Source organism: Populus nigra, chromosome 5 (assembly GCF_951802175.1).
Source record: "Populus nigra chromosome 5, ddPopNigr1.1, whole genome shotgun sequence".
Lineage (NCBI taxonomy): Eukaryota > Viridiplantae > Streptophyta > Magnoliopsida > Malpighiales > Salicaceae > Populus > Populus nigra.
This window is the reverse complement of record NC_084856.1, coordinates 2060841-2124319: the sequence shown is the minus strand read 5'-3', so window position 1 is coordinate 2124319 and position 63479 is coordinate 2060841. Positions and strand designations below refer to the sequence as shown.

Sequence of the window (63479 nt, the reverse complement as noted above, 5' to 3'; positions counted from 1 at the left end):
TTATGGGACCATGCCGGTAATTATAAGGATTTCATTGCGTAATGTCTAATGATCGTTGTGAACTTATGAATTGTATAATTTTCAAAAGGGTTTTATCATCATCGAGAAATTGAATTTTATGGTCTTAAATAATATATTTTAAGACCTTTTTTGTTTAGGGAATCAAATATCATTACCATAACTATTATACATTGTCAACTTCTTTGAGCATAATTTATTGTATTGATTGTGTAAGTATTTTATATGTTTTTTTTAATATTTATTTCCCTAAATTTTTAGGTTTTGTTATCAGAAAACTTCACTTTCATGTTATGGATAGTAAGATAATTTATGCAGCATGTATGAGAGTAGCGGTAATTATGATAGCTACAGGGGTATCTGTGATGTTCTCACAAGTCGTGACTTATTACGATCAACTCAAAATGTGTCTATTAGAGAGTAAATAATTGTGTTCTTACAAATTGTAGGTCAAAACCAAAGATTTCGTGTTATTAGTGGTGTATACTATAGGTCTTTTGAAACTATCCATCGTTACTTTAGAATTGTTTTAAAAGTAGTTCTTAAGTTATACAAACACCTTATTAAAAATTCAGAGGATACAGTTCCAGCATAGATAATGAATAATCGAATATTCTATTCTTATTTTAAGGTATGAGAACAATACCATTATTTTTATACATTAATTAATTAAATCTAAAAGAAAAGGTTATAAATTATTTTTTCATGTTTATATAGGATTGTGTGGGAACAATTGATGGTACCCATGTTCCTGCAAATGTTCATGTTGAGATTCAAGGAAAGTTTCGAGGTCGAAAAGAAGAAACAACACAAAATATTTTAGCAGCTATAACTTTTAATTTGAAGTTTATATATGTTTTAGCTGGCTGGGAAGGAAGTGCACATGATTCACGGGTTTTAGGTGATGCATTATCAAGACCTAGTGGTCTAAAAATTCTAGAAGATATATAATAAAGTATGTATTATATGCAATAAACATATAAAATATCTTATTAGATAAAGATAGTAATAGGTTTTTTATTTAATTTGTAGGGAAATATTATCTTGGTGATGCTGGTTACGGTATTTGAAAATAAATCATTTCTTCTTTTTGTGGAGTTCGATATCACTTGAATGAGTTTACAGAACGTTCACCAGAAAATAAAAATGAGCTATTTAATCTTCGACACTCTTCAATGAGAACCGTTATTGAGCAAGGGTTTGGTATTTTAAAAAGTTGTTTTAAATCAATTGATGGAAAATCTTTTTGGTCTTATGAAACACAAGTAGATGTTGTGCTTGCATGTTGTATTATTCATAATCACATAATAGGAATTGATCCTTATGACTTTCTTATGGAAGAAATATGTTCAGAAAGTGAACCAATTAGATGAACAATCAACTTAAGTCAACGGGAGGAAAGGAAAGAGAATAGGGAGTGGATAACAAAAAGAGAAATGATTGCATCAACTATATGGAATGATTATAACACTCAAAGAAATTAGTAATTGAGTGTTAATTATATGTGTTTGTTTTTATTATGTTTTGCTTGAGTTTGTATTATATTTGTTATGTGTTTGGAGTAGATGTTGACTTTATTATAATTTCTTATGTATTTTATGTATTCTCTTTTAAATATTAATTGTAATTTTTATATGAAATTTATTAAATCTAAATATTATATGATTTTATTTTGTATAAATTTGTAATTTCTTTTTTATAGAAATGAGTTCCACACAGAATGAAAAATGCAAGGACAAACACTTCATATGGTCTAAGCCTATGTCTCATATGTTACTTGAGATGTTAGCTGATGAGGCACTTAAAGGAAGCAAACCTTCTTCCACCTTTAAAGCAGAATCTTTTGTTAAGGTGGCTACAGAAATTAGTCAAAATTTCAACGTGCAATGCGAGCCTAAGCATGTGGACAACCATCTCAAGGCTGTGAAAAAAGAATGAGGAATGATAACCAAACTTAAAAATAAAAGTGGTTTTGGCTGGGATGATTGTTTGAAGATGATTACAGTTTCAAAAGATGTATATGATGAAGAAGTAAATGTATGATAAATATTATACTTTTTGTAATTTTTATATTTACTTTTGTTTCTAAAATGTTATACAATGAACTAAAAAATTACATATTCTAAACTTTATGAACAGGTACATCCCAATCATGACAAGTATCTCAACAAAAAACTTGATATATATGAGGCAATGATAATTGTTGTTGGAAAAGACATGACAACCGGAAATTATATCAAATCATATGATGATGTCAACTTGGAAGAGAACACTGAATAACAATCAATTTCAATTGAAAATGAAGAAACTTCTAAGAAAAAAGAGACATCTTTTTCTAGTACACAAAAGAGGCAACATAGAAAGAGAAATCGTATGTATGAAGATGATGGTGTTGAAAAGTTAATATTTATGCATGACTATGTTTGAAGTTAAATATTTATATTTATTTCTTGATGCTTATTTGATATATATTAAAGGGATAATTGCCTATACCCGTAAAGAAAATCTTTATCCAAAAAACCCATCAAAATATTTTTGTATCTATTTATCTTTTAAAAAAATCTTCATACCAAAAAAAACTCAAATATCTAACTCTTACCATAAACTAATTTGGCTTTCTTTATATGAAAAAAAAAACTTATTTTAAGCTTTTAAAATTGAAAAAAATATATTAATAGGTTTTACTTAAGAAATATTTCACAATGTTATTTCTCTATAAAACTCAATTAAAAAACATGTAAAAACTACTCATAAAAAATACATTTTAAACTCAATTTTTTAATGAATCTCATAATATAAAATATAATTTAATTTGTTATCAATATCTTAATGCATCACAAACACAAAAAAAGTTGTAAATCAGCCTAAGATTTGCACTGAGCAGAACCATATTTTAACCCAAAAAGCTTGGTAAAAAGTGCAAGCCCACTCCGAGCTTGCCTAAATGACCTATAGAAGACGATACTCGATCCAGTCCGACTGCTCGAAACTTGAGAGTGGCTGGCAGGGGTTGGAGATGGGCTGTGACTGTCGCCTCAATCCGAATCATTTTATTACATGGTCTGTATGAGCATCGCCTCCCTTTCGTGGGGGAGCGATATCGACAGGTCACAGGCAAATTGCTGCAAGCTAAAGTAACTATAACAGTGCGGAAACGAAAAAGTCTTTACATTTCCATCACCCTTGAATCCTGCCTGTGTCGCCTTTTGTATATTTATGACTTTGTGGGCAGTGGTTTAAAGATTCATGGACAAAATTTGTTGGAGCTTATCACAATTACAGAGCCCACTTTAGCACCAAGCTCGTTATTAATAATGTAGTCGAGAGCCTATCTTCCTTTAATTATTTAATTATGATCTTCCAGCATTCTTATCTATAAAATTTAATTTTTATTCTTATAATAAATTTTAAAAAAATTAAAACATTAATAAGTTAATTTCTCACTTATTTTTAAAGATATAGTCAAATAATAAAAAATACTTCTCAACTTATTTTTTATATTTTTTATGATATTATTAAATATTGATAAAAAAATTCACTATATAAAAATCTGCTTTTAAAAAAAATTACTTTAAAAAAAAAATATTTTCCGATGTACGAACGGACAATAAACAAATATTGGCAAAGGATAGGAACAAGAAAAGGATGAGAACGTAGACCCCGCACACATCAGCAGTAACAATAGGTTAAAAGACATTCACTCAAGCTAAGTGCTGTGATTCAGGCGATTGAAAGCTTTTGAGAAAATGGGATCTTTGATGGCTGGTTGGGACTCACCTGTCCCTGATCCTAGATCAAGTAAATAATCTTGGCAATCATGGTTGTCTATTTTTTCGTATGACACACATGCAGCTTTCATTTTGTTTTTCTTCGTCTGGTGTTAATTTGGTTTGTGGTGATCTGTGGTTTCTGATGAGTGAAAAATTCAGTGAAGTACAGGAGGAATCGGTCGCTTACTAGAGGAGAGATCGATGCTTACTGGAGATTAAAGAAGAGAACAGAAGAGGATCATCTCAAAGCTATTTCCGGTCTATCCAGTAGCAGTCAGGTCTATTATTTTCCATGGGCAGGCTTTTTTTTCTTGCCCTTTTGCATGGATACTCTGTATCTTTACTTAAAGAGGTACCATGATCATGCCATGTATGTGACAGGATGGCGTGGACGAGGATCATGGAATAGAGTTTCAGAGATCAAGCTCCTTACCTGCAGCCACTACCAAGGAGGGGTTCATGGACATGGAGACAGATCAAGCAAGTTTGGAGCAACTTATCAAGAAAAATGGCTGGTAATTAATTAAGCTAAAGCCTCAGCAACAAACCCGTTACAGCAACAAGTTCAAATTCAGGCGTGTTTTAATCTAGTTTCTGCTTTTTAATTAAGCTAAGCTGGTTATTGCAGGTGGGCAAGTAGCAACTGGGCATTCCTAAATGAGCCGCCAGTTCTGGAACGTTCTTCTAACAATTACACACCGCAGTTTCACGTTGCTAGTCTTACCACCTCAAAATCCAATACTGGAATCAATGCGCAGTGATGGCCTTTCTTCCTCTATATAGGACTGCTGTGTGTCCGCCGTCTAGCTTGCATATTCATGCCCCTTAATATCTAAGCTGCTACGGGATTCCGGATTTACTTCTTTTAGCTAGGGTACCACTGTGGTAAGATAGTGTTCATATGGAGTGGACTGTGATGAGTGGATTTCCTAGTGTGTGTCTGTATACATATATATTCCCTTCCCATCTGATCTGTACATGTTAAGAGTGTAAAATAGCTAGACATGCAAGATAATTGACTTGTAGTATCTGGTGTTCTTCGTATCTACTTTTGGATACTGTTTTCAAGATATTTTTTTGTGATTTTGTCGGTACTGATATTAAGAAATTAAAATATTGTTTTGATATATTTTTAATTGAAAAATATTTTAATAGAACGCATTGCATCACGATAACCAAACACACTAATCAATCTTATGCTTAGAGATGTTTAGTAGGCTTTAAGGGTCGGTTATATAATTATGAAAAGAAATAAAAAAAAAAAAAAAAAACACTGTAATCATGAAACAAACATTGTTCAATTCATATCAGTTCAAAAGAGGGTTGGGCCTCCTGGAGCCGAAGTTCACAAAAGAAATGGAGCCCCGGAGCCCCCTATTTTGGGCTTACCATGAAGGGTTTGAGTGGGCCTATTGTCTTTCCTTTAGCTTACACTGAATAAAACAATTACAAATAAAAAAAGAGGGATTAAATCAAAAGAAAAAAACAAATTGAAGAGTTGGCCGAGAAAAAAAGAGAAGGAAACAAAAATAAAGAAAAAAAAAAGTTATTTCAATCCAAACCACGTCAAATCACCATACATCCACTACTTATAAAGAAAAAAAATGCTATGCCACTTATAAAGAAAAAAAATGCTAAGATGAATCAAATGATACGGCGGAATCATGATTATAATTGCTGGAGCCAGCTATACTTGCCATCAGAAGACAAAGTAGTGGGTGATGCGTGAGAGCACGCGTCAACAACTTGTTTTTATGCAAAATTAAAAATACCTTTAGGACTAAACAGTATTAACGGGCAAACCATTATTAAATTACAATCAAACCCCTAAATCTAAGACTTAAAATTTTGAATTGTAAGGGTAATGTAGTGGTTCAATTGTTATATAAAAATTGAAAATATAAAAATGTCCTTGTGTATAAGGTATCATTTTTTTTTTATTAAATGGTTATATTAGTAATTTTATTGTATATTTAAACATTTAATTACTAAAATAACCCTGCATAATACTCAAAAAAATATTTATATAATCGTAAAAAAATCATCCTACCCAAAAGCTAAGACAAAAGATAAAATAACCAAGGGATGAAAAAGTCATGATACTCAGGTTAAAAGCCAAGACGTTTATACGTTAATGAAAGCTAATTATTTATTTGAAAATTTTAAAGACACGCAACCACGTCAGCATGGTTAATTAAACAAAAATAAAAATTGGATGTCAGCTGAGGATCTAAACGTAAAAAAATAAAGAAAATAAGAAAAAAATATTATCCATCGCTAAAATCTTTTGAAATTATTCCTTACGTCACTTGATCGGTAACCTCCATGGCAAGTTCACAAGTGGAATACAAAAATATATTTCTTTCTTTGGTTAAACTGTCTCTATTTGAATTGGGTTTCGTGTGCTCAATTTTAAATAATGAAATTAATTGTAAAACAATTGAGGACCACATTGGGATCCTAATTTTACTATATGGAATAGCAATAGTGATGTGAATAGATTTTTTTTATACCTTTTAAATAGATAATAAATAAAATATAAATATTATTATAATGAATAAAATATGAGTATTGTTAAATCTAATTTGAAACTCCTCTAAAACTTAACTCGAAATATATATTTATATTATATGAATATATTTATAAAATATTTAGATTTTTTTTACTATATATATATATATATCTTTATTGACATAAAACATATATATGTATAATATTTATAATTTTAACAATTAATACACATGCTCACTTTCAATGTATATTAACTATTTTATTTTTTACTGAATAATAAATAACAGTAAGATAATGAATACATGTATGGATATAAAAAACTTGATAGATAATTTATGAATATATAAATTTTGTATTTAATAGGTAATAAATATAATATGAATATTAAAAAATTCAATTATTAGATATTCATTGTCTTTCTTGCGAGTTGGATGAATTAACTTAAGTAAATTTAAAATGATATTTTTTTTAAATAAATAAAATGATATTATTTTTATTTTTTTATAAAAAAATAAACTAGATCTTAATTATATTGATCTTTAAAATAAATTGAACTTAATTGAGTTAATTATCATCTAGTTTAATTTAAAACTTGAATTAAGTGGGGTTGTAAATATACAAGTTATGAGCTAAATCGAATGTGCCAAAAGACAAGACAGATTGCACCCAATAATAAAATATTGAGATAATTAATTAAGATTCTACGAGATTAAAGGATATGATAGTGTGATGTGTGAGTATATTATACTGTTTGGGAATATGGTATAAATTATATTTTTAAAAGTTTTATTTTAATTTTTGTTAAAATTTAATATATTTTATATTGTTTTGATGTGCTGATATTAAAATTAATTTTTTAAAAATAAAAAATATTATTAACATATATTTTAATACAAAAAATTATTTAAGAAGAAATTATATCTACGCTACCAAACAATCGTATTGATATATAAGGTCTACTTGAGCTTGGTTCCTGTAACCTCGTCTATATATTAGCTTTTGTGTTTACTTTACTTCGTGGGGTTTGACTTTAGGTGCCCCAGAGACCAGAGTCTTTATTTTTACGGTGAAAATATATATATATTTTTTTTATCCTAAAAAATTAGCTAATGTTGTCCTTGAGTTCATGTAAACTATATCTAATTTGTCTTTTCATTTATTTTTTTATCCTAAAAAAATTATTATATCACACAAGTTGCACAGCAACTTTTTATCCTAAAAATGCCGCCTTTCTCCTCCTCCTCCTCCATCGGGCCATCGGCTGAGCTGGAAGAACATGATAAAATCAATCACGCAATCCCAATAAATCTGGACCATCCATTTGTTACACCCACAAATCCAAAGATCTATATCAAACCTCAAGTCCTCCTGTCGAAACAAGATAAGATCACCTGAGCTAAAAAATCCAAACGGATACTCATCTGTAACGAACACAAAAAAAATCTATGGAAAGATTCAGTACAAGTTGATTGAACCTTTGCTTATCCTGCTCTGCCCTGAACGTTCCTCCGAGTTATGCCTCCAAATTCTAGCACGGTGATCTCTCTCTCTCTCTCTCTCTAAATCCTCAATTTCGAAATTATCTCTAAAAATCTCGACCAAAATCAAAATTTTGTTTCAAGCCCATGTTAAACTTCGAAGTAAACGGAGTGTAGATAAGCCAAAATCCAGTGAAGAAAGGGAACCATCGTCCTTCACTATCTCAACATCAAGCGACAATGTTTTCCTCTGGTTTTTTTAACAGAATCAATGGCTTGTGTTTTTTTTTTGGACAATACAGGTGAATCAACCAACCAACCAGAAAAGGATTTACTAGTATGATAATGGATTCTCTTTCTGAAAACCAACCAGAAAAGGATTTAATTTTGATGCATTAAAAGTTAGATTGAAAATAACAAATTAAACCCAAAAGAATAATTCAGCATCAAAGAATAATTTTATTTTTAATAAAAATTATTAAACTCAATAAATTATATGTTGAGTAGATTAACCAGAGTTGATGAGGTTGCCTCGAGTTAATTACCTCGGCATGATCAATTCCATAAATAATTAAATTAATTAGATTTAAAAATAGTTAGCTAACTTGAAATGACCATTAACCCATAATATGGACACCGGTTTTTAGCCCTGTTGCTTACAACTATCCTTCAGTTTTGTCCATAAATTACTGGTTCACATCTCCAAAACAACATTGCTCTCTTCTCCTTGTTAAAACTTTCTTGGTTTCTTTCAGAAACAATTTCACAACAATGGCTGACAAAAGCAAGATCTTGATCATTGGAGGTACTGGTTACATAGGAAAATTCATCGTGGAGGCAAGCGCCAAGGCCGGTCACCCCACTTTCGCTTTGGTTAGAGAGAGCACAGTCTCTGATCCTGTCAAAAGAAAACTTGTCGAGAATTTCAAGAACTTAGGCGTCACTTTGATATATGTACGTAACTGCACATATAAACTTCTTCTGCCATGTTTTTCTGCTGTTGTTTTCTTGGTTCTTTGCAGAAAAGGAAATGTATTGACTGTGTTATACTCTGTGGGGCATTTGCAGGGAGATATCGACGGCCATGACAATTTGGTCAAGTCAATTAAGCAGGTGGATGTGGTGATATCAGCAGTTGGGAACATGCAAATAGCAGATCAAACCAAGATCATTGCTGCCATTAAAGAAGCTGGCAATGTTAAGGTTGGTCCATGATCATATTTTACTTTCTGTTTCTGATCAAGTTATCCCATTAAATTTAACCTTAGAACCGTGACATTGAAATATATGCGTGAAGGGTAAATCAAGTGAGCTTAACTCTGTTCTTCAGTAGCTACTTCTACAGATGAAAGAGCAAGCCTCAAAAAGATCCTTAATTATTGTGTCGCTGTCAATTTTGCCCCCGACAAATCATTGTAAAGGCCCAAAAAACTTTAATTTACAATCGGGGCCTTCCATTAGAATTTATCAAAATAAAAAGTTAATTTTAATACAAAAAAGGTCATTTATTACAAATTAAAAATCAAATAAAGATGAAAAGATTTAATTGAGAATTTCTAAATGGGGATAAAATTGATATAAAAATTTGTATGTGGGCAAAATGGAGACTACCATACAATTTGGGGGCCATTTTGGCAAAGATAAAACTTAATCACTGAATACTATAATCATGGAGACTATTTTATTTCTCTTGTTGTTTTTATCAATTTGTCTGGAAGATCATCCATGGGACATGGGATTTTTATTTTTAATAACAATAACAGTGAAATCCTTGTGTGTATTGTGTTCAGAGATTTTTCCCTTCAGAATTTACAATGGATGTGGATCATGTCAATGCTGTAGAGCCTGCAAAAACTGCATTCGCAATGAAGGCTCAGATTCGGCGTGCCATTGAGGCTGCGGGGATCCCCTACACTTATGTGTCTTCCAACGGCTTTGCTGCATATCATCTCGCTACGATGGCACAGCTTGGACTTACTGCTCCTCCTAGAGACAATATCACTATCTTAGGAGATGGCAATGCCAAGGGTAATAAACAATATTCTGTTGTTAACTCTCTCTGTGAAATATGAGGTGGGAAACGAATTAGCCTCATGGTTCGACATTTATTTTGCTCCAACAGCTGTTTTCAATAAGGAAGATGATATTGGAACCTACACCATCAAAGCAGTGGATGATTCTAGAACATTGAACAAGACTGTCCTAATCAAGCCCCCTAAGAACATTTACTCTTTCAATGAGCTTGTTGCCCTGTGGGAGAAAAAGATTGGCAAAACCCTCGAAAAAACCTATGTTCCTGAAGAGAAACTTCTGAAGGACATCCAAGGTCATTGAAATTCTCCTCTATAAATCAGAATGCCAACGAAGAAACCATGTTGGTGGTGATTTTTATCTGATTTTTAATCCATTTCTTGATTTTTGCAGAGTCTCCGATTCCGATTAATATTGTTCTGTCAATCAACCACTCAGCCTTCTTCAACGGTGACATGACCAACTTTGACATTGATCCATCATGGGGGGCTGAGGCCTCTGAGTTGTATCCAGATGTCAAATATACCACCGTGGAAGAGTACCTCGATCAGTTTGTCTGAGGCATTGACATCTCCTGCTCTCCAGTTATCAATGAAATAAACAGTCGAATAGTTAGAAATCTGGATGTATCTTGCAGATGAGTGTTTGTCGTAGTCAATGAGTTATCTTTCAGTGTAACCTTGTAAAATGTTGCTCTGCTCTGGTTAAATGCCATGGTTTGTATCTATTGATGGAAAAGATATATGATTAATATAAACAAAAATCTTCTCCACTTCTTTCTCTAGCTTAAACCAGCAATACGCTAGTTAGGTACTGAGAAAAGTTGTCAATGGATGGAAGAAGAAGGGCTGGTCCCCATGACATCCCAAATGGGTTTGCTTTCTATGATATTCATGAGAGACTTTACTCCATTGCTATCATTCCAATAGAAAAATGATAATCTCCATTGCAATCTTTTCCTAAGAGCTGACAGGATGAGCAAAATGAAGGCCATAATCAGCACAGGCACCGATTGATAAGGCTCCAGGCTAGTTATTTCTAATCGCTTGAATAATTAATGTGCCTTAGTTTCTTCTTCTATTCTATAATCACCATCCAGCCAAAATTTAAAGCAATTCTGATATCTACCTATCTATAACAAAGGAAGGATTCACAACATTGTGGGATTGATTTGTCATGTGCTGTTGGATGGGCAAAATTTGCTAGGTTGCTTGTGAAAAAAATAACATCAAAGGAAATTTCTTCACCCTCAGACATCATATCGCTCTACTGATCACCCAAAACGCTTTCTAGCACCTGGCATTGACAATTTCTTGAAAATTTGGACAAGTTCCTGCCTCTAGAGGTAGTTATAGTGTCAATTGAGTTAAAAGAAGTGGGGGAGAAAAAGAAAGGTTAGACCGTCAGACATTGCCGCATCCAGTTCCTCTACCTATTCAGACAGCTTCCATACAAGAAACTATGAATCATCAATAGAAATTCTATTGTTCTACATTATTACCAAATTTTGAAGAGACTGCCTTTTTTTCCGTTCTCTAAGAAAGCTGTCGCCTCTGGATTACCAAATGAAAATTTGTCTACGATGGGAATAATTCTGCCACTCTTTTTATTCTTTTATAAAACTTGATTTACAGCACATGGAAAATTTCTGATGCAATTGCTTCTATGGCACAGGTATGTATATATATATCTACAAGTTCCGCCTTCAACTTTTACACTCGATTCTTTCGATGACAATCGAATAAGATTAGAGCCTCAAAGGAGTTTGTTTAAATAACCAAAGAATCTGAAATCAAACCTACATAGCCATGAGAACAAGTCTGGTCACCGGCCTCATCCATTCTTAAGAACCCTTGTCAAAATAGCCTTCCGGATTCCAGAATCTGGCTCCGGGTCTGGAGCTGGTGTCGGCGCCTGCAAAATTGGTGCCAGGGCTATTTCTTGTACTCTTGGTTGTTTCTCCAAGCTTCCCATCATTCTCCTAAGCTTCAGTAATCCTTCACTCTTCTCAACTGCAACATTTCAAGCAGAAGCACGCAAACTACTATCAGTCCTACAATTAAAGAAATGAAGCTCAACAACTCACCAAACATGTACATGTCAAACAACTCTTACCATCATCCAAGTATGGCTTTGAAGATTCTGACAAGAGAACAAGTGTGGGGGTGACAATTGCGAGGAGAGCCCAGAAGAAGAAAATCACTAGAAAAATCCTCCCACTCATTTGTAGGGAATGAAAAGTGGCACAGTTCAATTCTATCTGAGAGTTTTATTCTAAACACAGAGTGAGAGTTTTCGTGCCTTCAATTAGCTGGCCATGTTTGAGAAACGTTGTCATTATAAAATTAATCGAAGCAGTAGTACAATTTTTTATATGTTTTTGTCTTTAAATGTTGAAGTCAAGTAGCATCAAAAAACATATTTGAGACGATTGTTATTATTCAGTTGTTGGAGAGTTGTTATACTAGTTGGTACATGATTAGACGTATCCACCTGGCATCATTGGCATGGCCCTGGTCAATACAATACGTGCTCAGGCCTGCTTCTGTTCCTCACCCCCACTCATTCATTCTAGCCGTGTAGCCATGGAGCAGCCAGGTGATATTTGAGAATGGTTATTGCTTGAAATATTCTATTATAAAAAATCACGAGTAACCTCTTTCCTTCGTGTTGGCTGTGGCTCTTCGCTGCTTCATGGGTGATCCGCTGAGGAAACTTTAATCCATAGATGTTCATTTAATTCGAAACAGCAAGGAATGTTACTTGGAAAGCTAGGAATAGCTAGTAAATGTCAAAAAAAATAAAGAGAATTAGGCGAGGTAAGAATATTCTTGTTATTTTTTATTGTCATGGGTTTTATTTATTATTTTTTTATCTTCGTCTGTTTTTTTTTAAATAAATACAAAAGGTTATTAATAATATGTCAATAATTGCGCGAAGTACCATAAAATTTACCCCGAATGTGACCTCCAATCTGTCCGCATTTAATTAAACGGATTAATTTGGGAAATCATAAGATTTTCCCTAGCAACACCAGGACATGATGGATCCGTGAATCAAGATGAGCCACAAGAGACAAATTGGTGGACCATCTTGGTTTCGCCTTCGGCTGACATGCATCCGAGTTCAAAAACGCCTTAACCTGGTTCGATCCCTGTTTATGCTTTGGGTTAAGTTCGTGTCTAGCTTTTTATTGGATCGATAAAATGTTAATTTGAAACCATTTTTAATTATTCCTAACAAGTTCTAATTACATTACACCACTGCTCTTTTATAAATCTTAAATTAATTGAAGCTGATCCTGAAACACTGAGAGTCGTTTAGTATTGCTTGTTTCAAAAATACATTTATCTTAAAAAAAATATCGAATTAACATGATTTTAATGTGCTAATATAAAAAAAAATTAAATTGTTTTGATATATTTCTAAATTAAAAAGAAAATTTAAAAATCATCCTGTGCAACAGTAATAAATAAACAGTAAATCAAAATACAATTCATTCACAAAAGTCACCTCACCAAACATCAACGATCACAAACAGTAGACTTTTAAATGATATTCCTGCAAACTTATAAAAATAATTATGAAAATTTAAAAACACGGTATCAAAAGAGATGGACAGCAGAGGTGAAAGGAACAGGCGAGGAAGGAGGTGCGAAGTTGTAATTTGAAAATTTTACAATTTTGGACTCATATATATAAACTGTAGTCACGAAAAAAAAATATGTATCCGAAGTATGCACTTCAACTCCAACCAGGCCTCGCTATTGGTCTAGAATCATACAAGTGGGATTGCTCTATCAATGTACATCTCAAACATCAATTTACTCAAACTGACAGTATAGACTTCTTCAAATACTAAACTGGTCTAAAATCATACAAGTGGGATTGCTCTATCAATGTACAGCTCAAACATCAATTTACAAAAACTGACAGTTTAGACTCCTTCAAATAGTAAACAAAATAGGGTGGTGTGGCTCATAATCTGCTGAATTTTATTCATTACAAAAATAGAATACCAGTAGAAGGATTCTGAAGTATGAAAGTACATCTCCAGTAAACGGAGAAAACGTGTGAATCCAAGGCATGCTACTGGCTGCTACAACTAAAATATAAGACAAAATGAAAATTTCAACACCTATGTTTTAGTTTTGCTTTTGTATTTTAAATTGACGGGCAAACCTTCTTAAAACTAAAAAGGCACGAAATTTGGAAGGCTGCAGGACATGTCATAGCTTAGTCCCTTATCAAGCCACTGCTGCTTGCACCAGACTTCTTCCTGCCATACCTCTGCAAAAAGACAGGGAAAGGAGTTGCTGCATTTTAACTAGAAAAGAAACGGAAACACCCAGAATTTCAAACCACCAATAGAATTACCATCACAGAAAGAGAACATAAAAGAGAGTGAAATAAGAGAGGGTAGGGGCAGGATGGTTACTAGAAAACTCTCCAAAGCTCATACCTGCTTTCCTCTGCTGAATGGAACATATTTGTACTTGATCATGTGCATGATTTGGCGCTTCATTGTGAGGACAAATAGAACAATCCAATAGCAGAGTAATATGGGCCAGAAAACAGGGACATCAAATACAGAGAAGAAGGTCATAAGGAAGGCCACACAAAAAGCCTTGGTGATGGCGTACCTGAAACCAGAACCAAAATAACAACTCATTTTTGGGCTCTAGAATTCTTAGAAAATAAATATATGATCAGAATACACGTTGTGAAGTGGATTCTGTTCATTCAGTAACACCTTACAATGGGGCATTGTCAGAGGTAATGATGTTAGGCAGACAAATGAATCTTCTTCGTAACTTGCAAGATTTAGGCCCACAAACCACTAAAGCTTACGAACAACATTATCCTTTTGTTGTTAAGTAACCTATGATGTATGTTGTTAAAGCTCTTTGTCATCTTTCTTCGTCAACTAGAACACTTAGCTTGTCCCATGCCAATGGGATTCTAAAAAAAACTATTTTAAAGCCTCTTAGCAATAGTTTCTAGTTCCACAGGCGGTGTGATTTTGAAAGCCGAAGAGCTTAACTTGTTAAAAGAACCTTTTTTCCTATAAAGTTCCCTTCTAATGCCAGATCTTAACAGTATAAATACTGACTGAAAATAAACTGATCCAAAGTATAATTTAAGCCAACGGCTGGCAAACAAAGATGTTACTACAGATCCATAGCCTCAAACATATTTTGGCAATGTGTGAAATGGCAAGCTTAAAAGTTGGCTCAGTCCTTGTTTTTGCCGTTAACAAACTGGTTTCAATCCGCTAAATGCAAAACGGATTGTCCACATCCACACCATGTGTTAATACCCTTTTGAAGTTCTTATCTTATACAGCATGCATACTACAAGTGTAGATATCATGAGGCATTAAGGAAACCTACGCCATGAAACATGAATGCATGCCTCTGAAATTATAGCTGACATGTACAAGGCCAGCAAAATGCAATGTGCTAAATCTCTATGGAAAACGCGGTATTCTTCTATCAAATTTCCTATCACACCGACAGATGAAAACAACACCTCAGGTTTAACTTTTAGATTTGCTCTTTTTAGTCTAAACAGTATTTCTGATAACTTATGCTTCAATAATTAAAATTGACAATAGCAATCCTCATAACCAAAACCCATGCGGGGCAAAAAATCGACACCTGCTTAATAGGACAACTAAAGCCCATGGACAAATAGAAAATTTAGTGACAAGTAATAAAAGCAAAAACACCAAAAACAGGCTGGAGTACAAAGAACATGGAAAATCAACTGCATAACCTACTCAAGCATTACACCTAAGCACAAGCTAACATACCAAAACAGGCAAAATCATCTACCAAGTTACAAAAGAAATTCTTGGTTACCAGAACTTAAACTCAGGAAGGCGCCGGATAAAGGGCTTGAACTCATCCGATCCTTTAGTTGGCAAAGAAGCGTCATCCGAAACTTCAAGTTCAGGATCAACCTTGGGTGACAGAAACCCAATCAACAAATTCAAGATATAAATTCCAAGACCATACGAGATGATGTAAAACCCTTGAACAAAGTAAGCACGCAACACATAAATTGCTGCAACCGCAAGAGTTCCCAGCCACCTCTCTGTCGGGTGAGGTGTGGATCGGTCCAGATAGAACTGGAATGCCCGAGAGAAATCATTTCTCCACTTCGCAAGAGGTGCCACCACATTGGCAGCATCACCCCCATTTCCTTCCATCAGTTATTATATTCTATTTCTCCTGCAGATCCAAAAACTAATCAAACATTTGACAAATCGGCATCAATTAGGACTCAAGCTCATGAATTGTCTTGAGTTTAATCAGTTCAGTTATTTTCTCCTACCTGTGTTTTGAAAACCAAAACAACACAACTTTAATAACCAAAAAGAAAATCAATATTCGCTAATTTTTTTTTTTTTTAAGTTTGTAAGTAAATTATACTTTACAAATACACTCGTGTACGACATGAACAAATCAAATATTAGGCAAAAAACAAAATCAATCAAGGCTCAATGAATAAAATAATACTATAGCTCAACATTTCTTTTTGCATGCTTTCCAGGCAACCAAACAGAACTTAAGCAATGAAAATTAAGAACCGTTAAGATTTTATTTAAATTGAGTAAATGAATTACTATAAATAAACATAATAATAGCGTACAGAAAAAGAAATCTTGAAAGCTAACCTCTTGAGAGTTAGGGTTTTGAAACGCAACAAGGATCCGATTAGAGATGATGATCTATGTATGTTGAAGCGATCGCTGATTCTGTTTACCTCTCTTTCTCTGGATTTTTTTTGGCAGGAAATTCGTAGCTTAAAGTACGTTTAGCACCTGACCGATGAGGTTCTCTCCTGCGGGTTAAAGGCGCGCTCTGAATTAATCCATCAAAACGTGCCCTTTCTATGTCGTTTTAGGATACCTTCGGTATAACTGTTTACGGGTCGGATCAGGCTTGCATGGGCCTGGATGCGGACAGCCCAGGACCAGACCGTACGGGCTATCCAGGCTAACAATAAAGCCCAGTACCAGTCCTCTTTTCAGTAGACATGAGGATGAAAAGAAAAATTGTAACATCGTTTTGTGACTTGTGTAAATGTTTTCAGATGGGTTGGTCTAGCTTACAAGCTTGAGCCAGGCTCTTTCCATGGTCGAGATGGGTTGCAGCAACGAGCATCTGTACGAGGGGAAGAGGTCCAAGGCCAGGCTTAAAAGTCCTTTAGGCTTGGAGTGCCCAAAAGTCTCTTTTTTTATTATTATTTTTTAGCATTTTTCACTGCCGTTATGCTTAAATAAAAAGAAATTCGGTTAAGGTGGCTTTGCTCATGGCACTACGGTACGGCATAAGAAATTTAATAAGAGCAAGTCCATGACAATTTAACCCCGCCTTGTAATTTGACCCTGACCCGGTTTAATTAAATTTGCAGAAAAAATAAAAAAATAAAAAAAAACTAAAACTACATTTGTTTTTTTTTGGATAGGAAAAAAATTTGGAGTTGACTAATATTAACATTACATGTCATCACAATTTAGGAGAGTCAATATCCAAATTTTAATATATAATTCAAGTTTTAAAAAATATAATTAAAGTGTTTTTCACTTAAAATATATTAAAATAATATTTTTTTTATTTTTTAAAATTAACTTTTAACATCAACACTTTAAAATAATGATTTAAATATATATATATATATATAAATAATTAATTTTAAATAAAATTTTGCCAATAGTTATTTGTACGTAATCTCGATTAAGAGCTGTGTCAGATTTAAATAATTTCCGAACATGCATGCTCCAGAATTCTTCGCAGCAAGCCAGAATTCAACCATTAGAGATGACTTTTAAAAGGAGAAAGTACTGTGCTGGACATTCACCAAAATGGTTTTGATCCATGAAACTTGTTAGATCTTACACTCGTTTGTTTTACATTTGAAAAGGAACTGCGCAAATTTATTTTTATTTTCTCAAGAGTAATTAATGTTAAAAATAATATAGTTTATACAACGATATTTAATAAATTAAATTTTTTATTTAAATGGGTTTTTATATGATTTTAAGATTTTCATATCTTAATATTTAAATAATTATGGTTTCAAATTTTATTAGTCAGATCTTCTCTTTTAATTAAAGTTAATTAATAATATAAAATAACGTATCAAAAAATAATATAAATAATATTTTACATCTTCCAATGTTGGATTTTAGAGAGCAAAACTGTTCCACGATGCCAGGGACCCTTTGGTAATTCGACCATGGTTAAAAACCCAATGTTGCCCTCCAATTCTCTGGGATATTCCACCCTACCCTCACAGTATCATTTCTTCAAATCCCCCACTGACCACACTGAGCTAAATTTCTCTTTACTCTCGCAGTCAAAGAAAACACCAGTTGATCAAAGGAGTTGGAGATGGGGACCCTAGGCAGAGCTATATACGCCGTCGGATTCTGGGTTCGCGAGACCGGCCAAGCTCTTGATCGTCTCGGATGCCGCCTCCAAGGCAACTATTACTTCCAAGAACAACGTAAGTAAGCTTATCATTTCTTTAAACCCTAGATCCTAATTAAATCTCTTTATAGCTTCATTTTCCATAATTAGATCATAGCATTAATTATCACAGCTCGCATTTGTAATGCGAATTTATCTGCGTGTTTTCTGTTTGTGAATTAGCGTAGATAATTATGTAATCGGAGTTAGTTCGCTAATTAGGTATGCTTGGCGAAATTATTTATGTGTTGGATTAATCATTGTGAATGTGAACATTTGGTAGAATTGATGATGAATTTTCAGATAATAATATTTGTTCCCCATGATTGAACCATGATTTTAGCCTTGGGTGGACTTATTATTGATGATGGTATTTTAGCTTTCTTGTAGTGGAGCAATAGAATTTGAGATTGTGATTGTTGAAGATGCTTGTCTCATGAGATGATAGGAGTTTTAATTGATAGGGTTTCGAGAGCTTTCCTTATCAAATTAGGAATTTCTAATTTTCTAATATTATAACTGAATCAAGTCTCTGTCTTGAACTAATTACGGTTTACAGCGTGAATCCTTATACATTATGGCTAAAAAATGTTCTTAGTTTAGCAATTACTATGATTTTCCATCCACCTCTTCTTTGCTCTTATTGCTTGGATGAAATCACTACTCCAAACCAATGCTTATAATTTTAAGTTGCACGTGTTTGAACTATAATGGAAATTTTATAGTATACCCAGGGAATTGTGAGTAGGAGCTTGCTATGAATTGGATTGTTTTATGAAATTCTATGAAGTACAATGGGGGTGCTCAAGTTTGGAAGATAGCTCTTTGATGCACACAGACCACCCTCATGAATATACCATGTGTTCAAGATTGGTTTAGGCATTTTAGTTCTCATGCTCAGTATCATCTGCCATCAAGTCTATTTGTGTCTATTAACTACATGTTTCTCAGTCCATCTCTCACTTCTTTTCATCAGCTCCTTATATGTGTGTCAACTAAACCAGTAGATGTGGTTGGGCATGATAATAATGCTTTTCACAGGCCTGTTTAATTTTGCTATTCTTTTACTGCTTTCCATTATGCTTCGTATTGTAAACATTATGGAATATAATTTGGGTTATGCTGTTCTAGCTTGTATTCAGCCATACATTAATTATGTCGTCTGTTTTAGTGTCCAGGCATCGAACTCTAATGAACATATTTGACAAGGCTCCTGTTGTTGATAAGGATGCATTTGTGGCGCCTGGTGCCTCTGTCATTGGGGATGTTCTAGTTGGAAGAGGATCATCCATTTGGTATGGATGTGTTTTGAGAGGTAAGATTTTATACAACTTGCTGCAGTATGTTTGATGCTTTTAATATAGAGTTTCCCCTTGAATATGCTCGAGTGCATGTAATTTTAGGACTAAGAACTAAAAATCTTTGGAGATTGTCCTTCTTTTTGGATTTTGCAAATAATCTTGAACTGTTTTTTTTTTTTTTTTTTTTTGGGGGGGGGGGGGATAGGTGATGTGAACAGCATCAGCGTTGGATCTGGAACTAATATACAAGACAACTCCCTTGTGCATGTGGCAAAATCTAATCTAAGTGGGAAGGTGCTACCAACTATCATAGGGGACAATGTTACTGTAGGTGAGCATTATGGTGAAGGTCATGTGTTGATTTTTACCAATTAGGTGGTCATATGTGCGATGCTTTCAAAATCTGTTCTATCCATTAAAATTTGAACTGGGCAGGTCACAGTGCTGTTTTGCATGGATGTACTGTTGAGGATGAGGCTTTTGTTGGCATGGGAGCAACACTTCTTGATGGTGTTGTTGTTGAGAAACATGCCATGGTTGCTGCTGGAGCCCTTGTGAGACAGAACACAAGGATCCCTACTGGAGAGGTATGTTGGCTAACTCTCTCTCTCTCTCTTTAAGAATACAAAGGTACTTTTTTTCTGGGTTTTTTAATTGGTGGTTGTTCATTTGCAATAAGATGCATCAAGGATATTTCCATCTATATTTGTAGAGATTGCCTGTTCTTATAATACACTTGAAGCTTTTTAACAATTGGATATGTAAATGAGAAGAATAAATTTCCAAATTTGGCTTAATCTCAAAAGTATTGAATGTTATGGTACAGTTTAGGTAAGTGTGCAGAAATGCCTTTGCTCATACTGCTTATGTGAATCTTTGTAATACATGCTAAAAACATGCAGAAACACCAGCTTCAGTTGTTTGTAATGTATGCAGGTATGGGGAGGCAATCCTGCAAAGTTTTTGAGGAAGCTAACTGATGAAGAGATAGCCTTTATTGCTCAGTCAGCCACCAATTACTCGAACCTTGCACAGGTTCATGCAGCTGAGAATGCAAAGCCTTTTGATGAGATCGAGTTTGAGAAGGTTCTTCGCAAGAAGTTTGCGAAGAAGGATGAGGAGTATGACTCTATGCTGGGTGTTGTACGTGAACTCCCCCCTGAACTTATTCTTCCAAAAAATGTCCTACCAGATAAAGAACCTAAGGCAAAATGAGCATTTTCTTGAGTTATTGTTTTGTAGAATTCAAATCTTGGGGCTTGTCTTTCAAGGATTATTTTTTGTTATTGCAAATACGTGAAGAAGGGATCACTTTCTTTCCTAATAATACAAGACATGTTAGGGTAGAATTTTGTTTCCATTTTAGCTTCTAGCTCTGCTTTTCATGTGGTTGTTCAGGCTCTCTTTTCTTCCATGGGAGAAACTAATGCCATAAAGCAGCATGTACCATGATGTTTCCTGTTCCTTGTACCTAAGATATTCGATTTCAATATGATTTTGTTGATCATTGTGATGTCAAATCATTTTGGGGGTTGAAATAACTAGTAAGTTCATGTTGGCAAAACTCGTGTCTGCATGTCATATTCTGGAGACTGTTCTGGGAACTTGTAACCAAAGAAGAAATATAGAAAGTTGAAGCAATGGTCCAGATATTCTCCAGAATAAAATGTTATAACGTTGAATCAACAACAGGATCGCAAAGCTATACGATCCATGCGATGTGTGTGGAAGAGAGGCAATGCTTCTGCTGTGAATGAGTGGTGCTTCAGCTAGTGCAAAAGATAACCTATCACTCTGCCGTTGGGTGGTGTGGTTGCTCGGCCGTTTCTTTTGGCACGGAAGCAAGTATGAGTCGAAAATGTCATTCAGCTGGGGAGTAGGATGCAAGTTACACTAACTTCGCCAATCATTTCTTAACTAGATGGGTTAGTGCATTATTTTCCTCCTTATTCATTCAGTTTTCTTCGTCAATGACATTATGAAAAATATTTTTTGATATCTTTGGACCTTGATTAAAAATGGTGCGCCACTGGCCCATTTGTATGCTTTGATGTGTGAAGTGATGCGTTATCCGTTGATGTGAAGTGCGGGGAATAGACCAGGAGATGGGGTTTTGATTTGATTTTCGAAATGCTTAACGAGGAGGGTTGAGGAGCCTTTTATATGGGGCGGCCGAGGGTTCAGGGACGGCACAAATTCAGGACACATTCTGAGCTGGGCCGGGGTATGTTGTTGGATCAAGTGACGTTATTATCATTTGCCCTGTCATTGGTAGTCTTTCAACCTTTTGTGTTTGTTCTCTCTTGAATTCGTGATAAACGGTTTTCACTGTTTCTTGTTGAGCGCTTCACACAGTTTTCGAACTTGCATTTTTCATTTTGCTATGCAATGGTCTATCAAACGTTGTTCTAATGTTTCAGCAGTTGATTTGGCAACTTGTGAAGGTAAAGCATTGGCTACTTCACCCTACTGGAAGCTAACCCATGTGCCCAAACCCATATGCCAACTCTAAGCAAGTTTAGGGAATTGCCGCATATTGAGGGAGACCCCAGACGTGGTGGGCCATCCTTTAATGGCTATTTGGAGTTTGACCAGAAATATAATGGGAGCTGGATTCTATGAGAAGCTTAATGCTTTGATTTTTAAGAAGATAAATGTTGTGGGATGGAAATACTCGATTGGATGAAATTAAATGTAGATGGATGTAATAAGAACAATCAGGTTTAAGCAGCTGCTGGAGGATTAATTAGGGATTCTATGGGTTATTAAAGATTTTGCTATTAACAAAGGGATTTGTACTTCAATTTGTGCAAAGTTATGGGCAGTGATTATAGGGTTAGAGTTAGCTTTATCTTTATGTTTTCCCAAGATTATTTTGAAATTTGATTTTTTAAGAGTAGCGTGTCTGATTTTGAAGCAATACGTGAAAGTTGATGCTATTTTTATCTTGGTTAACAGAGCTCGAGAAGCTCTAAGTAGAGATTGAGTAATTATAGTGCAGCACATTTACAAGGAAACAAATGCTGCTACTAATTGACTCGCTAACATCCACTTTCCAAGGAGGATTCAACTATTAATGATCCTCAAGAGAATTTGTATTGATTTTTATACTATGATTTAATTGGAATAATATTATCTCGTTTAACTTAATTTGGGTTTTAATCTCGATTTATACCCAAAATAAAAAAATTTCTTAGCAAGTTTAGAGATGCAATTATTTCAACAACAGACGTGATTAGAATAGTTCAAGCAATTGTTTTTTATGCTAATCGGATCTGGAAAAGGCCAAAGATGCAATTCTCCGTGATTTAAGCCGTCTTCAAGTTGAGAAAGACAAAAGAGGTCGTCCATCTAATCATGTACCAATCCAGAATCTCCAGCCTGATTTGTTCGTGATCCCTCGTTGGGTTTTTCCTCTCTAGTCTTTCCTTGACATGCTCCTTCTCCCTTTATTTCATTTTTAGTGCTGTTTTTCCTTCGTTATGTTTCTGCGCCATTGAAGGGGTGCACAGTGGTAAAATTGAAGTCTTCCAAGGTCTGGCCTTGTGATTCATCGCAGCAAAAAGGATGCTCAGGATTTTTTATACCGACACCCCCTTTATTCCTCCCTGTTTACGTATTGGCCATTCATTGCAAATCATGGAGGCCATGTTACTTTTATTTTCCTATTGTAAACAATATCGTAGTGGTTGCAGCTTTCTGATTGTGCTAGTGGGTGACTGATTATATAGGATTTTAAGCTTTCATCAGTCACCATTATAGACCTTAGCCATAGGGTGAGGCGTGTAGGGGAGCATCCATCTAACGAGGAATAGTGATCGGGGACAATTTAGTTTTTTATTTTTTAAACATGGTGAAAATACTTCATTGTTCTTAAAAGCTAAAAAAAAAAAACCTTTTCGTACAGGTTTTTTGTGTGTTTTATTTATTTATTTATTTATATGGTAAAATGATGTTATTACCTTTGAAGACTAAAAAAAATTGATATTGCAAGGAGGGTTTTTTTTATATATGTAATATATTTTTTATGCAATAAAATGACATGTTTAACTTTTGACTGAAAAAAGAACTACGGCTGACTTGGGAGGATGTTTTGGTATTTATAGCATAGTTTTCTATAATATTCATATGCTATTGGGATATGTTTAGTAATTTTTATTATTGAAATATTAATAAATAAATAAAAAGTATGACAAGTATTATACATTTGTTTGCGCTTCAACGTCTCGTGCGCCATTCTAGAGGCGCATGGAAAGTATTATGATAGTAAAAATTGTCGATCGTCGTCTCATCCACCACTTAAGGTGAAGGCAATGTTGTTGGAGTGGCACATGTAGTTAGGATGGCTATAGTTCGGCGGCTATGGAGTTTTTTCCTCCCTCCCTTCTTTTATCTCTCATAAGTCTTAATATTCATGTTAAACCTTTAAAAATTCAGTTTTATTCTCAAGTTCGTTTTCGTTTTGAATTTGGTTTTGAATTTTTTAATTTCTTTGACATTAACTCATTGAGTCTTGAGCCTCGTGATTTTATATTTTTGGGCTATCTTTATCTCATAAATTGAGTTGCAAGTTAGTCGAATTAACCTAGGTTGACTCGGGTTTTTTTAAATTATTATTTTTATTTTATTTTATTCCTTGCTATTAAATTATTGACCCTTGAGCGTTTTAGTTTTTTCCACTTTCATTTGTGTGGGTTATCCTGGGTGCTGGGTGGTCAAGTTAACACGTGATGCCTCATTGTTTTTATCATATTTTTTGGTTTAACTTTGGTTTTTTTTCTAGGTATTTTTTTAAAAAATTATTTTTAGATCTCGATCTCATATCGTATTTGATGGGTCTGTAAAGCTAACCCGACTTGACTCGAGTCTTTTTCTTTGATGTATCTTTTTTTTTAATCTGATGAGTTTTTTTATATAATTTTATATTAGATTATTGGACCTTGAATTTTGTGTGTTTTTTCAATTTTTTTATAATATTATTTTCATCTCATAATTTACATAATATATTAGTTAAATTTACCAATATTGACTTTATTGTCATCTAAATATTTTTATTTATTTTATTAAAAATTAACACAGCCTATAACGTAGAGCCACCACTTTAGTTCCTTATCCATGGGATACCTTTGATATCTATCATCTACGAGCTTCTGTGAGCAAAAAGAAAAGGTGGGGAAAAAAACAACGAGCAGTAGCATGCGTGAACAAAATAAAGTGCCAGAAATTCAGATTGTTTTGTGTTTTTTAAAAATTTATTTTGAGGGCAGTGTATTTTAGCTTGTTGGTTTTTAAAAATATATTAAAATAATATTTTTAATATTAATAAATTAAAATAATTTAAAAATATTACAAAAATTATTATTTTTTCAAAACACAAAAAAAAGCGTGTGATGCTCGGCTCTTTGCTTTTGGGCTCCCTGGCAAATTTATTTTAAAGTGACTGATCCGACAGAATTTCTGCCACGCAGAATTGTCAGCGACTCGTGCCTGGCCTTGTCAGATTATCTCTAGCCTACTACTGTGACGCGATAGTATTTTTTTCAAAACAACATTTCACCGCACCTTTTGTTGTGAAAAAAAAACAAACAGGGCCCTTTCTGTGAAATGAAAAACACGTTAGGTTCTAGCAAGGTAGAATTTTATTATTTGATTGTAAGTTAATTATGAATTGTATTTTATTTTTTCTTGTTGTGTAATAAGATTAAAAATTTAATTTAGCAAGGTAGAATTCATACAAGTTTTAAGTTTGAGGAATTGATTCAGATAAACATATTACAATTTTTTTCTTTTTATTTTTTTTTTATAAATCAACTTGGTTAGCAAGATCATGTTAAATTAATTCTCACATAATTTAATTTAAAACACGTAATATAAGCAAAGAGTTAGGTCACATTATTATACGATAATGCTGAAAAGCTTTTGAATATCTACGTGTTATTTTTTTACATTTAATTTTTTTTTAAAGTTTAAGCCACAACGATAATGCAGAAATAACCTAGCTTCGCACTACTCCTGAAGATCAATGAAGCTCTTCTACTCACCAGGGGCGAAGTATTGAATTGTTACAGACACGATCATGCTCCATACTTTTATTGGATGAAATAAATGAGATATTTTTCCCATATGATTGGCCAATGACTGTTTTTTTAGTTATAGATTTTTGTAGTATACGATCAGTAATTATATATTACAAGAGCTAGCGGAATTAAAAAATGTTATTACGAAAATAAAAGTCTGAAATCATTGTAAATTCCTTTTATTTCCCGGTGACAATTCCAAATAGAAAGAAACTGTGTAGTAGTTCATGATATTTCAAAACGTGATGGGGTTATTTTTTAAAATGTAATTTTATTTTAAAATATATTAAAATAATATATTTTTTATTTTTATAAAATTAATTTTGATATTAATATATTAATTTAAAAATACTAAAAAATATTAATTTAAAAAAAAAATATAAAAACTTTATTTAAAAAAAAAAACGTTTTTAAAATCAATCACACTCGTACTCACAGACAGAATTTCTCTTTTTCAGGGTGAGATTTACTGTTTGGTGTTAGTTGCTCGTTTTTACCAGAAACACATGCTTAAATTGAGGCATGAAATAAGTGTTATTTTTCACATGGTACAATTTTTAACGTGGCATGTGCTTGAATAAGTTCAAGTTTTTTTTAAAAAAAAAAAAATTAGGCGCATCAAATAAATTTTTTAACAAAAATAAACATGAATTTTTATTAAATTATTAAATCGAGATGAAATTCCACCACCACCTTGTACATACATGGCTGTATAATTCATCAACTCATTATAATTAATTAGGTGAAAATGTCTAAATTGGGCTAAAAAGTTACTAGTTAAAAAATTTCTTCGTCTTTCTAGTTACTTTCAAGTTTCTTTATGGGATTTTAATTTGATTTGGTTTTGATTAACTTAGGTTATTTTAGCCATATTTAAACAATTATGTAACTTATTTTTAAAGCATAGACTATTCGGATTAAACATGCTAATTATTTAAAAAAACTAAAATTATAATTTTTAAGACTTGAAAAATCTTAATTTTATATCTCTCTATCATGCATATATGCTCGAACCTATTTTAAATCCAAATAATTCCATGAGCCTCAGATATTGAGTCCTTTATTCATTTTTAAGAATACTAATATTAATATATTGTGCTTGTAGGAGGACAAGGGCCACAATTATCCCGGAATATTGTTACTCGGCGATCGGCATCCTCACCCCGGTCCCACCCACCTACCCACCCACCGCACCCTTCCACAGACACAGCCCTAATTGATCCTCCATTAACACCAATATTTTCATGAGGTTACTAATTGAGCCCCCGATACTAACTTATAATCATATTGATCCCTGTGCTCTTAATATTTTCTCAATGTACTCTATTTAAAGAATGTTTTTTAATATGGTCCTTTTGTACAATTAACTACTAATTCTTGGCATGTCAAAAAAATGAACATTTGTCTAGCATATGAAGTGTGTTAAAGGGGGTGTTTGTGCCCTTTGTTTTTGGATGCTTTTCAAATATTCTTTTAACTTACAAAAATATCGAATTAATATTTCTTTAGTGTTTTATAATGGTTTTAGTGTGTTGATGTTAAAAATAAAAAAATCTAGAAAAAATTTATCTCGATGAATTTCTAGCAAAAACACTATTTTAAAAAACATCTTAGTTATAATACTAAATACGAAATGCCAGGTGTTGAAACTAATAGTAATGTGTATGAGAATTAGATGGAGGAAAGGATAATAAAAAAGAGTAGAGGGTCTACACTAAGAAAACTCTATGTTACAGGGACCAAATGCTATATCCTTAAAAAAGAGGGTTTCCCAGTGTAATTGGAGTACTGAAGCAAATCTAATTCTAGGAGTGTATAAATAGAGAGTGAAGATGCTGAGGTGAGAGGGCAAAGGCAGGCTATGGGGGTGATTACTGCTAATCAGAAAAACCTCGCCAAGATGGGAGCTGAAGCCTTGCCTAGGAATGACGAGATTGCTGCTGCTGCTGTCTCTTCTCATCCTCTCATACTTGGTCTCCAGCCAGCAGCTCTTGTCGACCACGTGGCACCTGTTGATTGGTCTTTGCTTGACCAAATCTCTGGTGACCGTGGTGGCTCTATGCCTGTACTCTCTCTTTCTTCAATCTCCTAACGTTTTAACTTGATTTTGGATTCTCATTGTTTTATTGGCCTTAATTTTGTCTTGTCTAGCTTGTTTCATGTACAATTCTGTACTTTTTATAAAAAAGATTGCATCTTTTCTTGATTTGTGTCCATGGCCTTTTGGATTTTGATGTTTTTTGTGTGTCAGATTCTGTCTTTGTTTTTTCAATTTAATCTATGTTACTACTAGACACATTCAGGGGGTTTAGATCAATTTTCTCATTGAGTATTTTTGCTAGCAGTTTCTCCTTACTTGAAGTAAGACTCCTTGTCAGTACATTAACCAGCTCGCATTAGTCTTTTCCTTGTGTTAGCAATATTGGTAAAAAAAGGATGGTGATGTTGTTAGTTGGGTGATTAATGGGGATTTAGTATTTGTGTTTTGGATTGTGTAGGTTGCAATTGAAGAGCTTGACCATATACTAGAAGCGGTGAAAGCACATAAGCTTGCTTCGCCTGATGAATTATCTCCTATGAAGACCATGGCTGGCGGCAGCGTAGCAAATACCATTAGAGGACTGAGTGCAGGCTTTGGAGTCTCTTGTGGGATTATTGGGGCATGTGGGGATGATGAGCAAGGCAAGTTATTTGTGAGTAATATGAGCTTTAGTAGAGTGAATCTTTCGAGATTGAGGATGAAGCAGGGACACACAGCTCAGGTGATCTTGATTTTTTTCTTGTAAAACCAAAATAACTATTGGTATTTTTTATTTTATTTTATGTTTTACCAGTGTGATTCAATTCCTGAAAGCTAAAATCTAAATCTTGTTTGTAACTATTTTCTGGCAGTGCATTTGCATGGTTGATGAATTAGCCAATCGTACAATGCGACCCTGTCTCTCAAGTGCTGTCAAAATTCAGGTGCATTATTCTTTTACGTCTTTTGCAATTCTTTTTTGGTTCAAGTTTTGGGTGGTTGTCAATTTGGAGGGTTGACTAGGCCTTTTTATCTAGATGAGGCTTTTTCTAACCATTTGTATATTTTGTTTCCTTTTCAGGCGGATGAATTGACCAAGGAGGATTTTAAAGGCTCCAAGGTTAGGCATCTCACTTTTAGTTCGTTGATCAATTCCACCCATCACTTTGGTTTTCTTGTTTTTATTTTTTACCTGTCATTTTTAGGTTTTCATGACGGTTCAGTTTTCCACAATTCTATATAGGAGTTGGACTAAAACTGAACTCCAAATATGAAATATTTAAACAAGTTGTTTGAAGAAATGTTTTTGCATAAAACTGCTGTCTCATATTTAAGATAAACTCGTACCTGCACACTTGATCTGTTGTTTCAATTGGTTGCTCTTGAAAGATATTGAAACTTACTTGACTGGAGACTAAGTTGCTAATATATCTTTATTACAGTGGTTGGTGCTGAGATATGCAATATTCAATTTGGATGTTATTCAAGCAGCTATTCGGATTGCAAAGCAAGAGGGTCTTCTTGTCTCATTGGATTTAGCCAGTTTTGAGGTATAATCTCTACAAATTTATGCACAATCGTTTAGCTCCAATCAATGGAATGGTTCGTTTTGGTTTCAAAATAATTTTAGTATCCAAAATAATCAATGAAGTGGTCATTAACAATGTGTATTAAAACAGCTTTTATTTCCGGGCAACAAATGTTGTTTCGTAGTTGATATGAATTTCAGTGAATTATAATGTAATATTATGGTGTGGGCCTATTAACTTGTGTGCTTCTGGCCAGATGGTTCGAAACTTTAGATCATCTCTTCAACAGTTACTGGAGTCTGGGGACATAGACCTCTGCTTTGCTAACGAGGATGAAGCAATGGAGTTGTTGAGGTAACCATCAGTTGGTTATGTTCTTCGCTTGATATGCTGAAGTTACTTAGTTGTAGAGTTTTGCATTTGTATTCTGGAATCTGTCCTAAACCTTTCTTTGGTTGCTGATTCTCTTAAAATGGCTGTAGGGGTGAACAAACTTCTGACCCTGAGGCTGCTGTGGAATTCTTGGCCAAACATTGCAAGTGGGCTGTTGTGACTTTAGGTGCTAATGGTTGCATGGCAAGGCATGGAAAAGAGGTTAGTATTGCCTCGTTGACTTGAGGCCTTTTCTGCTCGCCAAAAGGTTAGCTCTGGGAAGAAGTTTTCCCATTCGCTCAAAAATTTGCAGCTGTGACCTTCTCTTAAATTGTTAGGCTCTGCCTTTATGGACCTTAAAAATATTAGACTTGCTGCTGTATCAAGGGGAGCATTAGCTAAAAATGTTGTGGATGCTGCTCTCAGCTTCCATCTCCACCCGTTCTACACCGCACCATGTTATTTGCATTTTTCCTTTCAAGTCTATTACTACCGGCATTGTATTAAAATTTCTCAACATGTCAGATCGTCCGAGTTCCAGCTATCGGGGAAGCAAAGGCTACTGATGCCACTGGAGCAGGAGATCTCTTTGCAGGTGGGTTTTTATATGGACTGATCAAAGGACTATCTTTGGAGGAATGCTGCAAAGCCGGTGCCTGTAGTGGTGGCTCTGTCATCCGTGCACTTGGGGGTGAGGTAACCCCAGAGAATTGGCAGTGGATGTATAAGCAGATGCAGATCAAGGGCCTCCCTCTTCCTGATAACCGCAATTGATGTCACACCTATTATAGGATTGATTCCCCCCTCTCTCTTGTCAAGCACTGTAATTTTTCACCCTCTAAAGGGACAGGCAGCTGCTGTTGCACTTTGGGCTAATTTTATGAACCCAAGACAAACCATTTCTCCACGGACAGCACACCAACATAAGCGTTGTTGTCTCTAGATTCAATAGAGTTCGTTCTGAGAAACCTGGGTCTAACTGGCTTTCTTATCCTCTTTATTTCTGCTGCATGTATTTAACAAAGACAGCATGGACAATGACAAGGACCTGGCTTTGAGCTGAGTACGTGCACTTTGAGCTGAGTACGTGCACTTTCTTATCACTTCACGCCAAAAAATCCAATTGCAATAGAATACGTATTGAGATTCATAATGTCGCTTTATAACGGGTATTTTTGAGTAATCCATAAAGCTTAGCTTGCCTAGGCAAATATGCATAACGGCACAGCCTCTCTCTGTCTGTGTTGAGGCTGTGAAATTGGAGGGGCATTTAATTAAAGAATGACAACAAAGCCTTGAAGTCTGAAGGATCAATATTTGTTTTTGATCAAGTAAAATATTAATCCGGCCTCATAATGTGGGGTAAGATGAGAATCGGAAAAGGATAAAAAAGAGAAGAGGCAGATGAAAGAACAGAAAGGGCCCTTTCTGGTTACCAAAAGCAGCTCTGAAAATGCTTTCAACCTAAAAGGGACAAAGCCCAAAAATTATCCACATAAACTGGGCCAGAGAGAGGCTATAATAATCCCAGTCTTCCCAAAATTATTCGTGACTAGCCGCCAGCTCCCTTGCCTCAACTTCAAGAGGATCCATCAATGGCCTGCTCTATTCAACGTGATTGGGTAGCTTTTTTCAAATTGATTCAATTTGGAAATAAAATATTATGAAGTGTGTGGTGTGGGAAATAGTCACTTCAAAGTGAATTCTCACTAGATAACATTAATACATGGAAACAAATTTCATAACAGGTACGGGGAAAAAAAGGGACACTGAGTTTGAGATCATAAATCACGGATAAGCTCGCCAAAGGCTAGCATAAAATATGTTTGCACAAGTGAAGCAAAGTAAATTCCATAGAAAAGGAAATCCAACAAAAAAATGTTTTCCATGGCGTCTTTCATTTTTGAATAAATTCGGAAAGCACAAGCTAGAAAACATCATCTAAAGACTAGGGCAGAGAAGCAGCTTGTTTCTTGCATCATATTTCCATTGGAGCCGCACCTTCATCAGCAGCAGCAGCAGCACCCTCATCACCAGTAGCGCCCCCCTCAGCGGCAGCATCCGGTTCGGCGGCAGCATCTGGTTCGGCGGCAGCAGCCTCTGTCTCAACCACAATCTCAAATGCATCAATCAACTTTTGGACGGTTTCCTGATCCAGTATATGGAATGCCTCATCAACTCCTAACACAGCAACAGTGCAGATAGAACTCTTGAGTGTTTCTCCTTGTAGGGTTTCTCTGACTGCAATGAGAGCATCCTTGATCAAATCATCCCTTGAAGAGTCCGAAAAATTCTCAAATCTGCGTTCCAGGTATGTCTTTGCAGCTTGTGAACGGGATCCTATTGCAAAGGCCTGGTATTCAAAGTAGTTCCCACTGGGACAATTGTAATAGAGGTGAGCTCCAGATTCATCAGTGCCACCTACCAGCAGACCAACACCATAAGGTCGTTTCCAAGAACGTTGGGTACAGACCTGCCACTCAGATATGTATAACAACTACAGATGAGTAGAGCACTGGTAGAATAGCATGGAAATATTGATACATTACTTTATGATCAAACACTGGAAAGAGAATATAGCAACCCGGATTATACTTAGATTGCATAGTGAAGCTACAATACACTTGATATGACCATGATGCATTCAGTGAAAGATCAAACAATCATCCATTCCTTACATAAGTAAAGATTCACCTGTTGATCTAATGGGCAGATATAGAACTAAAATTAAATTTAACTCCAAAACAATCAAGTAAAACACTTCCTACTATGGTACCATCATTTTTTTATTTATGAATATGATACTGATATGCGTGTGTTTATTGAGGATGACCTTCTACAAGGATGGTTTCATTGGTATTGACTTCTCCAAGCTCATTTCGCTTGGTGAGCAAAGAAAATCTCCTTCAATTTTTTTTTTTTTTTTTGAGGGGGGGAGGGGGGGTGGTTTCACAAGTTGATACTCAATCCAAATTCCAAGATTTGAACGTTAAAAAAAAAATATTTGGGTAAATTAAGGCATAAATTTGTGTTGTGTGTTGACACGTGGAGAATGGTGGAGAAGGTGTCCCTTAGGTTGTACATATAACTTATGAAACATCAGCTTACCATAGCTAGAGGAAAATCCAAGTCATCAAAGCTTAGTTATGTAACCCTTAAGTAGGAACAAGTTGCTAAGGCTACTCATACATAACGCATATTGGGGATGAGCTTTAAATTTGTTGATACTTCAACAATAAAAATCATTCAGGTTTAACTTAAGAATAGCATCTCTTTGATTTTGTAAAACTCTCATAATGAGATGCCAGCTTCAGTTGCTGGTAGATTGTAATCATATCCACTATTACAAAATGGTTCAACATTGGAGGACTTTAATACTCAAAAAGCATATGATATTAAAATACTTGAGACTATTGTGATTAGAGTATGTGATTACAAACAATACCCAAAAATCACAAACCAGGGAGCCCCTATTAACATTCATCGAGGCGAAGATAAAAGCCTCAAGAAAAAATAAATGCGACTAGACTTGAACTCATGTTGAAATCTAGCAATATATGTCACTCTTAAGCCCTAGACTAGGAACTTCTCAAAGATTGAAGCTCAATTTGTCATGGATAAGTTGACGTTCTTTAAAAAGCTACAAAACAGCGATCAATGAGAGCTCATTTCAGAGAAAACGCCAATTGCCAACCAATTATTTAGCAACACAGAGGCACATTAACCTTTCTGTGGTGCTAAAGAAAGTAGCTTGCACAGAGATTAATAACCATTGCCCTTTCTTCCCTTTCGCAATCTCTACCAGCTTAAATGCACTGGAAAAAAACTTTCTTTTTAGTTACAATATACCCAGAATTTAGAATTCAAAAAACCCCAATTTTTTCCCAACTTCAGGTTCTTAAATCAACAATCACTCACTCAAATTAAACACACAACCAAATCCCTAAACCCCACGATCTAACAAATCAAACAAAAGCTACAAAAAAGTTAGGGCTTCTGAGATTAAGTAAACAAACCTGAGCCTTATCAGCGAGCTGAACGACAAGGCGACCAACAGGAAGCGGAGACTCGTAATTGAAACTGTAATTTATACATTCAGTTCGCATATACCGAGACAAAACACGGCCGTCGGCGGTGAGTCCAGCGATGGCGACACCGATATGGTCATCGACTTTAAAAATCTTCTTCTGGTGAGAAGAGAGTTCAGAGTTAGCTTTGTTAACGCATGCGAGAACCACGTGAGACTTGGATCGGAGTCCAATCGCCGCCGAGCCTTGCTTCACTGCCTCCATCGCGTACTCTACCTGAAATAATCGACCAGCTGGACTCCATGTGGTAACGTCGGTGTCGTATTGATTCCTAAACATTGTTGTTGTTGTTTTATGTTTTCACTCTCTTCTCTTCGATTTGATGCGATGATGTCTGGTCTTGCTGGAGTGTTTACAAGGGTGTTTTCTTTATGGACAAGTTAGGAGCCAGAAACTTGAGAGAGAGTTCAGTCGATGAGTCGAGGCACTGTTCTTGCTGGGTTTTAATGGGCTCAACGTGTCGAGCCGGATAAGAGTTAAGTGGGAATCTGGGATTTATAGCCCATTATGAGTCCAATAGCCTAGAATTATTGGGCTCTTTATAACATGGGCCGATGGGGTGGCCTATAGGACCCACAACTATATATATATAAAAACTTGAGATTTGGTTTTTTCTCATGTTGTTTTTGAAATATAACAGACCATATTTTAAATTTAATCATTGGTTTTAAATTGATTAAATAAGAAAAACAAAACAATTAAGATTAATTTTTTTTTAGTTTTCTTATCCAATTATACATGGATGATGGTTTTTTTGGGTAACACGCGGTTGATTAATGCGTGAATGAATTATTATACATTGAAAATAAATATAGATTGAAAAATAGTATTTAAAATTATAGTTGGTAATATAGAAACAAAAATATATAGCACCTGTAATTTTATATTTATTTTATTCAAGTTTGATCCTATTAAAATATTGAGATTTTTTTTGGAATATTTCTATAATTTTTTTCTCAGCATTCAGTGAAAAAAATTTGATTGAAAAGTTTTTCTTAAAATACATATTTCAGCAAATATTTAATAAATAATTAATATTATATATGTCTGTTTGTATATTCTTTAAAATGCTTATATTTTATGTAATTTTAAATAATCATAAAGATTCTTGTAACGAAAATGATTTCTAAACTAAGAGAAAAACACTCAATATTATGAAGCTTTTGAAAAAAATATTTTTCATTTTAAAGTGTATTAAAATATTTTTTTTCAATATTTTTTATTCTTGATATCAACTCATATTAAATTATAAAATAATAATAAAAAAAACATCAATTAACAAAATTGCCTGTTCCAAATTTCCAACCCTTGAGTTTAGGGATTGTTAGATGTTTGAGCCCTCAGTGGTCAGTCCTTCAAGTCTACTACACAGTGAAGTGAATACCAGCCCTTGAAGTATCCTGTGACAAGGCGGGCAATATTATTAAAGAGAACAGCCAAGAAATTTAAGCATCCAAGAGCTTTTAAGTCACAGATTCCCTGAGAAAACCTCCAGTGTCCATACCCACTCAAAAGGTGAGCTTTGAAGAACTCTACCAGGAACCAGAGGCTGAAAGGAATGAGGTGGTAGTCACTCGAGTTAAAGCAGCGATGAGTCATCGATCCGAAGGAAAAGGAGGGAAACCAAAAAGCAGATGAACAAGTAGCCTTCTTTTCATGCTTTTGATCTTGATTTCTTTCGTGCTATTATTGCTAAAGATGCCCCTCAGATTTACCCAAAAAGTTGGTCCTCCTTGAACTAAATCTACTTTATAAGATTCATCAGTCGGCAGATCGAGAAATACATCACAATATTATAGCACTTCTTTTTCTTTATAATATCATGGATATTCCGAGCTTTCACTCGTAAAGAAGAAAGCAAATCATGCCATTTTTCTAAATAATCGAACCACCCTTTTGTATTTTTGTCACCATATATACCTGTGAAACCCGACGTGGCTACATGGATAGATCAACCAAGTAATTCATTGATTCGGAATCTAGTCTCAGTTGGATAAGCGAGTAAAAAACAGAGTTAGAAGAGATGATGGGTCTTTCTCTGCGGAGAGAACAGGTATCAAAACTTATCCACTGTAGAGACTTGGGATTTCTGTTCAAGCTACAATGTTCACAACATGTAAAAGGTTGGACTAATTGGTACTGCTCACAAGTGATTCAACGGACTTTCTATTTTCTATGCTGCGGTTGTCAGACCAAGTTGAAGAGCTTGTCAGACCAAGTTGACTAGCTTGCTTGTCTTGGTCTCTTGACAGTTTTTTTTTTTTAATATTTTTTTTATTTAAATTTTTTTTAAAATTTTAAATTATTTTGATGTATTAAGTTAAAAATAAAATTTAAAATTTAATAAAAAATATTATTTTAATATGTTACCAAACAAAAATTATTTTAAAAGCAACCAATATTACTATATGACATAGAAGTTAGTGTAACATTTTTTATTGAAAAAAATTATCTTGATTATTCTATAATTTAGTTGTTATTATATTTATTCATTTTATTTTTAAAAAAATTATAGTTTAGTAAATATAAAATAAACTAAATTAAAAAATTATTTATAATGTAAATTATTGTTTTTCAGTAAAATAAAATTTAAAATATAAACTATAATTTTTAAAAATATAATAAATAAATATAAAAAACAAAGATGGAAGTTTTTTTTTTTTTTTTCCATTTTACAGTGATGGAACACCTTGCATCTCACTTGAGCTTCTAAAGAGAAAAGCCCACCATGCATGCAATGGTGGGAATAAAAAGACAGAAGGCAAAAAATTAAAAAAATCCCTGCTTATCGCAGTAGCATGGGAAAACACCCATTAAAAAAAAAAAAGAATTCTGGTCTTTATTCCTGGTGTCTTTTTTATAATGTAGATTTTCCAAAAAATAATAATAATAATAATAAAGAATGCCATCATTTTGTGGGCCATAATTGTAACTTGCAAGTTCATATCCCTTAATGATTAATTGTCTTCCAATAATTAATTGTTGAAAAATGAGATGTAGATAACAGAGTAAAGCTATTCATAATTGGATGCTTTAAGTTAAATGATCAAAGATCTTGTCGATGTCTCGATCACATCAAGAAAGTAACAGTAAAATATCTATTATTTTTTTAATATTTATAAATAATATTTTTTTAAAAAATCATTTTTAATATCAATATATTAAAAAAATAAAATAAAAATAAAAATTTTAAAACGCTCATCAATCACATTCCTAAATAAAAAAATTATTTTTAATAGTAGTATATTAAAAAATAAAATAAAATAAATTTTTTTATAAACGCTCATCAATCACATTCCGAAAAACACTGGAGATGCACAATGTTGTACATGAAAATAACAGTAGAATTATTTGTAAGCTTTTCACATGATGATTGCTGGGTACTTGGATTTATTTCGAGACCCGATAGGAGCCAGCCATGCGAAAGCTGTCGATCATTATAAGTTGATGTCCCTCGAGTTCTAGACGCAAAAATTTACTGGGAGTGCTTTTTAAAAGTTTGTCTGACAAAATTTGTTTTTTTTAAATAATGTATTTTTAATATTTTTAAATTATTATAATATGCTGATTTTAAAAATAATTTTTAAATAAAAAATATTTTAAAAAACATTCATAATTACACTTCTAACGCAATACCTTAATGAATAACTAGCCAGTTCTTCTTTGATCTCGAAATTAATTGGACCACAGAGTATATGGCCCAGGAAAAGTCACTTATGTACTTATGCCATGCTTATAAAATTTGAAAAAACTTGACGGGTCAACTCGGTGCCTCGTCAATCTATTTTAAACCGTATTTAGTTTTTACTATTTGTAGCTGTGCTTTATATTCTGGTATGGTGGGGTACCAAGTAATTTTGGTCTCGAGCTCCCTCCAACCCCATTGCTGTCCCATGTGAAGGGACTGGGGAGGTCCCGAGTTTTGAATTCATCGAACGTTGAGACATGTAGTGGTATAGTTGCCAGCAGACACTGCCATTGTTGTTATAAATAAAACACGGGACGGACATGAGTAATAAAAATATCAACGTGCATGAATAATATTTAAAGAATGGCATTTATTTAATTGATTAACCTTGTTATTTAATAGTCAAATTTTGCCAACAAACTTGATTGCTAAACTCTAGGCAGCCCATCTTGTCCCCGATCAAAAAGGGTTAGCGATTAGCTTATTGGTTGATCATAAATTGAAAAATTAAGCATCACAGACACCTGAACTGAAAGAAAAAGAATTTTGATGTTTGCTTCTAGCCTTCCGAGCCATGTTAACAAAAATCCAGCCATTTCCAGGTTATAGAATGACTCGATTGACTCGAATCAATCAGAATGATGTTATTTTAATTTTTCAAGTGAAATTAATGTAGTTTTGGGATTTTTTAATCAAAATTTAAACAAGATTAGTTAAGTCATGGGTTGATTCTTCTAGTTATTAGATCAATTCTAAGTTAATTTTTTGTATGCTCGACCTCTCTCGAAAAACAAATCTGCTAGTTTTCAAGTTGATGTCCTTGGCTAGGCTGAAATTCATAATTATATTTTAAATTGATTGTTCGTGATACTCTAATATTGTTTGGAGTGCGGTTTGATTATATTTGTTTTTAAAAAATTATTTTTTATTTTAAAAAGTTTTAAATTAATTTTTTAGTATATTTTTATCGTGATAGGTTAGTATAAAAAATTAAAAAAAATATTATTTTAATATATTTTTAAATAAAAAATAATTTAAAATTCACTTTATATTATGATTCCAAACACAACCGAAGCTTAAAAATGATGTAAAACTCAACCTCGTCACCAAACTGGCTGGTTTCATGATTCTATCACATCTGCAGCTGGATTATGAATGGTTTGTTCGCAAAAAAAAAGAAAAACAAACTATCAGGAAAAAAAAATTACCGCACAGAAATAGAGTTATTGTATTTACTTGCCCCGTGTTTGCCAATATCCGAGCAAAACAACGCGCCACGTCACCACTCGAGACACAGCTGTAAATATATACCCGGACACGGAAACTTTTACTTCCTAACATACCCTTGTTGTGTCTCCCAGAGTTCCTGATCTACCCCTACACATTACTATGTCGGTATCATTGATTGGGCTAGCTCATCACATAAAAAAAACTTTCCACTGAGTGACAACACGTAAGTAATTGTTTTCTTGAGAATAACATAAAAGTTTGTGTGTGTGTGTGTGTGTGTGACAGTAAAGGATGTGATACAATCAATCTAGATCAGGTTAAATTTCCCTCTTTTTTTTTTTTTTACAGGATGCATTGTCTATATTAATTAACAAGGAGAAATATTTTTTTTTGAATGGTGGCTCTAACATATAAATTAAAAAATAAAAAATATAAAAATATTATCAGCAGTCTAGCCAGTAATTTAATTTCTTTATCCTTAATTTGTCTATCTATTAATATATTCACAAAATTTTCTTCATAGTTTGTATACGATTATAAAATTGTTGTGGTATGACCAGTTATATGTTCATACAAAAATATTTCTTGATGCATTTAAATATCATTAGATAATAATAAAAAAATAGTCTAAATCTTTTTTTCATAGTTTGTAGAAATTGTCTAAACATTATTTAATAATTTTTTTTCATAGTTTGTAGAAATTGTCTAAACATGATTTAATAAATTTAATTGGTTTGAAGATAACCTAGTTTAAAAAAAGTACAAGAATAAAATTAATAAAAAAAAATCTTGTCACAAACTTTTTTCCCCGCCTAAATTTAAAATGAAATCATATGAAAATTGCTTTAATATAACTTAGTTGACTTGACTAATTTAAAAACAACTTGATAAATAATAAGAAAAATAAAAATGAAATTAAAAACTAAATTTCTCAATCTAATTCATTGTATAACTCAAGTTTAAAATTAAACGATTTAAGATTTTTTTTTATCATGATTTAATCAACTTAGTTAGTTCAAAGATGATCTAAACAATTGTTAAATAAAGTTTGATGATGAAAACAATAAAAAATATAAAAATGAAATAAAATAAAGCCTTAAATATTCATGTAAATAGTAAAAGCTTCACAAAATATGCCTGATAAAAGGTAATAAAATAAAACATGCTTCCTTATTCTCCCTGTTTCTCTATTCTAATCACTTGTATTTATTTTACACACTCAAAGTTGGTGATTTATACCTAAAACTTAGTCGTGAGAAATAAATTATTTATTGATTTTATAATACCAACATAAGTAGCTTATCTTTGATTATTAGTAAAATAAAATAAAATAAACTTGATGAGCTCGAGACGCGACCAGCTTGTAAAAACAAAATATCGCGGAGTCAGAACCATATTTACTGAATTTATCGTATTTATTTACACGGTCCTCTCCTCTCTCTCTTTTTTAAGAGTATACCTGTCCTTCTCTGCTTCTTCTCTCTCGTGTCTGTCTCTGCAAAATTTTCTCTGCAGAGAAAGACCAAACCAAACACACAGACAAGACCAAACAAAACAAGAAGCAAAACCAAAAACTCAAGCAAAACCCTACTAAAAACTGTCCCGTCTCTTTCTCCCTTCGAGTGGAATACCAACAAGTCTTCTGTTTCTGCTGCTCCGTTTTCAAAGATGCTGAGTAACGGGCGTGGACATGGTGGAAAGCATGTGTACGACGGAGTTTTTGGTGGTGGTGGTGCAGTGAAGCCTGGGAGTCGCGTGGAGGATTACAGAGAGATTTTTGGTGGGTTTGGTGCCACTGGTTCTTCGATTCCGATTCTTGATGTTCCCGAGCTGAATGAGAATGGTAATGTTTCTTCTGTTGGTGCCCAAAGGATTGATTACGCCAAGATTTTTGGTGGTTTTGGAGATGCTGATTTTGGCTTGCCTCTTGAAGAATTCCTTGCTAAACCAAAGAAAGTCAAGAGTTCTATCAATGGAAGTCGGTATGTATGGACTTTAAACTTTTCCTTTATTATCTATTTTAGTTTCAAAATTTGGATTTTTTTCCTTTGAGGGAAAGGAAGGGAAGGGTGTGTTTTGAAGTTCTATAAGTAAAAATTTGAATCTATAATTATGAAAATAAGGTAGAATTTAAGGATTTCGTGGTTTAGACTTGAAGCTGTGCTTGGTTTAGTTTTAGTAAAGCAAGCATGGAAATTTGGAAAGAAGAGATGACATAATGTGCTTGCTTGGTTTAAAATTGGAAAGAGCTTGTAACAGGGGAGTTCTTTTGCTTTCCAAGGAAGGGAGGAAACTTTTCCCTTATCAAATCCAAACACCTTTTTTTCTTAGCTGATAGTCCTTAAGCTAACCAAAGGAATAGCTGGTGCACTACTAAAAGGCTCCCTCAAATTGTTAATGAAGTTCGTTGATTGTTTGGTTATCTTGACAGTTGAATGGATTTGTTGATGGTGTATTCAACTTGTAGAGGTGGGAAATGATTTTTATATATATATACACATAATCTTGGGCCCAAAATTGTGTAGGTCTCCAGCTGAAGCAGGGTCGCGGAGTGCGGGGTCAAAACATTCTAATGTTTCAAAAGATCAAAAAGGTTCATCACCTGAACCATCTTTCCAGAGGTTTGGTGGCGTGAAACAGTTTAATGTGTCTTATAATAAAAGCAACCCAGGAAACAAAAATGGGACAAATGGAATGACACATGTTGCTCAACTCCATGCAGTTCCTGGTTATACTTTTTTAGTTGATGAAGTCACTCCCTCAAAGATGGCTGAAGGTGGCAAGCCAGCACGATCAGCATTAGATGATGCTTGTCTCAATGTTAATGGCAGCAAGAGTGTGAAGGAAGATGCAGCTCGCAGGAAAGCTGTTTCAGGTCCACAACCCAGCATCGACACACACAGTTTTAGAAGTCTTGCTGAATTTCAGAAGAAATCAAGTCGACCTAGATCCATGTCGAATGATATGCCATTTGATGCATTTGAAATTGGCCTAGGTAGACATCCACCTTCAAGCTCACCGTCTAACTCCAGTTATAATAATGGTGGTGAAAATACATCAATGAATTCAAAGTTTGGCGTTTCTAGAAATGATGCTTCCAGAGATGCATTGGGTGATTATTCACCAGCTTTCTCTGATGAGGAAATAGATGCAAATTCAGATGCTGCTGCCTCAGTAGCTGCACTTAGAAAGGCAATAGAGGAGGCTCAAATGAAAATTAAAATTGCAAAAGAATTGATGGAGAGAAAGAAAGAAGGGCTTCAAAATCGTGCAAAGACAAGCTTTAATAACGGCTGGAAAGCTCAGAAAAGTAGGGTTAAAACTGCAGAAAGATCAAAAAGATCCAATGAGCTGGGGGATCAGGAAATGCATGAAAAAGAGGATACTCCAAAGCAAGTATTTGCTGGCTTACCAGAGCATAATGTGACAAAAGCAAGCCAACTACCCCAGAGTTTTAAAAATGAGAAGAAATCTTCTTTTGCTAATAATATTGTTAGAAAAACACACAGCATGGAATCCAAATCAACTCGAACGGATAGTAGACTGGAAGAAGCAGAAGACTGGGAGTCAACAGAAGAGTTTTTTGAAGCTGCGGACTATGAGGAGCACAGGGAGATGCCATCAGAATATGAGGAGGCAGGCAATGCAGAGAAAATGGTGTCATATGATCATGAAAATAAATGGAGAGAGAAGATGACTGCAGAAGAAAAAATAAAAACGCCAGAGCGTGGCGAGGAAACTTTTAAGGAGCACAAGGTCGAGAGAGAACTAAGCTCAGAAGAATTTTTTGAAGCTGCGGACTATGAGGAGCACAGGGAGATGCCATCAGAATATGAGGAGGCAGGCAATGCAGAGAAAATGGTGTCATATGATCATGAAAATAAATGGAGAGAGAAGATGACAGCAGAAGAAAAAATAAAAACGCCAGAGCGCAGCGAGGAAGCTTTTAAGGAGCACAAGGTCGAGAGAGAACTAAGTTCAGAAGAGTTTTTTGAAGCTGCAGACTACGAGGAGCACAGGGAGATGCCATCAGAATATGAGGAGGCAGGCAATGCAGAGAAAATGGTGTCATATGATCATGAAAATAAATGGAGAGAGAAGATGACAGCAGAAGAAAAAATAAAGACGCCAGAGTGCAGCCAGGAAGCTTTTAAGGAGTACAAGGTCGAGAGAGAACTAAATTCAGTGGTAGGAGCATTTCAGTGGAATTTATATGCAAACTTCGTTAAGCCAGCTGGAGAGCTTCATAACCAGGAAGAAAACGAGGAGAAAATGAAATTTTCTAACAATCATGAAGAAGCTGAGCAAACATCTATAGTGTCTGATGATTGGGAAGACTGTGAAACTAAGCTGGAAAAACTTCACCACCCTTACAAAAAAGCAGAATTTCCAATCCAGGAGTTGGAGGAGAACGAAGAAATGAAGGAACTAAAAGATGCTCAGGACTCGGTGGAAACTGAGAAGAAACAAAGGGAGGCACTAGATCATAAGGAAATGGAGAATAGATCAGATGAAGTTCCTATTACGGATGATGAGTATGATGGAAGCCTCGATGATATATATGAGAAAGAAGCAAATGTGGAGGGACAGCAAGAAGACTGGGACAGGGTAGAATGTGGAATGAAACAAGGTGGTTGGAACCTAAAAGAAAATGAGGAGAAACAAAATGATTTGCACAGGGGAGAAATATCAGGTGAAGATGGTGGGATAGAATGGAGTGCGAAGCTGGGAGAACTCAAGGAGGATGAAGAGATACTCAAAAGAAGTGACCAGATGAATGAAATTGAGAAGAGAGGAGAAAAGATGTGTGAAGGGATAGAAACTGAGAGGATAAGATCAGAGAGTCATCAGTGGGGAGAAGATAGAAAGGCCATGGAAGTGACTGAACAGTCCTTAAGATACGAGGGGGGCAATCTTGAAACTGCGAAGGATGCAAACAAGCAGGAAAAAAATGAGAACCTAGGTGAGAGTGACAATGCCTGGGGACGCACTACTAACTTTGCTGTTGGGGATTTAAAGACACGGGTTCTTACTGCCGAGGAGAATGGAAGGCTAATGGAGGTAACTGAATTTTCTCCTCTGTTACAAGGGACTGAACAGGAGTCAAAGGCAGTCAAAGACGCAAACAGTCCGGAGGAACAGGATTGTGAAATTGCTTGCTTGGCTCAAGGTTTCATTGGACTTGATAGGATCAAGAAGCAAACTGCAGATGTAACTGAGGATCTTCTTATTGGCGAAAATGGGGTATATTTTGGTGAAAATGACGTTAACTTTGAAAACAAGCAAAATCATCATGTAACAGAATACAAGAGCATGCCTAATCAGGAAAAATGCGTTGAAGATGTAACTATTGAATTGGATGATAATGGTGATGTTGATATTTGTGAACCTGAAGTTCACGCTAGTAATGAAGAAAGTGAGAAGAGTTCGATATCCTCTCATAATGAAAGATGGTCCAGTGATGAGACAGAATCACTTTGTGATCCAGAGTGCTGTATTGAAGAAGCTGCTTGTGAATTCGGAGAAAATAACAACGATATCAATGAGTCTGAAGTTATAGCAAATCACGAGAATTCTTTTGAATCTTCTCAAGATGATAGATGGGTAGATAATGGTATCAATACCAAAGCAAGTCAGCAACCTTGTATATTTAAAGGGCAGGGGGAGATCACAGAGAAATCCGTGGAAGAGGAATTAAGCCAAAGCACCAGCAAGAAAGAGGAGAATTGTTGCAAAAACCTGGCAATGGAAGAGAAGGAATGTGAAGATGATTTGAAAAAGGAAGTGGAGGTGGAAAAGAAACACTCGAAGAAAAAGGAAAAAGTGAAAGAGGGGGAAGTAGAAAGAGAAAAGGAGAGAATAGCTGTTGAAAGGGCAATACGAGAAGCGCGTGAAAGGGCTTTTGCAGAAGCCCGAGAAAGGGCTGCTATCGAGAGAGCAGCTGCAGAAGCTCATCAAAGGTCAAAGGCTGAAGTCCGAGAAAGGCTAGAGAAGGCTCCTTCAGAAGCTAATAACAAGTCAGCTGCTGAGAAGGCTTCTTCTGAAGCCAAACTAAAAGCTGAACGTGCTGCAGTAGAGAGAGCAACTGCAGAGGCCAGGCAGCGTGCCCTAGAAAAAGCGTTGTCTGAGAAGGCTGCTTTTGAGGCAAGAAATCAGGCTGAAAAGTCTACAGCTGAGAGACTTTCAAGCATTTCAAAAGCTAACGGGATGAATTCCAGAGCAAGTGTCTTTACTTATATTTTCTAGCTCCTTTTATTATCCATAAAAGCATTGTGCATGGAAAATTAACAGTTGTGGAATTTCTAGCAGGATAAACAATACAACGACCCAGGTCCTTCTAGCAGTTCAAGATATCCAGGATCTTCAAATCATGGTGGTATGTAACATTTTGAAGTACCCCTCATACATATAGAAGGCATGATCATTTCATAAGGATTTTAGACTCCTGTCGCTTCTATGATGCTCCTAAGCAATTCATGTTTTGCTTTGTGATTTCCCCACTCAACAGAAAGTGCAAATGGAGGTAATGGTGAATCAGCTCAAAGGAGTAAAGCCACGTTGGAAAGGCATCAAAGAACAGCAGAGCGTGCGGTATGCTCCTGCACCTGATTCAGATATAGAGATTAATTTTTCTGACTTCTAACAAGCATGCTTCTGTTTTTGGTCTCTTCCAGGCAAAAGCTCTCGCAGAGAAGAACAAGCGGGATCTTCTTGCTCAAAAAGAGCAGGCGGAGAGAAATGTAATCAGCTGCACAAATAAGATTAGAAAATATTTCCAGTTATATTTAGTTTTTATTACTTTTCTCACTGTCTTTTACTGAATATCAATGGCAGAGACTGGCAGAGACTTTGGATGCTGATGTCAAGAGATGGTCTAGTGGGAAGGAGAGAAACTTGCGCGCTCTTCTTTCAACACTGCAATATGTGTGTAGAAACCTTTCTGCTTATACCCGATACATTATGTGTTATGATTTTCTAAATTTATTGACTAAATCATCTTACCTGCTAACTTATCCACGGTCACTTTTCCTGTGCTTGTTTTTGTTTCTAGCTCTTAATACATCATAAATTATAGATTGATTTTTTATAATATTTAAAATAAAAATCCAGTTGTGCACAAATGGGATTAATTCTGAGTGCTATCACCTTGAAGCTGCTTCTTTTTTTTAACTGGATTTCCCTTGCTTGCAGATCCTTGGCCCTGATAGTGGCTGGCAGTCGATTCCTTTAACTGAGCTTGTTTCAAGCACTGCTGTGAAGAAAGCTTATCGAAAGGCCACTCTATTTGTTCATCCTGACAAGTTGCAGCAACGAGGTGCAAGCATACAACAGAAATACATCTGCGAGAAGGTTTTTGATCTTCTGAAGGTGGGCTACTGTTCCCTCTTCTCCTTAAAGCAAAATTATCTGTAGCCTGTCATGACCTAGTTAGTAGTCCTGCATTCATATTACTCTTTAAAGTAGGGATAAGAAACTAAAAGCATGACAAAGAATCGCAGACGTCTTGATAGGTCCTCAACTTTAAAATCGGCACTTGACAACATATTTCATTAAGGATTGAAACAGAGCCATAATGCCATATTGTTATGCTTTTCATTCTTTTATCCGTTCTGGGTCTTTAAAGTGATCTTTTCTTTGTATTTTGTGGTCCCAGGATGCCTGGAACAAACTCAGTGCAGAAGAACGGTAGACAATGTCAACCCTCATCCTTAAGGTTTCCTTTACTGTAGACATGATCCACAGCCAAATTTGTAATCCTCAATCCTTCACTGTAGGCAATACACACCCACCTTCGTATCCTTGGTCCGCAATACCTAAATTCTTGCAGTAGGTAAATTCTTGTGGTGCATTCATTTGCCCATGTATTCAATTTCAAAGCTGTCAAAAGGGGTGCGTTGCTGTTAATCTGCCCATTGTTTGATAAAAAGGGGATTTCAGGCATAGATGAAACATGCAGAGACTGAAAAACTTCGAAACTGACAATGGTAACAAAATTGCAGCTACCTTATTGGATAAGCTCCTCCCAAGAAAAATAATACGCCTGACGTGATTATAAAGTTTAACCATGATAATGAAGTTCCCAGCGTCTCACATCAACGAAAAACAAATGCGCACCGATCCACCCGCATAAGATCCTACGCCTCTTCAAATTGAAAAACGTAGCTAGTTAGGGTACTTCGGAATTCGGGTATGGCTGATCCGAGATCACCATCCATGCACGAGCAGCTTTATAGCTTCGTCATGCATATGCTCGGGTATACCCCGGATCTGAAAGAAAGGATGTTAAATATAGATTTGCGAAGAATGTAAATTTGAGGCTGACGATTGTAACTCAAACTGGCAGCCAGATAACTGTGTTCCTTGGAAAGAACCGAAAAGTTCCAACCACAGTGATGAAGTACCGTCCGTCTTCTCAGTTCACACCATTTTACAACCAAAAGGGAGAGACAAAATAGGCAGAGCTACGGGTTCTACCCACAAAATCCTAAAACTATTCAAACTGAAATGAAATTGACTGGATTAGGCATGCTGATACGAGATTACAAACCAAGCGCGTGTAACATTATAGCATTCTGTGCATGCATGCGATTCTCAGCTTGTGGAAAGACTATGGAGTTTGGAGCTTCAATGACACCATCAGTAACCTCCACACCCCTTTCAGCTGGTAAACAATGCATGAAATAAGCTTTTGGGCCAGCCAACTTCATCAGATTTTCATCCACCTGCAATATATTGCATTGAAAAATGGAAATCAGGAACTGAGATCCACACTAAAATAAATTCAAGAATTCACTGTAGGCCTAATCTTGTGCATCACTGCAAAACAGATCTTTAGGAGAGTTCAAAATGAAGTGATTGCAAGCACACAGAAGGTTTGCAAACTTGGTGGCAGGCAATATCATGGGTGTTTCTCAGATTCAACAAGGAATAGAAAGAAACATAGTAAAATGTATAGACATGAAATCAACAATGTCTTAATTGGATTTTACTTATTTTCTGCACGAGAAGCTTAAAACATTTATAATCAATAGTTTGGGAAAATCGGTCTATATACCTGAAATCCTTGAAATACTTGGCGACGGTGTGCAGCCTCTTCCTTTTGCCCCATGCTGGCCCACACATCAGAGTACACCACATCAGCTCCTCTAACAGCTTCCTGTGGGTCATTAGTAATCTCGATCTTGCTGATTCCAGCCTGCTGTGCCTTCTGTACGGTTTTTGCATCTGGTTCAAAACCTTTAGGGCAAGCACAGACAAAGTGGAAAGGAATCACAGCTGCCAACAGCAGCCAAGAGTGTACAATGTTATTCCCATCCCCAACATATACAACCTGAATTTGTAGCCGTGGACAGTCAGGTTAGAATCGTATGCAACCGAACCATGCATATACAAAATAAAACTACATTAAAAGCACAATGAACTAACCTTAGTTCCTTCCAACCGGCCAACATGTTCAATTATGGTGAGGGCATCAGCCATTATTTGGCAAGGATGGTTATAGTCAGTCAGGCCATTAATAACAGGCACTGTTGCATGTTTTGCCAGATCAAGAATGTCCTGAAAAAGAACAAGCAGCTGCATTTGCAAATATCCTCATGCAAGGAAAAATCTTAAAAACTAACTTAAAAACAACACAAAATCCCTGACCACTTGCTTGTTTTCAAGCCACAAACCTTTACCGAATTCTGCACATTTCAGTTTATGCAACCCCACATACATGAAAGGAATTAACCATAGATTAACTATCAGAAGGAATTTACCATAAACATAAGAAACTCACCAGCATACCTGATGAGCAAAAACACGTGCCATAATTATATCGTTGTAGCGTGACAAAACACGAGCAACATCACGAGTTTCCTCTCGTTTACCCATCTGGATATCATCAGGCCCTAAATATATAGCATGGCCTCCAAGTAGGAAAAATCCAGTCTCAAATGAAACTCGTGTCCTCATGGACGGTTTAGCAAAGATCATGGCCATTGTCTTCCCTTTAAATGGAAGGAATGCCCTGTCTCCAGATTTTATCACTGCCTTGACTTCTGCAGCCCGGTCTAAGATCTTCATAATAGTCGCTTTGTCAAAATCACTGATGTGCAGAAAATCCTCCATCCCTGCTTTTGCTGTAAAATATGGAACAAAATATGACAAGACATAAAAGCTGTAAAATATCTTGCTGTAGACTACGAATTGCAGGACGTGGTATTTGAATTCGAGTAAGATAGACATTGAAATGTTCTATTAATTAGGTTAAAAAAAACCTTTGCGGCTTCAAAAAAGGTCCTCCGATCTAATCCAAACATTTCTTGGAACGTATCAAGAATCTAGTGCGACTCCAAATACCTAATCTATCAACAACCTAAAAACATTTCTTCATCTATCAATACTTTCCAAATCCAAACTCTAATTCCTGCATTCTCCTTATCAAACAATGCCAAAAACCTAATTCCAACTAAACATACAACTGATTAAACAAATAGCTGCACACGAAATGACATTTGGACGACAATAAAGAAAGAACATCACATCACAGAATGAAACGGACCTGGACCGTTGACGGAAGATGGAGGAGGAGGAGAAGTAGCAGAGGATGAGGAAATCTGGCACGAGATTCTTCCACGACTAGCTCGAGACGGCACCGACACGACTGAGAAGCGGGAGCATCGAGAGAGAGGAGTGGTGGACAAAGCAGAAGATGAAGAGGAGAGAGAGACTTTTTTCGATGGAACTGCGCAGTGACAAGAAATCGCCGCCATTGTTTTTGGTTTTCTGCGAAGAGAGTCTGTTACAGTGAGTCAGTCGGAGACTAGAGAGTGGGTGGTGCGGTTTAGGGGAGGGTCGGTTTATAAATAAATATATATGACCAGCTTACGTAAATGCCCCTGGATTGCCTAGACACGGCGTCGTTTCTTTCCCCCCTCTTAACAAGTTAACTGGGCCTAGATGCTGTTATATGCCGTGCTGTTATTTGAGCTATGTGAAGAGAATGATAATATTGTATTCTGTATATTGAATAGTGCAAAGAAGCACGGCATATATATACAAAGTTTACATATAATCAAATCTATTATTATAGAAGATATTCTAGGAGTTATTATAGGATTAACATTGGTGAATCGTAATCCCATTGATTACAGTATATCACCTAATTATGTGAGATTCTTTTCTTCAATACTCCCTCTCAAGTTGGAGTGTATGTTGATCACTCCTAACTTGCCCAGTAATGTGGAGAACTGGTTTGAACTTAGTGGCTTGGTGAAGATGTCTGTTGGTTGCTCCTTGGTCCGTATGTGCTCTGTTTTAACTAATCCTTTTTGCACCTTTTCTCGCACCACATGACAGTCTATTTCTATATGCTTGGTTCGTTCATGAAACACAGGGTTTGAGGCTATGTGTATTGCCGCCTTATTGTCACAGAACAATTTTGCTGGCTGCTCATGCTTAACATTCAAGTCCTTTAAAATGTATTGCAGCCACGTTATTTCACAGCATGTAGTAGCCATGGAACGATACTCAGCTTCTGCACTCGAACGTGATACTGTACTTTGTTTCTTTGTTTTCCATGAAATGGGAGCATGTCCAAGAAAAATATAATAGCCAGTTGTTGATCTTATAGTGTCCTTACAACGAGCCCAGTCTGCATCACAATATGCCCTTAACTCCAATGATCCTTTTGAAGGTAAGAGAATTCCCTGACCAGGTGCTTGCTTGATGTACCTCAATACCTTGTGGGCTGCTTCTAAGTGAGGTTGCCTGGGTTTGTCCATGAACTGGCTAAGTATATGAACTGCGTATATGAGATCTGGCCGTGTGATGGTTAAATAAATGAGACGTCCAACCAGTCTTCGATATTGGGAGGCGTCTTTCAGTAGGTCTCCATCTTCTTGTGTAAGTGTCACATTTTGTTCAGCTGGAAACCGTGAAGGTTTGGCACCGAGGAACCCTGTATCTTCAAGGATTTCCAATGCATATTTCCTTTGACATAAGGAAATCCCGTGCTTGGATCTTGCTACTTCTATTCCCAGAAAGTATTTCAATTGTCCCATATCCTTTAGTTTGAAGTGGCTTGAGAGAAAGCACTTGGTCTTTGTGATGTCTTCTAAATTGTTCCCTGCTAGAATAACATCATCGACATAGACCAACAAAGCTGTGAAGATACCTTGATGGTTTCGGACGAACAAGGAATAGTTAGACCATGATTGCTTGAAGCCGGCTGATTTGAGGGCTGAGGAAAGCTTCAAAAACCATTGCCTTGAGGCTTGCTTCAGGCCATATAAGGATTTGTGTAGCTTACAAACCCGATTCTCCCCCTTTCGTCCGAAGCCAGGAGGAAGCTGCATGTAAACATCTTCATAGAGATCTCCATTGAGAAACGCATTATTGACGTCCAATTGATGAAGGTGCCAATTCTGCATGGCTGCAAGACTGAGTAAGACGCGAACTGTTGTGAGCTTAGCAACCGACGCAAATGTTTCCCTGTAATCGATCCCTTCAACTTGGCTGTAACCCTTGGCTACTAACCTGGCCTTAAAGCGCTCAACTGTGCCATCAGGATTATACTTGATTTTATATACCCACTTACAACCAATTGGGCGTTTGTGAGCTGGAGGAGAAACCAAACTCCAAGTCTTGTTAGTAAGGAGTGCTTGAACCTCGTGTTGCATGGCTGCTCTCCATTGCGGGTCCTTAACTACCTGAGAAAATGAGGTAGGCTCTCTTTGTATGATCATATTAGCAGTGAAGGTTCTGTGAGGGGAAAAAAGATTAGCATAAGATATGACATGGGAGAGGCTATGAGCTGTACCTGAAGAGATGACCTTGTTTGGGGAAGCTGACGGATCGGGGCGTGAGGGGAGAGCCGCATCAATATGAAAGCCCTGCAATGCAGTTGGAAGTTTTGTGGCGCGAGAAGACCTGCGTGGTTGTGGTGAAGGCAGTTGGGGAGATTGCAAAGGTGATGAAATGGAACTAAAGGATGTGTCAGGTGCGAGATTATTTTCAGAAGGAAGAGAGGAATTGAGATCTGTGAGAGGAGGAGTAATTTGGGTAAGTGGAGTGGAAATTGGATTGGATGGTGGAGTAGTGTCAGGAGAATGATGGTCAGCGGAAGAGTAGGGATTTTGAGGATAATATGGAGGAGAAATTGCAGGAGTGAAGATTGGTAAGTGAGGCAAAGAATGGGAAGCAGAATTTGTTTTAAAAGGAAACACATGCTCAAAAAAAATCACATCCCTTGAAATGAGGATTTTCTTTGTTGTTAAGTTATAAACCTTATACCCTTTTTGGCCATGTGGATAGCCAAGAAAAATACATTCTGTGGACCTGGGATCAAATTTGCTAGGACGGGTCGGGTGTGTAGACACAAAACATTGACATCCAAAAACCTTTAAATGAGAATAACCTGGTTCCTTATGAAAAAGGTGTTCAAATGGTGTTTTTCCTTTAAGAATTGGAGTCGGTGTCCTATTGATCAAGTAAGCTGCAGTGAGTATGGCATCACCCCAAAAATGTTTTGGTAGAGTGGCTTGAAAAAGGAGAGCTCTAGCTACATTTAGCAAATGTCGATGTTTGCGTTCAGCCACACCATTTTGTTGTGGTGTGTTAACGCAACTAGTTTGGTGGATAATGCCTTTAGATGAATAAAATTGGGAAATCTTAAATTTTGGGCCATTGTCACTCCGTACGACTTTAACACTTGTCCCAAACTGATTTTCAACTAAGTGAATAAAATGAATGAGTAGAATACGTGCTTCAGATTTATGTTTCATCAAATATACCCATGTGCTTCGTGAATGGTCATCAACAATGGTTAAAAAATATTGTGCACCAGAATAAGATGGGACATGATAACCACCCCAAATGTCAATGTGAATTAAATCAAAGCAAGATTCATTACGTGTAGTGCTTAATGGAAAAGGTTGTCTAGTGAGTTTGGCTAAAGGACAAATAGAGCAAGTACTTGAAATACAAGTTTTATTGGCAAGGAATGAAAATAATGAAGATGCTTTATTTGAAGGGTGACCAAGTCGTTGATGCCACAAGTTGTCTGTGTTGGTGTGCACTGCATTGCATGTTCCTTTTGTTGAGTAATTGAGACAATAATGGCCCTCCTTCTCAGTTCCCGTCCCAATCATCTTCCCCGATCGTAGGTCCTGTATGACACAAATTTGTCTGAGAAAGATAGTAATGTAGAATGAATCAAATGCTAGTTTGCTCACAAAAATCAGGTTAAGATAGAAGAGTGGGACGCAAAGAACATTATGAAGAACAAAGTGTGGAGAGAAAGATATTGTGCCAATATGAGTAACGTGTGTGGAGGTTCCATCAGGAAGCTTAACCCAACGGTTATGGACTGATTTTAGAGAGGTAAGCAAATTTAGGTTACAAACAATGTGATCACTTGCACCACTGTCCAGTATCCATGTGGTTTCTTTATTACTGTGTGCGAACCGAAATGCTTTACCTGAGAGTTCCTCATAATTTGGAATGTTACCAACTAGATTGGCTGAGGCAGACTTTGTTTTTGTTAAAAGCTGACTGAGAAGTTGATGACACTCCTTTCGTGAGAAGGGAAAATCAGGCAAAGCTTCCTTACTATTATTTTGAGGAGCTAAATGATTTGCTTTCGATCTTGTTTGTCCACCTGCAGTAGCATTCTTTCTTCTTTGGCAATAGTCATAGGTATGTCCTTTTCCATTGCAATATGTGCATTTGAGATGAGCTCTGCAGTTCTTTGTGTTGTGATTATTCATGTTGCATTTTTCACAAAATTTAGCTTCTTCTTCTGTAGAGTTAAAATCACGAGTCATCTTTTTTACTGCAAAAGCAGATGCTTCTGGTGGTGTCGTCGACTTTCCAGTAAAAGCCTCTGCCTGCTTTTCATGATGCAAAACCATTGCATAGGCTTTGTTCAGGTTCGGAAGGGGATCCATGCCTATTATATTGCTTCAAGTCTGTGCATAGCTTTCATTAAGCCCCATCAGGAACTTCATGGTCTTTTGTGTCTCCATGAAAACCTTAATCGCGGTAGCTGCCTCACAATTGTAAGGGGGAACGCACAGAGGGCATCCTTCTCATCCCACAGGCTTTTGAGTTTCGTGAAAAAGGACGTGACTGAGTTTGTACTTTGCTCACAATCATGAATGACATTTTCTATATAGAACAATGAAACAGTGTTAGTTTGAGAAAATCTCTCTTTCAGTTCCAGCCAGATACCTCTTGCGTCCTTGCAATGGATGACACTGCCTGAGATATCTTTCGATATTGCTCCCAGCAGCCAGGTTTTCACAAGAATGTCACAGCGGTCCCATTGTTGTTGCTCATCAGGATTATAAGTCGGTCTCTTGAGAGTTCTATCTACAAATCCCTTCTTGTTTTTGATAGTAAGTGCCATGCTCATTGATTGTACCCATGTTGTGTAATTGTCTTCCATCAGCGATTGTGAAACGAGGACAGCTCCTGGTTGATCTGAGTGATGGAGAAAAAGTGGATGATTGGAGTTCTCCCATGGTTCTGAGGTCTTGAAAGAGTTTGAGCTCTTGTTCTGTTCAAGAAGCTTCTGGTCTTCGTCACCAGCCATGAGGTATTTGTTTGTGTGGATTCCTAGTTTTTCAGAACCAATGCTCTGATACCATGAAGAGAATGATAATATTGTATTCTGTATATTGAATAGTGCAAAGAAGCACGGCATATATATACAAAGTTTACATACAATCAGATCCACTATTATAGGAGATATTCTAGGAGCTATTATAGGATTAACATTGGTGAATCGTAATCCCATTGATTACAGTATATCACCTAATTATGTGGGATTCTTTCCTTCAATACTATGGGCTCCGTACCTTGGCACTTCATGCTAATGAAACTACACCGTTTTAAGGCATGTTAAAATGTATATTTTCCATGGAAGATAGCTTAATAAATTTGATGAAAAATTTTTGATAATAAATTTCAGCAAGCAAGAATAGTGCATGAGCAGTTGGACCTTATTTGAGAAAAAAAAGTGCATGAAACTGGCAATCAACTGGGCAATAATAGCCTTGCACTACAAGCATGGTACAGAAAAGCCCTCTGAGGCAACTCAAATTGAAAGGCAGAACATGGACACACCAAAATTATTGCAGACTGCATAGCTTGTGCCATTGACAATCATCTAATTAATAAACTAAGGGGCCTCAGAATCGGCAGGGACCCCTCCGTTTTCTTTGCTTTCCTCAACGGCTTGTTTTTCATGAGAAAGGGGAATTGGTCCCTTTTTGCTGCATGTTTCCACAGCACCTACGAGCTTGTCCTCGGCGGCTTGTTTTTCATGGGAAAGGGGAATTAGTCCCTTTTCTCTGCATGTTTCCACGGCACCTGCGAACATTTCCTCCAAGCTGTATTTGAACTCAAAGCCCAAGTCCAGCAGCTTTTTGGACGAGAAGACAACACTCGCCAAATCCTCGTCGATGTCTTTGAACCTGATCACAACAGTGCTTTGATTAATTATCCCGGATATAGAAAAGAAATTACTATAAAGATTTATGGTTGTGTTAGGTGAGAGGCTAACTTAGCAGGAACGTTATATTTTGGGTATTTTTCTCTGAGTAATTTGGCAAGATCATGAATGGTGGCTTCATGCGAGGAACAGATGTAGCGGCCCTCTGCTTTTGGATTCTCAAACAGAACTATATGAGCTCTGCAGAGGTCATCCAAGTGTACATAATTCCCCTGCTTTATAATTCCATAATGGGCTTCGTTTCCTGTCGCCACAAGAGAAATATTACCCTCTGTGTCACATTTAAGAACAGTAAATTAATAATAATTAGCACAAAAATGGGAAGGAGATATCAGATATACCAGTGATCAGAGAAAGGGCGGTTATAAGACTTGGTGGCATTGAATGCATGATGAATGGGCCAACAACAAGAGGTGGTATGACGCTGATAAAATCCAGGTTATTCTCTTTAGCATACTTCCATGCAGCTTGCTCAGCAAGAGTCTTGGACACAAAGTACATCTGGTCACCAAGGTAAATTTTTTAAAAATATTATCTTGTTAGAATTTGAGAGTTGAATTTATGCAGCAAAGGAAAGAAAGGGGAAATTAAATTGTTTGATAGCACTAACCCATCCAGTCATTTTTACGGTCTCGACAAATTCCAAATCACTCCAGCAGCTTTCATCATACACTGGTTTTTTGTGTTCTTCAACATCCACAGTTCCTGCTGATGATGTGAATACTATCCTTCTAACAGTTTTTGCTTTGGCGCATGCTTTCATGATGTCCAGCACCCCATTGATTGTAGGCTTGATCACCTCATTCTGCCCAAGAGGAAAAATATCTTAGAACATGATGATTCTGTATATTGATGTTAATTAAAGCAATAGCTGGATGATTTCCAGTTTAATTCCAGTATCCTTTTCTAGCAATAGTAATGTGACCATCATATTAGCTTTTCAAAAGTGATTTTAAAAAAAATTAAAAATAATATTTTTTAGTATTTTCAGATGATTTTAATAAGCTCGTCATACTGTTTAATAACCATCATTAGTCTAGAAATTGAAATGCTGGCATCGCCATTGGCAGAGAGCTATGACCATTTCCCAAGCTTGCAAAGTTAGAAATCATACCTCAGGGTCCTTGGACTCAAAATCCATGGGAGTGGCAACATGGAACACACCCGTGCACCCTTGAACTGCTTCATCAAAACTCCCTTCTACAGAAAGATCAGCTTTCCATAAAGTCAAGTGGGTATCAGCCTTGGGCAATTCCAGCAAATGCTTCACCTTCCTTATGTTATCTATCAACGAGCAATTGTTGAGAAAATATTATAAACCAAAGCTGTAAAAGAAATCATTTATAAGATGGTTTGAACGAGGCTAACCAGGGTCACGGACGGTGGCTCGGACCGTATAACCTTTCTCTAGGAGTCTCATTACGAGCCATGATCCGATGAAGCCAGAGGCACCGGTTACACAAACAGTTTCAACTTCTACTCCCATGTTTAATTCTCAAGCTGATGATGAGTAGTAACGGGGTCAGCTAGGAAATTGAAAGCAAGTAAGGTACGGTGTGTAATAATGCTAATCTCAGCATTGATTTGTTTTTTTATAGACACACTCTGCTTCTTGGCCCACCACTTTCTTTGTCCTATACAACCTACCAAACACATTTCAGCATTTCAGTTTCATCAGAGATCCCAGCGGTGATCAGCTAGGCTAACGGTCTTACCTCGTGCAGAATGGGGGTTGCAGCTGCCTACTTTACTTGTCTTTTGCAATTCCAACATAATTTAATATTATCTCGACCAATCGATATTAACCACATCTTAAAATATTATTCAACATTATCATAATTGATTAAAAATTTTATTTGGGATCCATTTAAAATTAATTATGATCTTATTTAGTAATTTATCAAAATATAAATAGAATAATATTGTTAAGATTTTTCTCATAATATCGAGTATATCCAAAATGGATCTCTAGTATGTCCCTAATAAATTATTATTTATCTTTTATTTTTTTCTCTTATCAGATTACCTTATATTATTAGTCATTAGATCTTTAATTTTATTTTTTAATCATTAAATATTTATAAAATTTTGAGTTTACTGTTAATTACTTTGTAAAAGAGAAAACATCACTATATAACTATTATTTTTAATTGTAGTTATGTATAGAATAGATATTAGAAAATGTGGATGTGTTCTGCTGTTATTTTTATTTTTTAATAGTAATTATATATAAAATCAATATTGAAAAATATAATTATTTTTCAAATACTTTTTCAATTTATGTCATTATCCTAAAATTTGTACCAAACTATGTCGTTTTTCAAAACATCCCTAGTTTCTTGCTTATTTGAGTTTTACCTTGTCTATCTCTACTTGCCACATGCCGTTTACGGGTTATAACGAACAAGTTCTTTAATTCAGCAAGCGAATTCAAGGAACAATAATCAGGTTAGTGACCACCCTATCTACCCACGAATTTCACATTTTAAATTAAATTACTTTAAAAATTAATTAACTATTGTCCTCAAGAGGTAGGTTAGGCATTTAAGTTTCTTCCAACAATAAAAATATTCTCGTGTATTGCTTGAGAGTAAGAGTTGGTTTGACATTTTGGTGCACCGAGATGGAGATGTTTCTAAACTAACTAGATTTTGAAAGGTTGTTTAATTTTCCTTCCTTAAACATGTTTTTTTTTTTTTTGTCTCTAGTAATGGTAAAAACTTGAATTAAGAAAAAATTATAATTTTTAGTGTTTTTTAACTTGTATTTTCAACTCATAACTGTAAAAATTACTATAATATTGTGTTTAATATTATAGTACAAAATTCTTTTTAGAATAATTTTTTGCTTGAAAATATATTTTTTGTTATTTTTAATATTAATATATCAAAATCATATAAAAACACTAGAAAAAATATCAAATATCACTTTGATATTTTTTTTCAAGGCAAAAATACTTTTAAAAGTAAATTAAAAGAAAAAATCTCAAACACCCCATACTTACTTCCTAATTAAATGATTTTAGGAATCCATTCTCCACGTAAATCTGGTTTATTCAAACAAATTTAATAAAATTATCTTTGAAATTAATTTTCAAGATTTGAAACTTGATGATAATAATAATAATAAAACTCCTTGGCGACGAGAAATACATGTTAATATTAAAAAAAAAACTAATTATAATTGCAATGTGAGGTGGAGCATGCGTTCACGTCGAAACAAAAACATACAAAATCATGCAACTCTAAAAATCGTAATTTCAAGGAGAAGCGTGGGGGTGATGAGAGAACTCCGATAGCTGCAAGCACAATATTGATAGCAACCTGCGACAGTACTGACCAATTTCTAAATATTCCTCGACCTTCATTTTGCAGGTTTTACTAAGGTTCCATTTCTAATCTTTGGTGTCAAATATTTTCTAACATCCCTAAAGCTTTTTAAAGTTTCAATGCTACCCTCATCGTTTAAGTAGTTAATATATCTCAATTTTTTTTTATCCTTTTTCATATGCTTTTTTTCTTTTCTTCTCTTTTTCTATGTACTTTATCCCCTCAATTTTTATGTACATTAATAATATTTCATAAAAAAACTTGAAAACTAAAATTCAAAAAACAAATTTACGTTATCATTTAAGATCAGGAGTTATAACTTGGAAATTTTGACAAACTATAAGGATGGGATTGAGAAACTTCAAATCATAAGGATAGGAGCTAAATATTATTGATACAATTGTTAACATCAATCGGTAGACGCCGTATGTTTTTGTATTTAAAATCATGTTTTTAAAAGCGTGTTTAACTTGAAAAGTTATTAAATTGATTTTTTAGTGATTTTTTCTAGTTTTGATGTGTTGATGTAAAAAATAAAATATAAAAAAATTATTTTAATATATTTTCAAGAAAAAAACACTTTTGAAAAGTACCCGGCATCATAATATCAAACACACACTAAATTATAAGTTATTTTGATTCGGGTGTTTTGATTACCATTGTATATAATGATAACTAACGCATTAGTTGCATATGTTTTTATATATATAAATATTCTTATAAACAAAAAAATCAAATAAATATTATAGTAGTATCAATATATAGCTATATTTTTAATAATATATATATATATATATATATATATATATATATTATGTCATAACCAAATTTTGAGTTTCCCTGAAATTTCTAAAAAAATAATAAAGGTAATAATAATAATAATAATAATAACAATCCTGATTAATCAGGCATTATATTGGAAAGAAGAGCAAGCAGACGTAATAATGCATTTGAAAACTTGTGCACTAACAAGAAGTTTATTCTTGAGACCTTTTTGACGTCCGTGACTACATTTCCAAAGGGAATGTTACTCGTAGTGGCTATTGAGTGCAAGAGCAAAGAAAATTAAACCCATTCCCACAAGATCATGACTTTGCATTTAAAACATAAGACGAGCTGGGACCCCGATCTCCTGCTTCATTAATTGATGCCCTTAATTAAGACTGATGTCGACTTGCATTTCCTTGGCAACCAATCAAGATCCCTTCCTCCAAAACTTGTCACAAGAGGGAAAACTATTTGAATATATGAACTCGGACATGTTAAAACCCAAAATAAGCTTAAATACTATCATTTCATTCCTTTATCACCATGCTCCAATCAAGCTCCAATATTAATTAATTATATATATATATATATATATATATAGCTATCTTCTTAATAATTTTTTATATATATTATGTCATAACCAAATTAATTTTGAGTTTCCCTGAAATTTCTAAAAAAATAAAAACAATAAAATCAAAAAAGGATAATAATAATAATAATCTAGATTAATCATGCATGCATAATTATTCAGAATGACAGGTGGGTGGATAATTTGGGGTCTTGTTGAAGAAACATTGGAAAATAATGCCAAAATCAAAAGAATTGATAAGTTTGAGGATTTAATTAAACTTTAAATTAGTTTCATTAATGTAATCAGAGGTTTAATTAGAGAAGTATCAAAGTCCATGAATCATTTTGGGTCAAAATTGCAAGATATAAAATTTTAGGGACTGAAATGAATAGGCATTGAGACTCTAAGGGGTTTAATTAACTTTATCAGGGGGTAAATTTGAAACAATTAAAAGTTTTAAGAATCAATTAAGGATGAAATTGAATTTTTTTTGAAAACAACGATCATTTTATAAATAACATAGAAATTCAAGGATCCAATTGCATAGCTCTAGGGGCGAAATTAAAAAAAAAACAAAAGACTTCCAAAGATAAGGACAATTTTGGGCTTGGTTATAAGACTTCAGAATTTTAAGGGGGCAAATTAAAAAATGACCATTTCAACATAAAATGACGTCGTTCAAAGGAACTGTTCATTCCTTTCTTCCTCTGGAATAAAGGAAACCTACTTGAATAAGCCACCAAAATGGCTTCGATTAGACCCGGTTTCCCCCACCAAGCCGCACCAAATCCGATGTATATCATATACTAGATCATTTATCACAAGTACCACTATTTGGTTCAGTGTTCCTCACCCTCACAATGTTCATCTGACGCGAAGATAACCAAGCTACAGTAATCTAACAATGGCAGAGAAGATAACCAAGCTCCAGTAATCTAACAATGGCAGAACTGTTGGTGTTATCATTCCATCATTTTGAAATGGAAAGTAACTGTAAATAGATCTTGATAAAAGGAGCATTCCTTCTTCATCATTTTACTCTGACAAACATATACCATGATTCTGGAGTCGCTGGACAAAACATGATCTAAGTAAAAGACATAAGAGTTCCTTGAATAACTTAGGAATGCTTCACCATACCTAATTTCCATGGTGATTGACAGTCTTACATTAAGTAATTATAAAATGATTGCTCGTGGAGGTTTGGTGGCTTCTAAGTACCTAAGCCAAAAAATTTGGTGTGATACACTTGTAACACTACAAATTATTGTTGGAAAGATATTGAACAGATGAGAATAGAACACAAAACCTGAGGCGTGCATAAACATTTTTCTTAAGAATATTTTCTCACATGAGCTTATCCCCACGGGATTCATCATGTTCATCCTCAAAACGAGGGATGCAGAAACATCAAGCAAAAGTACAAGAAGAAAATTCAGCAAGGTTATTTGTGTTCAGGAACACGGTAAAAACCATGTTTTTTTTAAATTTTAAATATTATTTTATTTATAATAAATTATTTTTTATGTTTTTGGATCGTTTTGATGTGCTGATGTTAAAAATAAATTTTAAAAATAATTTTTTTTATTTTTATACATTTCTAAAAATATATACTTTAAATCAACACCATTACCACAATCTCAAATTAGTATATTTGTCTCTAAAAATGCAGGTGTATATATAGGCACAAGCCAATCAACCAACAAATAGATACACTTCACAGAAGGGAGAGATAGAATCCAGCATTTGTTATCAGGAGTGCAAGTTCCCAACATCGCTCCGGTTGGAATTAGAGAAACTAGCCTATAACAACCAACAAGAAAATAAATAGGAGAATGAAAGTATGCAAAAGCTAGTTAGAAAATAAATGATAGAATCAAGGAGCTATTTTGTAACTGGTTGCTGTTACAACAATTTTTTAAAAATAATTGCTAGAAATATTAAAGAGTTTTTATGAAATATATAATTGTTGGAAAATTACTTTCACGAGTTTAAAAAACTATGGTGTCAGCTCGATGGACAAAAAATAAATGATCTGGAAAGTATAAGTATTATCTTGCGCACAAGGAGAAATGCAAAGGTTTTTCTCTTGCGTGACCTAACCTTATATGCGTGAGTCTATCACTTTATTCTTATTAGTTATTAGTCCATATCAAAATTCATTATATAACACTAAAAAAAGATCTTATTTTCCTAACATATAATTGAAAGCCTATTAATAAATATACTATTTGTTTATAAGGAGAAAATTATGTTTCTTCAATATATGATAAGAAATTTTTTTATTTAAATATTTCAACATAAAAAAAATATATTTTTAATATGAAATAAAAATATTTTAAAATAATCTCTCAAAACTTCATCATTTACACCCATTAGAATGAAATACAGATAAAATGATAAAAAGGGAAGGAAAGGTGGCAGTTGGGTTTGATGTTTAAAAAACAGGTAGAATGGAAATCAGGGTGTTTCAAGGGAAGAAGTGGGTGGAATAAGATGTCTAGTTTTTTTCTTTAATTATTCAATGGCAAATTTATAATACTTAATATTTTTTTTTCTAGTTATTAAATAGAAAATAATGACAATCTTGTAAATAATAAGATGTTTTTTTTGTTAATGTTTTTGGCAAAAATATTAAATGTTAGCACGTTTACAAAATTCAAGATACAAATACTAATTTTTTAAACCGTAACGGGTAATCACAATATAGTCCAAACTATAAAATGTTTAGGGTAAATTTCTTTTTATTTTTTTATATTCATGATAATCTAGTAGTACAATGTTAATTTTATTTAATAAAATTAAAAAATTATCATGAAAAATTATATTGTTAACTCAAAAAAATTATTTATATTAGATTTATAATAAAAAAAAGTAAATTTATGATAATAATAATAAACAAGAAAATATTAAAAAATAATTTTAATACTCTACATTGCTAAAAGATGATCGTACATAAAAGAAAAGAAATATTTATTTATTTTGTGAAAAACTTGTAATGAAAAACTTTGAGAAACCTATAAAATATGCTTTTCAAACTCAATGCAAAAACTAGTTTTTCGTGTTTGTTTTTTATATGAAAAAATATTTCATTTGAACTCTTTTCCCGACTCGATTTTTCAAAAAATTGGATTATTCCTCGGAAGTAGCAAAAACATAAAATTTTCATGCTCTATAGAAAATTAATAATCTTTCTAGTCTCACACAGTATTATTGTAAAAATAGAAGGACTGCTTCCCAGCCCCTTTAAAGCACAAGACTTTTAATCTGTCAGTACTCGAAGTTCCTACCCAGTTAGAAAGCCTCGAATCTCAAATGGATGATGCTGACAATAGAGGTTGAAGATGCGTAGCAGGCTGATCATATAAAATTTCTCAGCCCGTTTTGGAGGCCCATTAACAGAAATTACTCTTTAACCTGGTAGCTGAATGGCCTTTGGTCCACGATAGACCCCTATCGATGGATGCCATCCCCCTCTTAATTAATAATATATCTGTTTTAACTATATCTGACTAGCCACCGTTTGTTTTTATATTTGGAATTATATCCCTGTGTGTTTTAAGTAAGTGAGATAAAAAAACCCATAAATCAATTAAAAAAAATATATATCATGAAAAAAATTGATTAGAATATTTTTAAAAAATTTAATTTGGTTCGGTTTTATAAGTCTGAAATCAAAAAACTGAACCAAACTAATTTAGTTAAGAAATAAGTCAA

The 63479-nt window shown here is 34.8% G+C and overlaps 11 protein-coding genes across 12 annotated transcripts; 5 read left to right on the top strand and 6 right to left on the bottom strand.

The window, feature by feature from the left end:
- Window positions 1-3658: 3658 nt before the first annotated feature.
- LOC133694038 (uncharacterized) lies at window positions 3659-4858 on the top strand. Its single transcript, XM_062115457.1, has 4 exons — window positions 3659-3816; window positions 3948-4066; window positions 4170-4303; window positions 4417-4858. The coding sequence occupies exons 1-4, from the start codon at window positions 3765-3767 to the stop codon at window positions 4547-4549; spliced, it is 438 nt and encodes a 145-aa protein (XP_061971441.1). The 5' UTR covers window positions 3659-3764; the 3' UTR covers window positions 4550-4858.
- Window positions 4859-7665: 2807 nt separating this feature from the next.
- Window positions 7666-10582, top strand: LOC133693746 (phenylcoumaran benzylic ether reductase Betv6-like). Its single transcript, XM_062115034.1, has 6 exons — window positions 7666-7835; window positions 8533-8731; window positions 8846-8980; window positions 9568-9805; window positions 9900-10103; window positions 10202-10582. The coding sequence occupies exons 2-6, from the start codon at window positions 8549-8551 to the stop codon at window positions 10366-10368; spliced, it is 927 nt and encodes a 308-aa protein (XP_061971018.1). The 5' UTR covers window positions 7666-7835; window positions 8533-8548; the 3' UTR covers window positions 10369-10582.
- Window positions 10583-11380: 798 nt separating this feature from the next.
- LOC133693748 (uncharacterized) lies at window positions 11381-12209 on the bottom strand. The gene is made up of 2 exons (XM_062115035.1): window positions 11924-12209; window positions 11381-11820 (listed from the first exon to the last, which is right to left on the bottom strand). Exons 1-2 carry the CDS (start codon window positions 12030-12032, stop codon window positions 11642-11644), a joined length of 288 nt encoding a protein of 95 aa, XP_061971019.1. The 5' UTR covers window positions 12033-12209; the 3' UTR covers window positions 11381-11641.
- Window positions 12210-13760: 1551 nt separating this feature from the next.
- Window positions 13761-16682, bottom strand: LOC133693823 (protein RER1B-like). The gene is made up of 4 exons (XM_062115151.1): window positions 16491-16682; window positions 15673-16044; window positions 14271-14451; window positions 13761-14098 (listed from the first exon to the last, which is right to left on the bottom strand). Exons 2-4 carry the CDS (start codon window positions 16020-16022, stop codon window positions 14045-14047), a joined length of 585 nt encoding a protein of 194 aa, XP_061971135.1. The 5' UTR covers window positions 16023-16044; window positions 16491-16682; the 3' UTR covers window positions 13761-14044.
- Window positions 16683-18117: 1435 nt separating this feature from the next.
- On the top strand, window positions 18118-21109 carry LOC133693233 (gamma carbonic anhydrase 1, mitochondrial). Its single transcript, XM_062114411.1, has 5 exons — window positions 18118-18325; window positions 19460-19603; window positions 19795-19920; window positions 20025-20176; window positions 20526-21109. Exons 1-5 carry the CDS (start codon window positions 18211-18213, stop codon window positions 20802-20804), a joined length of 816 nt encoding a protein of 271 aa, XP_061970395.1. The 5' UTR covers window positions 18118-18210; the 3' UTR covers window positions 20805-21109.
- Window positions 21110-27455: 6346 nt separating this feature from the next.
- Window positions 27456-30653, top strand: LOC133693112 (uncharacterized). Its single transcript, XM_062114234.1, has 8 exons — window positions 27456-27731; window positions 28165-28428; window positions 28559-28630; window positions 28768-28806; window positions 29129-29236; window positions 29472-29569; window positions 29698-29809; window positions 30113-30653. The coding sequence occupies exons 1-8, from the start codon at window positions 27528-27530 to the stop codon at window positions 30359-30361; spliced, it is 1146 nt and encodes a 381-aa protein (XP_061970218.1). The 5' UTR covers window positions 27456-27527; the 3' UTR covers window positions 30362-30653.
- Window positions 30654-31361: 708 nt separating this feature from the next.
- Window positions 31362-34102, bottom strand: LOC133694708 (proteasome subunit alpha type-1-A-like). Its single transcript, XM_062116374.1, has 2 exons — window positions 33604-34102; window positions 31362-32060 (listed from the first exon to the last, which is right to left on the bottom strand). Exons 1-2 carry the CDS (start codon window positions 33952-33954, stop codon window positions 31566-31568), a joined length of 846 nt encoding a protein of 281 aa, XP_061972358.1. The 5' UTR covers window positions 33955-34102; the 3' UTR covers window positions 31362-31565.
- A 6008-nt stretch (window positions 34103-40110) lies between these two features.
- On the top strand, window positions 40111-46498 carry LOC133694457 (auxilin-like protein 1). 2 transcript variants are annotated; one of them, XM_062115966.1, is made up of 9 exons: window positions 40432-40575; window positions 41119-41214; window positions 41316-44812; window positions 44900-44969; window positions 45102-45184; window positions 45268-45333; window positions 45428-45517; window positions 45785-45961; window positions 46248-46498. In XM_062115966.1, exons 1-9 carry the CDS (start codon window positions 40434-40436, stop codon window positions 46281-46283), a joined length of 4257 nt encoding a protein of 1418 aa, XP_061971950.1. In that variant the 5' UTR covers window positions 40432-40433; the 3' UTR covers window positions 46284-46498. The 2 variants fall into 2 exon arrangements, with proteins under 2 accessions (XP_061971949.1, XP_061971950.1); XM_062115965.1 differs by having other exon boundaries at window positions 40111-40575; window positions 41119-44812; window positions 44903-44969.
- A 420-nt stretch (window positions 46499-46918) lies between these two features.
- LOC133694458 (ornithine transcarbamylase, chloroplastic) lies at window positions 46919-49421 on the bottom strand. The gene is made up of 5 exons (XM_062115967.1): window positions 49140-49421; window positions 48383-48717; window positions 48020-48151; window positions 47649-47924; window positions 46919-47316 (listed from the first exon to the last, which is right to left on the bottom strand). The coding sequence occupies exons 1-5, from the start codon at window positions 49348-49350 to the stop codon at window positions 47134-47136; spliced, it is 1137 nt and encodes a 378-aa protein (XP_061971951.1). The 5' UTR covers window positions 49351-49421; the 3' UTR covers window positions 46919-47133.
- Window positions 49422-53582: 4161 nt separating this feature from the next.
- LOC133694251 (uncharacterized) lies at window positions 53583-54377 on the bottom strand. Its single transcript, XM_062115744.1, has 2 exons — window positions 54306-54377; window positions 53583-54218 (listed from the first exon to the last, which is right to left on the bottom strand). The coding sequence occupies exons 1-2, from the start codon at window positions 54375-54377 to the stop codon at window positions 53583-53585; spliced, it is 708 nt and encodes a 235-aa protein (XP_061971728.1).
- A 205-nt stretch (window positions 54378-54582) lies between these two features.
- LOC133695487 (dihydroflavonol 4-reductase-like) lies at window positions 54583-56668 on the bottom strand. Its single transcript, XM_062117504.1, has 6 exons — window positions 56463-56668; window positions 56209-56378; window positions 55705-55899; window positions 55436-55595; window positions 55146-55338; window positions 54583-55056 (listed from the first exon to the last, which is right to left on the bottom strand). The coding sequence occupies exons 1-6, from the start codon at window positions 56578-56580 to the stop codon at window positions 54762-54764; spliced, it is 1131 nt and encodes a 376-aa protein (XP_061973488.1). The 5' UTR covers window positions 56581-56668; the 3' UTR covers window positions 54583-54761.
- Window positions 56669-63479: the final 6811 nt, after the last annotated feature.

Bases quoted from the DNA above. Each gene is read 5' to 3' on its own strand.
- LOC133693233 (XM_062114411.1), top strand. From the start codon at position 18,211: ATGGGGACCCTAGGCAGAGCTATATACGCCGTCGGATTCTGGGTTCGC. The intron at 19,604-19,794 runs GTAAGATTTTAT...GGGGGGGGATAG, and splicing joins GTATGGATGTGTTTTGAGAG to GTGATGTGAACAGCATCAGC. The intron at 20,177-20,525 runs GTATGTTGGCTA...TAATGTATGCAG, and splicing joins CAAGGATCCCTACTGGAGAG to GTATGGGGAGGCAATCCTGC.
- LOC133694708 (XM_062116374.1), bottom strand. From the start codon at position 33,954: ATGTTTAGGAATCAATACGACACCGACGTTACCACATGGAGTCCAGCT. The intron at 32,061-33,603 runs GTTTGTTTACTT...TCTGAGTGGCAG, and splicing joins AGCTCGCTGATAAGGCTCAG to GTCTGTACCCAACGTTCTTG.
- LOC133693748 (XM_062115035.1), bottom strand. From the start codon at position 12,032: ATGAGTGGGAGGATTTTTCTAGTGATTTTCTTCTTCTGGGCTCTCCTC. The intron at 11,821-11,923 runs GTAAGAGTTGTT...GAAATGTTGCAG, and splicing joins AAAGCCATACTTGGATGATG to TTGAGAAGAGTGAAGGATTA.
- LOC133693746 (XM_062115034.1), top strand. From the start codon at position 8,549: ATGGCTGACAAAAGCAAGATCTTGATCATTGGAGGTACTGGTTACATA. The intron at 8,732-8,845 runs GTACGTAACTGC...GGGCATTTGCAG, and splicing joins TAGGCGTCACTTTGATATAT to GGAGATATCGACGGCCATGA. The intron at 10,104-10,201 runs GTCATTGAAATT...TGATTTTTGCAG, and splicing joins ACTTCTGAAGGACATCCAAG to AGTCTCCGATTCCGATTAAT.
- LOC133694038 (XM_062115457.1), top strand. From the start codon at position 3,765: ATGGGATCTTTGATGGCTGGTTGGGACTCACCTGTCCCTGATCCTAGA. The intron at 4,067-4,169 runs GTCTATTATTTT...TGTATGTGACAG, and splicing joins GTCTATCCAGTAGCAGTCAG to GATGGCGTGGACGAGGATCA. The intron at 4,304-4,416 runs GTAATTAATTAA...TGGTTATTGCAG, and splicing joins CTTATCAAGAAAAATGGCTG to GTGGGCAAGTAGCAACTGGG.
- LOC133693112 (XM_062114234.1), top strand. From the start codon at position 27,528: ATGGGGGTGATTACTGCTAATCAGAAAAACCTCGCCAAGATGGGAGCT. The intron at 28,631-28,767 runs GTGCATTATTCT...TTTCCTTTTCAG, and splicing joins CAAGTGCTGTCAAAATTCAG to GCGGATGAATTGACCAAGGA. The intron at 29,570-29,697 runs GTAACCATCAGT...AAATGGCTGTAG, and splicing joins GAAGCAATGGAGTTGTTGAG to GGGTGAACAAACTTCTGACC.
- LOC133694457 (XM_062115965.1), top strand. From the start codon at position 40,262: ATGCTGAGTAACGGGCGTGGACATGGTGGAAAGCATGTGTACGACGGA. The intron at 44,813-44,902 runs GCAAGTGTCTTT...AATTTCTAGCAG, and splicing joins CTAACGGGATGAATTCCAGA to GATAAACAATACAACGACCC. The intron at 44,970-45,101 runs GTATGTAACATT...CCCACTCAACAG, and splicing joins AGGATCTTCAAATCATGGTG to AAAGTGCAAATGGAGGTAAT.
- LOC133693823 (XM_062115151.1), bottom strand. From the start codon at position 16,022: ATGGAAGGAAATGGGGGTGATGCTGCCAATGTGGTGGCACCTCTTGCG. The intron at 14,452-15,672 runs GTAACCAAGAAT...TTCTGGTTTCAG, and splicing joins CTTCCTGAGTTTAAGTTCTG to GTACGCCATCACCAAGGCTT. The intron at 14,099-14,270 runs GTATGAGCTTTG...GTCTTTTTGCAG, and splicing joins CATTCAGCAGAGGAAAGCAG to AGGTATGGCAGGAAGAAGTC.
- LOC133694458 (XM_062115967.1), bottom strand. From the start codon at position 49,350: ATGGCGGCGATTTCTTGTCACTGCGCAGTTCCATCGAAAAAAGTCTCT. The intron at 48,718-49,139 runs GTCCGTTTCATT...CATATTTTACAG, and splicing joins ATCTTCCGTCAACGGTCCAG to CAAAAGCAGGGATGGAGGAT. The intron at 47,317-47,648 runs GTATATAGACCG...AATATATTGCAG, and splicing joins AAGTATTTCAAGGATTTCAG to GTGGATGAAAATCTGATGAA.
- LOC133694251 (XM_062115744.1), bottom strand. From the start codon at position 54,377: ATGGGATTACGATTCACCAATGTTAATCCTATAATAGCTCCTAGAATA. The intron at 54,219-54,305 runs GTATGTAAACTT...TCATGGTATCAG, and splicing joins CTATAATAGTGGATCTGATT to AGCATTGGTTCTGAAAAACT.
- LOC133695487 (XM_062117504.1), bottom strand. From the start codon at position 56,580: ATGGGAGTAGAAGTTGAAACTGTTTGTGTAACCGGTGCCTCTGGCTTC. The intron at 56,379-56,462 runs GTTAGCCTCGTT...GCTCGTTGATAG, and splicing joins AGCCACCGTCCGTGACCCTG to ATAACATAAGGAAGGTGAAG. The intron at 55,596-55,704 runs GTTAGTGCTATC...CTTGGTGACCAG, and splicing joins CCGTAAAAATGACTGGATGG to ATGTACTTTGTGTCCAAGAC.